General features: G+C 35.3%; 6 protein-coding genes and 2 long non-coding RNA genes across 15 annotated transcripts; 3 read left to right on the forward strand and 5 right to left on the reverse strand.

Moving 5' to 3' along the window:
• The first annotated feature begins 2406 nt into the window (after positions 1-2406).
• Positions 2407-4295, forward strand: LOC145591165 (putative acetyltransferase At3g50280). Its single transcript, XM_081647565.1, has one exon. The coding sequence runs from the start codon at positions 2543-2545 to the stop codon at positions 4016-4018; it is 1476 nt and encodes a 491-aa protein (XP_081503691.1). The 5' UTR covers positions 2407-2542; the 3' UTR covers positions 4019-4295.
• Positions 4296-13492: 9197 nt separating this feature from the next.
• On the reverse strand, positions 13493-14863 carry LOC145592698 (uncharacterized). The gene has a single exon (XM_081649211.1). The coding sequence runs from the start codon at positions 14691-14693 to the stop codon at positions 13791-13793; it is 903 nt and encodes a 300-aa protein (XP_081505337.1). The 5' UTR covers positions 14694-14863; the 3' UTR covers positions 13493-13790.
• Positions 14864-14936: 73 nt separating this feature from the next.
• LOC145590706 (uncharacterized) lies at positions 14937-18487 on the reverse strand. Its single transcript, XM_081647110.1, has 4 exons — positions 18433-18487; positions 17493-18390; positions 15664-16800; positions 14937-14958 (listed from the first exon to the last, which is right to left on the reverse strand). Exons 1-4 carry the CDS (start codon positions 18485-18487, stop codon positions 14937-14939), a joined length of 2112 nt encoding a protein of 703 aa, XP_081503236.1.
• A 2610-nt stretch (positions 18488-21097) lies between these two features.
• Positions 21098-22370, reverse strand: LOC145592749 (pentatricopeptide repeat-containing protein At1g06143-like). The gene has a single exon (XM_081649254.1). It carries the CDS (start codon positions 22360-22362, stop codon positions 21103-21105), a length of 1260 nt encoding a protein of 419 aa, XP_081505380.1. The 5' UTR covers positions 22363-22370; the 3' UTR covers positions 21098-21102.
• A 2488-nt stretch (positions 22371-24858) lies between these two features.
• Positions 24859-32413, forward strand: LOC145592704 (peroxisomal nicotinamide adenine dinucleotide carrier-like). The gene is made up of 11 exons (XM_081649215.1): positions 24859-25095; positions 25203-25280; positions 25378-25452; positions 26696-26826; positions 27970-28024; positions 28857-28961; positions 29297-29365; positions 29462-29569; positions 29742-29810; positions 30292-30346; positions 31816-32413. The coding sequence occupies exons 1-11, from the start codon at positions 25015-25017 to the stop codon at positions 31995-31997; spliced, it is 1008 nt and encodes a 335-aa protein (XP_081505341.1). The 5' UTR covers positions 24859-25014; the 3' UTR covers positions 31998-32413.
• Positions 32414-35279: 2866 nt separating this feature from the next.
• On the forward strand, positions 35280-40398 carry LOC145591166 (uncharacterized). The gene is made up of 4 exons (XM_081647566.1): positions 35280-36000; positions 36089-36204; positions 38478-38721; positions 38860-40398. Exons 1-4 carry the CDS (start codon positions 35614-35616, stop codon positions 40192-40194), a joined length of 2082 nt encoding a protein of 693 aa, XP_081503692.1. The 5' UTR covers positions 35280-35613; the 3' UTR covers positions 40195-40398.
• Positions 40399-48229: 7831 nt separating this feature from the next.
• On the reverse strand, positions 48230-50340 carry LOC145592699 (uncharacterized). Its single transcript, XR_014102462.1, has 2 exons — positions 49653-50340; positions 48230-48508 (listed from the first exon to the last, which is right to left on the reverse strand). It is a non-coding gene; the product is annotated as an uncharacterized LOC145592699 (long non-coding RNA).
• Positions 50341-50477: 137 nt separating this feature from the next.
• LOC145592700 (uncharacterized) lies at positions 50478-52607 on the reverse strand. Of its 8 annotated transcripts, none has more exons than XR_014102463.1 (6): positions 52479-52607; positions 52283-52376; positions 51843-51903; positions 51703-51760; positions 50915-51045; positions 50478-50835 (listed from the first exon to the last, which is right to left on the reverse strand). It is a non-coding gene; the product is annotated as an uncharacterized LOC145592700 (long non-coding RNA). The 8 variants fall into 8 exon arrangements; XR_014102464.1 differs by having other exon boundaries at positions 52283-52370; positions 52479-52535; XR_014102470.1 differs by lacking the exons at positions 50478-50835; positions 51843-51903 and having other exon boundaries at positions 50910-51607.
• Positions 52608-53914: the final 1307 nt, after the last annotated feature.

The following is a 53914-nucleotide window of genomic DNA, read 5'->3' on the forward strand; positions in this document are numbered from 1 at the left end:
TGAATAAGTTAATCTTTTATCCCTCCATTATGGATAAGGCATCTACTTTTAGACATAATTTTTATTGTGAATCAAGCTTTATTTGCATTTTCTTTCATGATTTTATATGAGCATAATTTAACTCCATAACTAGTACGAGTAAACTTCATATCTTTAATTAATTTTTTTTTCCCCAAAATAAGTGGCAATAGATCCAAAATTGTGAAAACAACGTAAAAAAGTTAACATTACACCGTACACTATAAAAGTGTCTATAAGCCGCAAAATGAGCAACGACTTGAAGTGAATTAAAAAAAACACGTTAAAAATGTGAAAAGTATCCGCTTAGTAATTGATTTTTGTCCCATCTAATAAGATGCACAATATCAAAGTTGATAATATTCACAATTCCCAAAATAAATGATACGGACTACGGATTACTAATATCTCTTGGATCCCGTATTATCCACGGTAATTCGGGTCAAAGTATAGTACTTTCTTAGCCGGAGCTCCGTGGATTAAGACAAACAAGATAAGAGCGCGTATACAACACGGTAAAAAGTTAAGGATTTGAGTTAAAATGAAAGGAAGAGATGTAAGACACGCAGAGAGCACGTGAGTGAGATGAATGATTCGATTGCATGGATTACTGAATTGGGAATTGAGAAGAATGGCGGATATCTGCGATTTGCCGGGTGAGTTAGAGGAAACCCTTTATCCCAAGAAATTCAGTAGGTTGCCATTTATTTTTAATTTGGTCCAATTACACCTACCCTTTGTTTTCTCCAATGAAGACCGATTGATCTAGGGGATTTTTTGGTTGACTTTCATGCCTTTGAGTCACTAATATGTTGGCTTGTTCTATTCGGCTTATTTTTAATTCAGTTCAGTTTTTAATTTCTTTTCTTATAAAATATTCAAATCAGTTGACTTCAGCTTTAATCAATTCAGCTCAGTGCAGAAAATCAGAACAGGCCCTAAATGACTATCATATATTGCTAGTTTCGATGAATTTGATCTCATAGTTTGTTATACATACTCTTGGTGTGTTCATTTATTCGTATAGTTTTCTATAAATCGTATGTATAAGAGATAACTGTGTTATTTATTCATGTAAGTAACACCGTCCAGTCTTTTGTCTTTATAATTGGACAAGGTAAACATGTTCACATAACATCGTATATGTTTTGTATAGTTAAACAATGTTGTACTCTGTATAATTTTCATTTTGTTTGCAAGATATGTATAACACAAAGCTAATTTAATTTTGAGTCACATGTATAATGAATCTAATACAATAAAAATTGTAACTCCTACCATAAATGAGAAGCATAAATTCTTAAAATAACAGCAATAATGGAGGTTGCAACTTACAAGAGAGGTGTGGTATGGTTGTTTCAAATTCCGAAAATTCGGAAAAATGGTTATTACATGCAAAAATACCAAGGTTGTTACATGCATAAATACTGAGGTTGTTATCAGTTTATACTTTATAGTTGTCACACCAATTCAACCTCGACATAATTCACTTTATCATGATTTTCATTGCACAAATATAACCATAAATCCACCTCAATTCTATTACACGATCCCTCCATATCCATGTGACAACCACAATTTATAAAAGTCTAACATTTCAATCCATATAACAAAAAGTTTATCAAGATATATACTTCGTACTGTAAAATAGCTCATGTCAAGTATTTCGACATATGTTGCAATTAACAAGAAACAAATTAAAAATAATATAATGAAAACTAGGATGGTGTTTTATTCAAAGAAGAACTCTTTTCAATTAGAAATGGTTTTGTGGACATTGTTTTTTTAGGAAAAATACTTAAATAGTTAGCCAAATATATTTTTCTATTAGAAAAAATCAAAATAGATGTAACATGAAGAACATGAATGGAAAAGTGGGAGCATAGAAAGAGAGCGGGAAAAACGAGGAAAATATTACTTCAATTAGTACCAGAAAGAGAAAAAAAAAAAAAAAAAAAAAAAATCGTTTCTAAGAACTATTTTCACCGACTAATTAACCAAATAAAAGTACTTAAAAACCAAAATTTCCAAGGAAACAGTTTTAAACCCAACCAAGTTACCAACAAACATTACGCTCTCGTATTAATCCATGGATTTTTATGCATCCTAATTTCCCAGTGCGTTAAGTCATTGACTCTAAACCAATGAAGGGAATATCAGAGTATATACAGAATACTTGTTTAATATTTGTCCAGCAAATTCGCAAAATAGTCAGAGCAACAATTAAAAAAAAAAAAAAAATGATTGAGAGAAAACCTGTCAAATGTTGAGAGAATTAACTAAAAGAGTCAGCTCCCTTAACTCTGAGCATAATAGTACAACACATTTTCCACCTCAGCATCATTCATGAACCCAATCTCCCTATAAATACCACTCTTGACACCCCCCATTTTTCATCACTCCTCACTCCCTCCTCCTCTCCCTTCCCCCTCCTCCATATATCCTCGCTTTGGCGGAACTTGATTTAAATTAATAAAATTATCGGAAATCACCGGTGTCCCGGTTCCGTAAACAAAACACAAAAATGACTTGCTCAGAATTAAAATCATCATCTTCTCCATCATCCGTTACAGTAGTTTCAAAAACCACTGTTATCCCCTCCCAACCTTCCACCATGGAAGACCTTAAACTCTCAGTCTCTGACCTCCCTATGCTTTCCTGCCATTACATTCAGAAAGGCGGTCTATTCACCCGACCACCTATCATTTCCACCGCTTTGATTGCCCTCCTTAAGGAAGGCCTTGCTGTTACCTTAACTCATTTCCCCGCCCTCGCCGGCCGGTTCGTCACCGATTCCCTCGGTTACGTTCATATTACTTGCAACGATTCCGGAATTGACTTCATCCACGCCACCGCCAAGAGTGTCTTTATCCGTGACATTCTCTCTCCTATCGACGTCCCTGACGTCGTCAAGGAGTTCTTCACCTATGATCGGACTGTTAGTTACAAAGGTCATTTTCAGCCGTTGTTAGCGGTTCAGGTCACGGAGCTTGCTGACGGTGTTTTCATCGGTTGCTCTGTTAATCACTCTGTTACTGACGGAACCTCTTTCTGGAATTTTTTCAATACTTTTGCTGAGGTTTGTAGGGGAGTCAAGAGAATCACGAAGTCGCCGGATTTTAGCCGGAATTCGGTGATTATATCGCCGGCGGTTCTGAAGGTTCCAGAAGGTGGTCCGGTGGTTACCTTCAATGAGAAGGAGCCTTTAAGAGAGAGAATTTTCAGTTTTAGCAGAGAAGCAATTTTGTTGTTGAAATCGAAGGTGAATCACCGGAAATTGTCGAATTCCGCCGTGGAAATGCTCGGAAAACAGAGCAACGACCCATGGAATAACAACAAAGACGGGAAAATGGCGTCGAAAATCGAGAATTGGTTACGAAACGCGGTTGCCGTTTCGAGACCTCAGAGCTTGACCGAAACGGAATCAATGGCGGTTGAGATCTCGTCTTTTCAATCTCTCTCCGCGCTGCTATGGAGGTGTATTACACGCGCGAGAAAACTAAATCCTGATAAAACGACGACGTTTAGGATGGCCGTTAATTGCCGTCATAGGTTGGAGCCGAAGTTGTACCCACTTTACTTCGGAAACGCGATTCAGAGCATCCCAACCGTTGCTTTGGTTGATGATGTGTTGTCCAAGGATCTACGGTGGGCCGCAGAGCAGCTGAATAAAAACGTGAAGGATCATGGAAACGACACCGTTAGGAAGTACGTTTCTGAATGGGAGAGTAACCCCAGGACTTTTCCTTTGGGTAATTTTGATGGGGCGATGATTACAATGGGTAGTTCGCCTCGATTCCCGATGTACGATAATGATTTTGGGTGGGGAAGACCCGTGGCGGTGAGAAGCGGGCGGGCTAATAAATTCGATGGGAAGATATCCGCTTTCCCGGGTCGGGAAGGTGGAGGGAGTGTGGACCTTGAGGTGGTTTTGTCACCCGAGACGATGGCGGGTCTTGAATCCGACCCGGAATTTATGCAATTTGTAACTAGTTGTTAGGCCCTAAATGGAGAAATTGAAATTGAAGTGGGTGTTGTTGGGCTGTAAATTTGATTGATGACCCTGAAGGGTCAACCCGTGGTGTTTATCGGGTCATCAGGTAAATGGGTGGGTGAGAAGATGAGAGAAAGCGGCCTTTTTTCATATTTCTTTTTTGCCCTTATTTTATGTTCTTCTATCTTAACCTTCTATTGTGCCATAATTCTAATTCTAATTGCAATCTTACTTTTTACCTTAATCCTTATATTATAAAAGTATAAATATATTTCATTTGAAATCCAGAGTGTTTGATTAATCAAATTTAATGTGATTAGACAAAGTTGACTTTTTTAATTGATTGAGTATTTATGCCAAGATAATGGAGGTGTGTGAAACTGTTTGACAAAAGACCAAATCTGTATTTGCCAAGGTCAATTACATCAATCATATAATCATGACATAAACAATATGAGAAATAATTCCACTTTTTATAAAAAAAAAAACACGTGGCTATTAACACTAAAAATGATAGGTTTAGTCTGTCAGATGCTCGATGTTATGGATAATGAGGTAGAATCTGATTATTTGCCAACTTAAATTTTGTATACAAGATGTGGGAGAATTAATAATGGTAACAACATTAGAATATAGATAATGGAGGGAGCCAAAGGAGTGCAAATTGCCACACTGTCACCCCCAAATCAAGTATCTATACCTTCCTCCATTAAAAGAAAAAGGAAAAAAAAAAAAATTAGAGGCTCACTTGTCACTAAATTATTAATTTCAAATTTTCGAATGTATTAGATGTTCGGAAATTGAAAAGTTAGATTAGTTGATTCAACTGACTACAAATGTTAGATAAAATTAATATTTTATTTTATGGAAAGATAGTAAAGATTGCCTTTAATACAAATTGCTCCCCTCATTTCATTTTTTTTGAGGCAAAGCGAGCGATTAAATTATATTGAATCAATTTCCACCAAAGTAATAAGGCTTTGGGGAAAAGAGTTTAAACAAACACGCTCATAGGAAATGCTCGTGTCCCATCTAGCAACATTATGAGCCACGGTATTTCCAGCTCGCTTAACATGAGAGCAAGAGAAGTAATTAAAACTTTTACACATTTGCCTAATATCATCATACAAAAGATAAATTGGTGCTGCCCCTTGCTGCTGGTTCTGAATCGCACGCACCACAGATAAAGCATCACTTTCCAGGACAACATCCACATACCCCAGCCTACGAGCCAGTTCCACCCCATAGCGTGCTGCTCCAGCTTCAGCAAGATCAGGGGTCCAGTTTGCCCCTACTCTCTTCACAGCTGCTGCCACCAAACTCTTCCTGCTATCACGCATAACCACACCAAATTGCACTCCCCCTCCATTGATAATATGGGCATCCACATTAATCTTTACAACATTCGGGGGAGGAGGGGACCAAGACGTTGGAGAAGTTGCTGCAGAAACCACAGCAGCCCCCCTAGTCTTCTGATTATAATCGACATAATCAGCACAAAGCTTCACAAAACCTGCAGCCACCATAGTTGCATTTATGCCAGCAGTCCCTTCATGTATATGCGTGTTACGACAATGCCAAGCAGCCCAAGCCAAAGCAGCAAACACTCGCAAATTCTCACTGTCAATTGAATTTCTCACCCACAGAAGTCTATCAGCAAAAGAGGATTGCGGAGCATTTACCAATAGATCACCAAAATCACTCGTACTCCAGATTTCAGATGCATATTTACATTCAAAAAGTGAATGCAAAATTGACTCCACCCCATGGCCACAAATATTACACACACTTGTCCTAGCTATGTGACGTTTATACAGCACATCCATAACACCCAATTGACTCTTACACGCTCTCCAGAGAAAATGACTCAGCTTAGGGGGCCCTCGAACATTCCACACCACCTTCCATACATCCTTCTCACTCTGCTCGTGGAAGAGTTCCCAAGTTCGCAGCCTGCCCATGGGCCCCAACCAATACCCACTCTTGACAGTGTACATACCTGACGAAGTAGGCCACCAATATTGCGTATCCATCGGTCCAAAAACAGACAGGGGCACATTCAGGACAGATTGTACATCCTCCCTTGTAAAGGTAGTGTTGAGCAGCTCTAAATTCCAATTGCCAGTAGCAAGGTCCACCAAATCAGCCACTTTCATATTCAGATCACTATTAGCATTTGGAGTAGGAACAAAGTGAGCCCCTTGACCAGGAATCCAGCCATCTTCCCAAACTCTGATGTTCAACCCATTCCCCACGCGCCATTTTAGTCCCTCAAGCAATATAGATTTTTCACCCCATATAGATCGCCAACTATAGCTCGGATCAAAACCCCTTGCCGCATCAAGAAACTCCGTATTCTTGTAATATCGAGCTTTCAGAATTCCCCCAAGAAGAGAGTTACACCCCCTACTCAAGCGCCAAGCCTGTTTGGCTAATAAAGCCTGATTGAAGCACTTCAAATCCCTGAACCCCATCCCACCCATAGCTTTGGGAAGGCACAAAGAATCCCAAGACTGCCAATGCATTTTACGTTCCGTCCCATTCGACCCCCACCAAAATTTTGCAAGAATTGAATGGATTTCGTCAATCAAACCATCCGGAATTCTAAAAATACTCATCATATATGTGGGAATTGCTTGAGCGACCGCTTTGATAAGCACTTCTTTACCCGGCCTAGACAACAATTTCTCCTTCCACCCTTGCATTTTCTTCCAAATACGCTCCTTCAATCCGGCAAAAATCGCTTTCTTCGATCTTCCAATTATGGTAGGCAAACCCAAATACTTCTCATGTCTCTCAAACTCCCTAACACCCAACATAGCAACAATCTCCAATCTACGACTAGCAGACACACATTTGCTAAAAGCTACCTCTATCTTGCTTAGATTGACACTCTGATCGGAAGCCCTTTCATAAGTACTGATTATATCAGCAATTTTAGAGCATTCTTGCAATGTAGCCCTAGCAAATAAAATACTATCATCTGCAAAGAAGAGATGGGAAACCCTCGGAGCCCCCCTACACACACGTACCCCATGAATAAAATTCTCCTCCGCGGCTTTGGATAGCAACGTAGAAAAAGCATCTGCACATATTAGAAAGAGATACGGAGACATAGGGTCACCTTGACGTAATCCCCGAGTAGGAATAAGAGAGCCTGAAATGCTACCATTGTATTTAAATGAGAAATAGACACTCATTAGACAATTCATAATTCGAGCAATCCAAGAAGTCGGAAATCCCATTTTTTGCATCACCCTCTCAAGAAAACCCCACTCCACCCTATCATACGCCTTACTCATGTCAAGCTTTAGAGCCACCGTACCATTCTTCCCTTCCCCCCTCCTCTTCATATAATGAAACACCTCAAAAGCAATTAGTGCATTATCCGTAATCAGACGATTAGGAACAAACGCACTTTGATTCACAGAAATGGCTGACTCTAGCATCGGTTTCATCTTATTAGCAAGAGTTTTAGAAATAATTTTGTAAATTACATTACACAAACTTATCGGTCTAAACTCAATTATTCTCATAGGGTCATTGCATTTCGGAATCAAGACAATACAAGTGCGGTTTACCTCATGAAGTTCCACCTCTCCCCTCCACCACACCTTCACAAAACGAATAATATCACTTCCCACTGTTCCCCAAAATTTCTGAAAAAACAATGCATGCATTCCGTCCGGCCCGGGTGCTTTATTTGGATGCATTTGGAATAATGCAGCCCTAATCTCCTCCCCCGAAGGTTCTCTCTCAAGCACAAGTCTCATCTCTTCAGACACGAGTGGTCTAATACCCTCGATGGCAGCCTCAAAGTTGGTCGGGTTGTCAGTAGCAAAAAGCTTCCCAAAATAACTCGAAATCACATTCTTTATCCTAGAATAACTCCCCTCATTTCATAATATAGTTCTTGTTTGTGTTTTTTCCGGTATTAATAGGAGGACAAAGTTGATGAAGTATATATATATTTTTTTTAATGGAGTTGATGAAGTATATTAATAAACTAGTGTAGATCCCGTGCATGCACGGATAGTACTAAGGTTTTTATTTAACTTATTAATTCAAAGATTATCATAATTAAACTTTAAGGAAATTAATTGACACATAAATATGTCTCGCCTTTGAATTTATAGTACTAACATTAATTTTATAAGAACTTATTATGTATAATATTTTTGTAAAAAAATTGATTATAGTTTATCGTTTTCCTTATTTGTTGATTAGTAGAAATTTTATAAATTATTCATTTAATTGAATAATGTTTTTCCAACTTTAGATTTGTTGTAATATAAAAAGGAAATTTATTGTTATTAATAGTTAATGAAATAGGCAACGAAATATCGTGTATCTACTTATCCTTGAAAATGATAATTTAAGTTATGGTAAGATTTAGTAACAACCGCACTAAAAAGAAAATTTTAGAAAGTAAAATTAGGCGGGAAAATATTTTATCACAATATGACATGTGTCATTTGAGATTCGCCTTTAGTATAGGTTTATTGAAGTGAAAAGTACAATTATAGACAAAAGTTAGAGAGAGAAAGTGGATAAAAATACAAAATATATGCAAAATTTAAGGGTAAATTAGGAAGTACACTGAATAAAGTTAAAAAAGTGAGAATATAATGAACTTTACATATTATCCAAAAATAAAAACAGGAACAACATTTTGGATATCCAAAATAGGAAAACAGGAACATTATGGGACGAAGGAAATTGTAAATTAATCAATTGTTCGACATTTTTTAATTTGATAATAAAAGAAAAAAAAAGTCATATTGATAATCATATTTAGAAAAAAAGTAATACTAAAGGCTTGTCCACTTTAGCTTAATTTCAGTTTAGTTCAGATTCAATTAGTTCAGTTCAGTTCAGTAAATGTGAACAGACCTTTAAGGCCTGTTCACTTTAGCTTAATTTCAGTTCAGTTCAGCTCTTAATTTCCTTCTCTCATAAAATATTCATTTTAACTCTATTCAGTTCAACTCAGCTCCAATCAATTCAGTTCAATTCAATTCAGCTAAATTTAGTAGATGTGAACAGGCCCTGAGGCTTGAGAGTCGCGATAATTGGTGATATCTTTTTCATGGTATTGAAAACGAAATTACAATTACAAACAAATGAAGTAAAAACTATGGAGTACCTTGCAAAAGGGCCTCTAATTCCGACAACCTTAGTTGAACATGGGTCCTCCTAAACTCAACTTAGGATTATCAAAACAAGATAATATCCAAATTCATGATTATTCACCATATTACTTTTTTGAGTCATCAAAGATTTTTTTCTTAAGTTGAAAAAAAAAGTTTTTACTCTTCAGCAATAAATAGTCATCAGACCATATCATAATTTTAGTTCACAACATAGTTTCTTTTACAATACGCTGACGACAATGGTTGATTGAAACTTTGAAAGGCATGATAAGCCAATGCCATTTAACAGATAATTATTGTGTTTTTCATTAAAAAACTTTAACTATTCACAGATATTTTCCACCAAAACAATTATTGAGTCTTCATTGTTCACAATTCCATTCCAATATTAAAACAAAAATCTCGCAAATTCAGCATCAACACATAAAAGAATATCCTCTGTGAAATATTTCATATTCCTCCTTAGTGGAAGAAGAATGACAAACATATAAACATATAATATACCACTATACTCTGTTATTTTGATTTATTATCCTAATAATTAGATGTATATATAAGTGTACCGATAAGCTGAAAAAATATGTACCACCATAACCATATATGATAGATATTAGGGATAATTTTCCAATCGAGATTGGATTGTTTAACAAATCTCGGATATTTGTGTAACGTACCCCTTCATGTAACTCCAGAGAGAGACTTCGATTACGCAAGATTGCTACAAGAGTAGTTCCAAAGATAAAAATGTTGGGACAAGAGTGTCCACCTTTAGAACTTTGGGATTTTAGGTGTCAAAATAAATCTTAAAAATTTGAAAATGATATTGTCACGCATTAGAAGTTGAAAAACGTGGTTTCGAAATATTTAAGAAATCCGAACAAGGGGATCACTAGGAAGCAATGGTCCTATCTATTATTGGTCTATAAACATCCTAGAAGCACATACTTTCGACAGAAATCTATAATTCACATAGTCCATATTAATTTGCACCACTTTTTGAAGACTCCTCAAATATCATGTAGTACAATCCTATTATAACATAGATTTTCCAAGAAGAATGATCCAAACACCACAAAACAAGGTGCATTTCTGATATCATTTCATCGAGTCGTTTTGCCAGGAACTCACTACTCTGTTTCGACATCTCATCACTAATCAGAAAAACAGACAAGGCACAACCCAAGGCGAAACCAAACATTACAACTAGCAAAACAATTTCCTTTAGTATATGTCTTCATGCATACATTCGACAACCCAAAAGTCGAATCGTCTCCAAATCACACTGTTTTTGTGCTATGTGTAACAGACATGCATGTATGTATAACCACTTCGGTTCAGGATGTTCCAAAGTCACTCCCTATTAGGAGAGCGACAGGGAAAATCAATGCAACAGAGTTACGAAATTCTGTCTTTCACAACAGTTTCAGTTCATAGATAAGGCTAAGATAAGACTGATAAGAGGCCAATTCAGACACCTCAGCAATGAACAAAACCAAGCTGCAAACCTCCACACTCCAACCATTTGGTGTGAGGAGAGAAAATAATGCATGTCCTCTGGTAATTTGTCCATAAATACTACTGAAAGAAAGAATCAAAACAATTAAATGAAAGAAAACAGTTCAGATTCAGATAAGATTCATTAGTTTCAAGACTAGTGAAGTGTCTCAAAAGTTCAATGTGCAAACCCCATGTGTAATCAACTAATCGCCAATGCATGTAACCATGAACATAGTTCATTGTTACAGATCTATCTTACCCTGAGTGTAGGCTAGATAGCAATTCAGTCATTGAGGGCTGCTAGGGTTTATCACCGAGTTAAACTTATTTCACATCTTTTTTGACTAGTAAGGAAATCAGTTTTCTACTCCATTTTTCTCTGTGGATTTGTAGAAAGATGGAAAGACTAGTAAGGAAATCAGTTTTCTACTCCATTTTTCTGCGTTGATTTGTACAAGGATGGAAAATAGTTTTCCAATAGTGAAGAGAGTTTATTTCCTTTAAGAAAGGTAATCCACAAATGTGTCAATTGAAAACAAATTCTTCCAACCAAATTTATAATTTAAATGCAGTATTTTTAATTCTATACATTCATAGATGTGCTTGTTTTGTTTATATTGCTGACAACTTTACTGATGGAAACTGAGAAACTCCAATATTATAACAGAGGTACAAAATCAAATCTCATGTCATCCAAAATGGTCCCTTGCTACTTATAAGTCCCCAAGACCACTAATATCCCCTCATGAGTCCTCAAAATACCGCCTGATATGACACTATAAACTAGCTCCCACCAGCCCAGTGCCCCCCCTACCTTTAGGAAAGAAAAGGTAAGGACACAAGCTAAAAGATCACAAACCAACCAGACTACACCTATCACAGGCCGTCCAGTAAGTTGAAAAGGTCTTCAGCATATGTAGAGGTAGGCAGAAGTTAAGGTGTGGAAAATCTCATCCCTAATCTTGGTCCATCTTAACATCATTAAATCACCCTCTTGTCAAAGGGCAATGGAATTGCTGTGCTGAAGTCTCTATCTACAGTTTCTTCACGTTTTGAATCCACACTTGGTCCTTCCTACCATCATTATACAACACTTATAAGTGATAAACCTATGCTTAGTCTAAATCACCTTTTGAGCATTGCCCTCTTGCCCATGCACAAAGGACTCTGTTGTGGCCCACTAGGTCAATTCTTTGCTAAACACTTCAAACATCACTCCAAAAAAGATTTCTATACACTCACTGTGAAAAGGAAGCAGGAAACTGCAGAGAACAGCCTTCAAGATGTAGCTCCATTGTTAATTGCCTTGGCTGTAAGGTCCTTGTTACAGGCATAACCAAATCCAAGAGTTCACAAAAACCTTTTACCTTGGAAAAAAGATAGCTGCACAATTAAAGCCCTACCTTGAAATAGGCGTGACAAGATCAGCTATTGTACAAAACAAGTTCTTATAACACATGAAGCAGAGTTCATACTTCAAATGAGAATCAAAGTCCACAATATCATCAATAGTAGATTAATAACAACTAGACACTGCTTGAGAAAACTTAAGACACTGAAAATAACAGTTTTATATTCCGTATTAAAATTAATATACTTTTTGAGAATCAAAGTCCATAATACCATCAATAGCAGATTAATAACAACTAGACACTGCTTGAGAGAACTTAAGAAACACTGAAAATAATAGTTTTATATTCCGTACTAAAATTTAAAGAACTTTCTGAAAAACACACAGCAATATTGCAACAGATACATCCTTAGTTATCGGAGGATAAAGCACCAGATAGGTACCAAAGTAAAGGCTAGTTGTATAGGAACCAAGAGGTTGCAAGTATTGCGACAAAAGAAACAATGGGGAGAGCAGAGAAATGAAAGCTGATATAGAGTAGTAAATAAGAGGAAGGGGAAAAAATAACTAGCCGATATGTTGGTGCTAAAATTCTCTAGTGAAGGTGGGACACAAAAAGAAAAAGGGGCAAACCCGAGAAATGAGAGGAATGTAAGCCCTTCATTCAACAGGTGTTGAGCATTTTGTTAAACATTCACTAGCAACCATAGACAAACCACATGTTCAACTTCACCACTAACTCTGTACTTCCCTTGGAACAACTGAAACAGCCCATGTACATAGCTATACTGCAGGTTCTCTCTTGAATTCCGTACTTAGAAAAAAGCCACTCGTAAGTCCATTTCTATCTGTCTCCAGACAAAGCCAATACACATATCCTTCATGGTTTTATTTCTACAGTACCCTCACAAGAATGATTCAATCAGACCAGTTTCAAAAGTTAAAAATCTCCTGATAGCACAGGTCCCTTCCCTTTATCAACTTTCCTATCAATGCTGATGCAGTGGAGTACTGCTCGGAAGCTCATACATAAGGCAATAATTTTTTCCCCATGCATTTTATCCATACCAAGAGGAAGAGTATAGCACACACAGGCTTCATAACATCAAATACCAGTCCACCAAGAGACGATTAAGAGAACAAGCTAACAAGAACCATCCTAAAGCGGTTAGAACATTATTCTCACCATGATCATTTTGTTAATTGACTAATCACTCAATACTTTTGAGTTTTGACAAATCCCATGATAAACACAAAAATCAACTTGAGCTCCTATGTATATAACCCTAACCTAGCCACTAGCCCTAACCAACATTTATAATCCAACACATCACTTTGCTTAACCGATTACACCATACCTAAAGAGCCAGAGAGAGCAATCAAAGCATCCTTGTGCTCCTAAAACACAATCATTCTCCACAGCCAACAAAAAAAATCATTATCCAACATACATTTTAATAGGGGCAGTGCTACAGCATATGATCCATCAATCAATTCTTATAACATGTGAAAGTCTGAAACTTGGCAATACATTCAAGAGTATTTAGTCATAAAAACAGGAATTTTATGGTTAACATTACCATTTAACAAGTCAAGTAGAAGTAGAACTATGTACAATATACACTTAATTATTCCACAAAGACCTTCAAACTGTTTAATAAAACATAATCAAAGCAATAAAACCACAATAACCAGCTGATTAAACACAGCCATAACCAACAAGCAAGCTTACCCCCCAAAATGTATAGAGTCATCATGCCATAACTATCCCTGCACACTAATATTCACCACGGTAATCACTAAAATCATCTTTTGGCAGATAATTCTCATCAACCCTCTCAGCAATCTTCTCTTGTTCATACTTAAACCCTTCATCCAATGCAATCCCACCAAGCGCCCCAGCAACCGCACCAACAGCAAACCCAGTACCGGGCCCGAAACCGCCACTTGTCCTCGTCCTCTGCTCATAAGGACTGTAATCAACCGGAGCAGACGGTGCCCCATAAGACCTGACCCCACTTTGAGGGAAGTACCCTGAGTAGTACCCCATAGAGTACGGAAACGCCGTAGGAGGCGGCGGTGGAGCAGGGGATGCTGACCTGGAACTACTGTACGGATAAGGAGGGGCAGAAGAGTAATAATACCCAGGATGAGGGGTAGTTTGGTAATCATACTCCAACCCACTATGAGGTTGAGGTTGAGGTTGAGGTTGAGGTTGTTGAGGTAAAGCTTGCTCCTTTATCGCAAGCTTTAATCGGATCTTCCCATCTGGGCGACCAGAAGGTCGGAGAACGTTGTAAGTCCGAATGATATTCAGATTATCGGGTTCGGGTAGGGTAGAAAGACGAACCTGAAGAGACCCCACAAAAGGTTTAGGGGTTTCCGACGCCTTAGAATGGAAGATTTCAAGAGAGAGAAAAGCGTCGGAAAGAGGGGAAGTTATGGGTAAGAGGAATCGCTGGTTCCAAACGGGTTTGGTATTACCGGAATCATCCGATTTGGTGGTGAGTTTGTTATCCGGGTCGACCCAGAAAATGGCGTAGGGTTTGAGATCGCCGTTTTTCCAGTTGACGTTTTTGAGGTGTTTTCCGGAGATAATGGTGATTTCGAGGTTTAATCGGACTGCCGGTGGTGGTTGTTGCGGCGGCGGAGGTGGTTGGGAGGGTCGTGACATCGCCATTGAAGGATGGTTTTTTGAGGAGAGAGAAAGTGACGTGGGATGGGGTCAAGGTTGGTGTTTGGAGTGTTTGTTTTTGGATAAAGGGGAAGATTTTTTAGGGGAAGTTGACGATCGTGCCCCTGTTATTTGGGATGTTGATTGATACTTTATCTTTTGATCGACGGTTATTAGTAATTGCTTCTCATGGGTTGCTATTTACTAAAGTACTGAATTAGGTTTGAACACATTGCTAAATGCCAAGCCCTAGGCTAATTTTGCTTTGCGTCTGAAATTGAGCATAAGACCATTCTCACTAGTGAGCAAAAAAAATTCTCCTCATTCTCTCTCTACCTACTTTCTCTCTCTTCCCAACTAAATTTGCTCATGAGCATTTTTAGTGAGCAAAATCTATCCCACTAGTGAGCAAAAAAAAAATGCTCATCAATCTCTCTCCTACTTTTTCACATACCCCACCAATATCTCTCTCTCTTACACATCACCCTATTAATATTTAATATGTTTTGGTTAAATTAATATTTATGGGTACTAATTACAATTATACTTTTATTTAATCGCTAATTAATTATTGAAATTTAATCGCTAATTATACCAATATTGAAATTTAATCGCTAATTAATTATAAATGTAATACAACATAAAATTTAATTAGCGTACGAATACATTTTATACTACAAACCAATAACGAACCTAGATTTTAAACGTACGATTAATACTCTATTAAATTGTAATCTTACGACAAATTTATTTTTTTTACTCATTAATAGAGCCATATTTTTGCCAAATGTGTTCCACTAAATCCGCTTTTAATTGAACATGAGTGTCTCTGTCACGTAGTGACATTCTTCTGTGGACGTACGTGTCGAAATCAACGTTTGGCGGTCGGCCAACATTGAATTCAAAAGGCTCGTTATTGTTAACTGTAGCACTTGTAGTGGGTCTTGTAATTTGCGGGCGATCTTGTTCATAGTACCTTCTTAAAACTTCGGCCCGAGCATAGTTGTGTCGTTCATCTTCGACAATCATGTTGTGCATAATGATACAAGCTTTCATTATGTCACACAATATGTCTTCGTTAAACGCAAGGGAGGGTTGTCGTAGAACGGCAAACCGAGCCTGTAAAACCCCAAAAGCCCGTTCAACGTCCTTCCGAGCTGCAGCTTGTTTATCAGCAAATAATTTTTCCTTTTGAAGTTGTGGAAGTGTTATACCTTGAATAAAAGTAGCCCATTTTGGGTAAATGCCATCTGCTAAGTAATAGCCCAAGTTGTACTCATGGTCGTTCACGGTGAAATGAATTGGAGGTGCCCGACCATGAAGAACATCATCAAAGACCGGAGATCGGTAAAGGACATTAAGATCATTACAAGATCCCGGGATCCCAAAGAATGCATGCCAAATCCATAAATCTTGATCTGCAACGGCCTCTAGAATGAGGGTTGCATTTTTATTACGGCCTGCGTATTGCGCTTTCCAAGCCATAGGACAATTCTTCCACTCCCAATGCATGCAGTCAATGCTACCTATCATACCGGGAAAACCTCGCATTTCATTTTGATGCAAGATTCTCCTTAAATCTTCGTCGGTGGGACTTCTGAGATATTCAGCTTCAAAATGTGTAATAACCCCTTGACAAAAATGTTGCAAAGCCAATCTGGAGGTAGTTTCGCCAATGCGCAGATACTCATCCACCGCATCTGGACAGGTACCGTACGCCAACATTCTAATCGCAGCGGTGCATTTCTGCAACGGTGATAAACCAAGCCTTCCAGCTGCATTCCTACGCTGCTGGAAGAATTGATCCCCCTCGACCACCTTGTTCATAATCCTACAAAACAAAGGTCGTTGCATTCGAAATCTACGCCGGAATTGTTTGTCGCTATAAACTGGATTACTTGCAAAGTAATCATTAAATAATTGAACATGCCCCTTTTCCCTATCTCTTCTATCCGTATCCCCTCTACGCTCTGGAACACATTCAACATCGGATACGGGTTGGTGTTGTGTTTGGTTGTTATATAACAAAGTTGGTAGATGGGTTGTGACAAATTCGTCAACTAAATGATCAAATTCAACGTATTGATCAGAATCAGACGAGCTGGAGGTTGAGCTAATGGAAAACATTGTGTTTGCTGGTTACTTGAGTGTTTGCAATATTTTTTGAGGAGTTGGATTATATTTGCTTAAGATGGTATCACTATCATTTATAAGCATGAAAACTCAGTGACAAGTCCAAAATATGAATGACAATTCCATGACTGATGAAACATGATTGACAACTCAATGAGTGATGAAACATGATTGACAATTCAATGACACTTAAGATAGTAAGACAGAAAAGAATCTTGACTATTCAAAATACATTTATACAACTGACATGAAATACATATGACTACTCAATGTCTAATAAGACAAGGGACATGAATACAACTCATAAAAATTAAACAAAATAAAGATATACTAATTAAAGATAAAATAATTAAACAAATCTAAATTCGGAATACAACTACTTAAAAATAAACTAATTGAAATTGAACAACATAAAGATAAGCTAATAAAAGATAAACTAATTAAACAAATCTAACCAAATAATACAACTAATTAAAAATAAACTACTTAAGGAAATACAGTCAATTTCTACCGTAGACTAGTTGAAGTAACTCGTCCTTGTGGGCCTCTTCAGCTGGAGTGAGCGGTGTTGTCCTTGCTAAAAGTGATTGAAGCATATCAAAATTCATCTTCTTCTCTGCTAACTCAACTTGTTTTTGCTTCCTCTTTTCCTTTTCTCTATCAAGTTCCAACCGTTGTTGTCGTAAATTCGCCTCCCTTTCTCTAACCTCAGTACACGCTTTTATCTGCTCACTAATGCTCAATATTGCACTTTCGGAAGCAACTGCTTTGCCCTTACGCTTAGCCTTCGTTTTTTTGACACCGTCTGGTCGTGGTAATCCTCCGGACATAAATCCATCAGTACGGATTTCATTCTCACTCTCCGCCCTAGACCGTTTCCCACTTCCACTGTTATCTTCCTCATCATCGGCACCGCAACCCTTTCTTTCCTCCTTTGACAGACCCCATCTTAGTTTAGTCCTCCACTTCGGATCTTTATTAACCATTTCCACTCCATGTGAAAATGCAAAATTATGTTGTGGATTAGAGGAGATATAAAACAACTTGGAAGCGTGTTTAATTCGATCGGCTTCGTTGTAACCACTTCCGCTTTCAGGGAGTTTGCCCGCCTCCTCATAGCAATTAGTCCACTGTAGCAAATCAGCTGCCATTCTTCTCCAATGTGTCTCCAAACTCTTCAAAGGTCTTGGCGGGAGAATATGCGGTTTCTCAGCTTGTAGTTTACAGTAAGCTGCATGAACTTTTCGCCATAGTTCGGATGCCTTTTGGCTCGTACCACGAAGCGCATCATCACTTAGTGCTAGATAGAACCCAATTAGAGCTTCATCCTCAGCAACCGACCAAATGCGACTCGCTTTGGCAAGTGGTTGATTGGTCGGAATCCTTGGAGGTGGTGGAGGGTACTGTGGTGTCTCCGGAACAACTTCTTCTTGGCTGAGATCGTACTCAGAGTTGCTCCCTTCGGTAACGGGAGGAGTTTGTTGCTCAAAAAAAGTGTTTTCATTGTTGGGAATCTGAGGAGGGGTTGGTTGATGAACGGAATTTTGAGAAGAAGGGTTGCCTAATCTTCCTAGGAATAATTGAAAATTTGGACTACTAATGAAATCATCACCTAAATCAGAAAAATGTTGAGCAAGTTGATTGTAATTAGGGTTGTTTGGATCCATTATATTGTATAACAAAAAACAATAATTACTTAAGAGGCACACCTAAATTAAAATGGAATAACGTTAATAACGTTTTAAATAATTTCTAGTGCTACAAAAAGTAATTAAATAATTTTTTTTTTTTTTTTTTGTTGAGAAAAAAAGTAGTTATACTAAAAAATAAACAGTAATATTAGAAAATGAAAATTGAATCAAACTAAACTTGGGAGTGAAAATAAAAAAGAGTTTTTTGGATTTTTTAAACAAAAAAAAATATTGCTACTTAAAATATCATTAATAACGTTTTGAAAAAAATTAAAGTACTAAAAACTGTAATTAAAAATAATAAACCAAAAAAAAAAAATAACCTTTCTAACTTTATATTAGAAATTATAACATAAATATCACTAGAAATGTGATTAAGTGTAATATTGGGTGTTTTTGTGATTTTTGAAATTATACCAAAATATGTCAAAATGGATCTCTATTTGTAGGGGAAAAAAAAATATAACCGTTGGTGAATTTTTTTTTTTTTTTTAATAATTATAAAACGGCCAAATTACCGTTTTGATTTAATTACCGTTGCTAAACGGTTGAATTTTTTGATTGGAGGAACAGGCTGACAGGGACGCGTGTCAGCTTTCTGTTGGCTGGACTGACGCGCCCTGTCAGCCGATAAATGTAATTTTTTTTTTGCTTTGCTGCCTTCAAAACGACGCGTTTTGGAGGATGGTTGTTCAGACCAAACCCCAAAACTCGTCGTTTTGAGGGTGCGAAAAGTAAAAAAAAAATTGACGTTTAGTGCTTGCTGTGGGCCCCACGCTATCACTGTTCACTATCAGTTTTGCTCATAGGATGAGCAAATTTCAATATGCTCATGAGCATATTTTGTAATGCTCATTGGTGGGAAAGCAAATAATGCAATTTTGCTCATGAATTTTGCTCATGAGCAAAATTCTCCTCACTAATGGGAATGCTCTAAGTTGATGTGTGGTTTTCTCAAGGGTACCTTGCCCGGTAGTCCTAATAGGTTGATTGGGCTCCGACTAATCTAAATTTTTGATATAAAAAAAACTTGAGTTAGTACTCTAAATAGTAATTAGAGTACGATATTTATGTTTTGAGTTGAAATTAATCAGCAAGCAAGTTTGAGAAGATAACGATAAGTTGTAGTAACCCGCCTACTAAGCACCAGAAGCCAATAAATGCTTCAAACCAACCACGGCAACCAAGCCACCGTCTACAGCTCTACTATTAGAGTTTCCTTTTGGGAATAAATTGGGATCCAAGTACCAATATAGTATTGAAGTATTATCCAGTAGGGGTATCAGGCATTACAACTACAAATAGTATAAATCATGAGTGGAGACTAAAGCACAACATATGCAAACAGTTTAGTGCCATAATTAACAGCAAGCAGCATATACATTTGCATTTTTCTGAATCTTAGATATAAGGGAGCAAGAAAGTTACAAATTTGCAGTCCTCCCCAAAGCCCAAGCTGCCTTCATCTAATTGGCAATTTGTCCCAGCGAAAGCTTACCCATCTGCCAACTCTTGTCAAGCTATTTGTATTTTGTAGGTATTGATGTTTGAACCAGATCTTTGCAGCAAAGAAAACTCCACTCACATACAGGAACTCCTAATTCTATCAGGCATTAACCAAAGTGAACCTGCAACAAATTAGGCACGAAACATGTTACTAGCAAAAAAATTCATTCATAGAAGAAAGGTAAAGCGAGCCTGCAAGTATGACATGAGTTATAAGCATGGGTTTAGGGGAAGCTCCCAAGTCCCAAACAAGCATGACCACGTATAGTTGTATCACAAAATTTCATCCTGTCATAACAATTGTTATTATACAACCAAGGCAACAGCTAACATTTCAGCATTTTCTTTCAACGTAGTCAAAAAGTTATGAACTCCAAACAAGGAAAATTGTGGTAATGTGCAGGCATGATTTCATAAGCACTATGGCTTCAAAGTGTTCAAACTTAGAATTGAAATAGAATGATGAATAAAGCAAGGTAAGTATGAGAGAGATGTCTAAGTATGAGAAGAGATACACCAATTTAACAAGAGTTACCTTCCCTGTACTGGACACCCAACTCTTCCAACTTTTTGATGATATGCGGAATACTCTGGGTGGCGGCATGATTTGCACTTTCCTGGTCAAATTTAGTTCGTCCATTTTCCAGCATAGCTATCAAACTTAAATCTGAAGACAAAGCACAATCAGTGCTTGATACACTAGGCGTCTCATGCTTTCTGAATACTTAGACAACATTCATAGGGTTTTTTTTTCAACCAAACAGCCATCTCTCTCTTTGTTCTAGTTAACCATTACTGACTCAAATTCACCAAGCCACCATTCTCAAAAATGAGTTTACACTCAAGATGAGGTGTATGTTGGCATTTCAAATCATTCTGCAAAATATGCAGACCCAAAATCAGCTGTGTATAAGAGTTTACTCTAGCCGAGTGTTCTGAAACTCTTATATGCAAATTTACTCTAGCCGAGTGTTCTGAAACTCTTACTCTAGCCGAGTTTACTCTATCATGGCATGTACTCCTCCCAAAAGGATTTTTTGCAATGAATTATACGCAAATTTGATCATATACTCACTCGGTCATTTTCAGATAGATACAGATGCAGGCTTCAGCTGTCCATACAATTCATCAAGAAAAATACATATCTCATTGGATGCAGGGTGAGATTTATCAGCAGCAACGAACTGATGCAATTCATTTTCCAATTCAATCCAACTAGATCCAGGAAAACTTTTCTCTATCCCTTGTTCCCTCAAAATAGCCCTGATTTTTTTAACCTCACTCCACCTACTTGCTTCAGCATACATGCTAAGTAACAGGCTATAGTAACCACAATTATCAGGCTCCAACTCCATTAGCTTACTGACGGCTAGTTCAGCAATCTCTAAGTTCTGACATAGCTTAGAGCCACTTAATAGAGCACCCCAAATAACTGAATTTGGTTCAACTTTCATACTTTTAATCAGTTCTAATGCTGTTTCGAGCAACTTAGCTTTGCATAGTAGATCAACCATACAGCCATAATGCTTTAGTTCTGGACAAATTTGAAAATCATTAATCATGCTTTGGAATATCTCACGGCCTTCTTTGACTAGCCCTGCGTGAGTGCATGCACTAAGAACACTAATAAAAGTTACCCCATTAGGCTTAACATTCTCCTCTAGCATTCTATCAAACATTCCAATTGCTGATTTTCCATACCCATGAGCCGCAAGCCCTTCAATGATAGAATTCCAACAATAGAGGTTTTTCTCCCTTAAGTTGAAAAAGATCACAAGCGATCTTTCTAATTTCCCACACTTGGCATACATGTCTACCAACGCAGATCCAATATAAACATCGAGTAAAAACCCCTCTCCTACAATATAGAAATGAATCTTCCTCCCTAAATCAAGAGCTCCTAGATGTGCACAGCATGAAACTACTGTTGCTAATGTCCTCTTATCAGGGCAGATCCCATTCTTCAGCATCTCATCATAGGCAGCCAACGCCTTTTTGTACTCTTTGTTCTGAGTATAACACGCGATCATAGTAGTCCACGAAACCAAATCCTTTTCAGACATCTGATCAAACAACAACTCTGCGGCCTCAACATCCCCTAGCCTCGCATACCCGTCAATCATTGTATTCCAGGCAGTAGCATTCCTCTGAGGCATCCCATTAAACAAGTTCCTCGCAGAAGCCATATCTCCACCCCGAGCATGAACCGAGACAATAGTGCTCCACGCAAAAGTATCTCTCTCAGGCATTTCATCGAACACCTTCCGTGCTTCAGCAAGCTTACCAAGTCTCCCATAAAAATCAACCAAAGCAGTCAACACAAACACATGAGCATCAAACCCCATTTTCCAAGCATGACAATGAACACATTCCCCAGTTTTCAAATCAAATACTTGACCACAAGCCTTGATTAATGGCGATAAAGTATAACTAGTTGGATAAATTGAAGTTCTCAACATTTTCATGTATAATTCCAAAGCTTGAATTGGTCTTCCCCAATCAATTACACCTCTAATCAATGAATTATACACAAAAACATTAGGAGTTTTCATCTGGGTAACAGCTAAATTTGCATAATCTATCTGATTAAGGGAAGAACAAAAGCTGATAAATTGGGTCATTACATAACAATCTTTAATATTATCTGATTTGATCATTGAGGCTTGAAGGGATTGTAGAACTGGGAAATTAGAGCAGTTCTTAAGATGGTTTACTAAAGTTTCGGTGTGTATGAATTTGATAGTTTGTGCAAATTTAGACGGAAAAAATTGGTTCGGGTAAGCTATGTTTTTCCGGCAGACTATTAGCGCCACGAATAGTTCGCGGATTTTTTCGAATTTGGGAAAGGGCGGAAACTAAATTATGAATTTGTTTTCGGTGTTTAGAGAGTCACAGGAGGGTGAGAATCGATCCCACAATCTCGTGAAATCGGAAAGAAAGCTCTAATCAGTTTGAGTTATCCCTCCCCCTCACTAATTTATGAATTTGTAATAGCCCATTAGCCCCAACAAGAGCTTGGCCAAAATCATCTCACTCAATCTCAAAAAAGTTTCTTTTAAAAAACTTCATTGGCTTGTTTCAAATTAATTGCACCATTAGTACATTAGTACATTATACTTACTAGTAGCAAATAATTAAGGGAATATTGGAGGGTAAATAGAAGATATAATTTCTCAATATATATATATATATATAAAATTTTGCAAAAAAAACCACCTTTTAAATCTTGTTTTTTGCATTTAACTTCCTTTGAAAAAAAATGTTGCAAAAAACCACCATTTTTTAAAATTTTGTTGCAACTTACCACCAATTCAATGTGAAAGAATTGATAAACTTGGCTAAAAAAGTGGTAATTTGCAACAAAATTTTTAAAATTAGTGGTATTTTACAACATTTTTTTTAAAAGGTGGTTATATGCAAAAAAATAAGATTTAAAAGGTGATTTTTTGCAAAATTTCCATAATATATATATATATATATATATAGAGAGAGAGAGAGAGAGGATCATGCAGAGTAACAACTTGAACGTACATTAACTAACATTAAAAAAAAAAAAAAAAAAAGTGAGAAACTTTGTGTCCACAGGCTATGTTAAACGGAGAAAACTTCTAAGAATTTAGAACATACTATTATAATGTTTTTATATGACCGTGAAAATGCGCATCAAATTACTGTTTTTTCATGTATGAGTTACACCTTACACAAGTTATAAAAAATCGTTCGAGGAGCAATAAGAGAGAAAAAATTGTGGAAAAACTCAATTTTGAAGGAAGTAAATAAGAATGCACTTCATGCTTTCAAGAAAAGGGTCAAAGTATATAATCAAGACCCTACTCTAAATTTCATTCACCTTGTTACCACTTATATGGTGTGTCGTGTGTTCAATTCACCTGATTTTGGCTTATTTAAACTAATTAGACTAAATTCGTAAGTAGTTTAATTGGATTTTGAAGTGTGTAGCATCTATTAACCTATATATGAGAGTATATATAAACTTAACTTTTCTGAACTTCTGTTATACATTTAAATTTACTTAATTCATTTAGGAAAAGTTAGTTCTCAAACATTTAGATTAACGTTAATAAGTTCAAATAATATCAGTTTTGAGAAAAATAGATTCAATTCTACGCAATTCAAGTTTAATTTTTTAGAACCAAATTAAGTCCAAAATCCTATGAATTAAGACCCTTTTGTCCCCAAATAAAAAGTTGATGCCAAGACTCACATTATAACTTGGGCTGCTTAATACATTCTCTTGATTCATTCATGCAAGTTGCATCTTCATAGTTCAAATTGCATTTGCATCTTCATACAAGTAACATTTTAAGTTCTTACGTAATCCTCCATTGTAAACTTGCGTGTCACCAGCATAAAACAACATTTTTTGAAGAGTTAAATCTCTAAACATACACAAAATTACATACAAGTATATAATCCAATTACCATTTCTACAGTCCATGACAAAAAATGTATCTAGGTTTGAGTCAACCAATATAAAGAGTTTATATGAGAAAATATACAGTTAATTAATAATTGATAATAGTGACATCATTTTAAGTACTTAAAAATGCTTCAAGTTTTACCTAAACAACTATGGAGTAGTTTTTAGGCTCAAGCGATACCCCAAATTACAGTATTTCCATAATAAAAATTCTTATTACAGACGTATTTATTTTGACAGAATGGTAAATTAACATATTAGATTTTAAAATTAAGATAAGATGATATATTTTGAACATCTAAAACACCTTTTAATAGATACTACAGATAATAATATCCCAAATATGTTGGGCTACAATCAGGAGAATGATTATAATTACTCAAACGCAACAACCACCTTCTCCTTGACATCAAACTTGATGTTGAAACGCAACAACTGAAAGCGATCTTGCATTCGCTACATCCAAAGTCAAGATACCGTCATTTCCCCCCTCATTTTCTCTCTCCTCTCATCGATAAACAAACCCTCATTTTCCGATCAACAATTTTGTAGCAGTATGTCGGATGCTCTCATCAATGGACTCGCCGGCGCCGGCGGCGGTATCATCGCTCAGCTCATCACTTATCCTCTTCAAACTGTACTCCTCTCTCTCTCTTCTTCATTTTCAAATTTTCATTTGCTTAATTTGAAATTCTGTGGTCCAATTTTGACCATTGGTGTTATTTTTTAATTTATTGAAATTAGGTTAACACTCGGCAGCAAACGGATCGGGATCCAAAGAAGGAGAAGAAGAAACTCGGAACTCTTGAACAAATGTGTCAGGTATTGCTTCATTATTTTTGAAATTTATTTTGAAGGTATATTTCTTAAATTTGAGCTTTAATATTGAATTTTCGTGTGAATTTGGGTGTATATTTAGGTTGTGAAGCATGAAGGATGGGGGAGGCTATATGGAGGTTTGACCCCGTCGTTAGTAGGTACTGCTGCTTCTCAGGTGAGAAAATTCTGTCAATTGTACACCTCCGTCGCACTTTAATATGCCACATTTGGTTACGATATTTTATAAATAATTATCTCAGTATAATGCCAAATGTATTTTATTTTGGACATCCTTAAATTGAAATGTGGCCTATTTGAAGAGAAATGAAGGGAATTGTTTTTATAAATTTTGTCCACTACTGATATTTGGCATTTCTAGTTTGCTGCTTTCATTTTGTATGGTGCTGGTTGAAGAAGTTATTTTTGTTAGTATATTTTGCTTCTTTCCATAATTAATGTCGCATTATTTGATATTCTTATCTGCTATGATTTTTGTATGTTTTGGAAATGAAATCCTACATTTGTGGTTTTTTTTGTGGACACTTAGAGACATTAACTTATGGAGTATTTAACTGTGACTCTGTTGGTTTGTGACTATTATTTGCACATTGGGGGTGGGGGATATATGGGATTGCTATTGCAGTACAAGAAAAGTGTGCGAGGCTGCGAGCTGTCTTGACTTTTTCATCAGGGTGATTTCTTATATGCGGAGTAACAATTATATCTGGCAGAGTGGCTCCTAATTCTGACCTTCCTCCTGTTTTAAATTTTGGTGGGCTGTTGGCTTGAGTTAGGATATTGCAATCTGAAACAATATTCCTTCACTAAGGTTGACCTGCATATCAAAGTAGAATCTAATAGAAAAGAAGTCATACAATCAATAATTACTCCTTGCTGGTTCATGAGAACAGCATTAGTCAGATTTTTCTGGAGCAGTGAATTAATTACTTCTTTCTTCTTCTTGTTCATCTTTGATTACACAATTAAAAAGCTCCCCTGTTTTTTCGAAAATGCTATGCTTGGTGGTAGTTGTCATTGACATGCTATAGGGTTGAAATATACTCAAATATATGGCTAATTGATGACTTATAGGGCATATAAGAACAGTATGCTTTCTTATTAATGAGTGAATAAAATAATTGTTATGCCTTCCTGCCTGGTTCTCTCTTATGATATCTACAGTTTGTTTCGCAGCATATAAAGACTCAAATGCAATCTTTATTGCAACCATTTCCCTCCTCTTGCCTCCTTGCCTTTTGTGCAAGGCATTTAGAAGTGGGGGATGGTGATTAGCAGCTAGGTTATCATGTTATTGAACTTAGTTTACAAGCTGAAGTTGGTCTTTAACGTTTAGGTGGTTTTGAACTAGCTTGTTGATTTCTCTTCCTCGATCCTCATTTGATATTCTTATGATACAGGGTGTTTACTATTATTTCTATCAAATATTCAGGAATAAGGCTGAAGCTATTGCTCTTGACCGCAGGAAGAGAGGACTTGGGGATGGATCTGTTGGCATGTTATCATCATTAATCGTGGCTGCTATGTCTGGGTATTTACTTTTCCAATTTTGTTCTCTGTTTTAGATATTCTATAATTTTATTTTGTTGTTTTATTCTTTGAGGCATAGTCAGAGTCTTTGTTGTCCAATATTCCTCGCCTTTCTAACTCAAGTTTAACTAAGTACTAGAGGGCGAGAGGCAAAGTCATGTTTGAAACCCCTCAAAATTTTTAAAAAATTCTGGTGTTGAACAGATTACACGAGTGAAAGCTCTATAATTGCAAGACTTGAGCCCAACAAATGAGAAAAAAAAAAAGCTTCGTCCGTTCCGTAAATATTTCAACATGCACAGTTTCACGCTTCCTCTGAATTTTAGGTTTGCAAGTAATTTTGAGGTGTTTCAGACATGACTTTGCCTCTTGTACTCTATTAGTCTCTTATAAATTAATTTTCTAAACTATTATATTGTATATTATTATGGGTAGCTTGAAATGAGTATGTGATATGTTTGCTTAAAAATTAGAACATATGTAAATTAGAATGTATTTTTGATTGCATATCACATATCACATGTCCTGTATCATGCTTTGTCTTTTAAAGTTGGTATTGGAGTTTAATTTACTTTGCAGTGCCAGCTCTTGACCCTGGTAAGGAAGTAGGGCATTGGTGAAGTCAAATGAATATAAGTTCAATCTTGTGTATAGAAGGAGGGATGTTAGGACACTTGAACAATTTGCTCTCCTATTAAATCTGCTTTCTATGACTAATTTTTTTTAAAAGGTATTTATTAATAAAACACTGTGATTGATTTTCCCAACCAAAGTCACAGCTTTGACTTTGATGGCATGACTCATAATGGGACTTTGTGGAGTTCATAATTTTTGATTTTTTTCAAAGAAGGTTTACAATATATATAGTAATTGTCATATGTTTTTTGTGTGTGCATGTTACCATGGCCTTCGCATGCCTTGTCCATCCTTACTATTCTATTGTAAGGTGCGCTATATCTTCCTTTCATAGACCCCACATTCAATGGGTCATGATTGGATGGTTATTTTTCACTATAACCAAAACACGTAATTAATGCTTTATTATCTGATCAACACACTCTTAATTCGTAAATTTGTATTATAGAGCCTGATTTGATCCTATTGCTCTGTAACTTATTGAGTTCCTTTTGTCTACATTTTTTAGGTGTACAAATGTGTTGCTGACAAATCCCATATGGGTTATTGTCATTCGGATGCAGGTTAGAAGTTTCAAACTGAAGCACAATAAGAAATATATTTTACTTTATCTGAACTTCTTCAAACGCATTCTTTGATCACATCAATCTCTTGCCCACCAGCTATCTGGATGGCGTCATTGTTTTAGTTTTGTAGTGAATTTGTTTTGCTGCTGCTAAACTTCCTATCTTACTGGAACAAACATATTCATTTGTTTAGATTTAGGGAATTATTTATTTATTTATTTCCAGTCCATTAATTAATAACAGTTTCAGATTCGCATCGCAATTAGAGTTGTGTCATCTCCTTCAATTCCTTTCTCGCATTGTTTGTGACTGAAGTTTCATCAAGGTTGGAAGGTATAAATACTCATGAGATTCCAAGCTAAGCAAGATTCTCAGTAAGCTTCCTAAAATATTGTTGGAACCTCAATAATGGGTAGGAGATAAGACTAGCTGGATATGACACCACAACACTTGAACTGAGATTAATTTGCTACCAATCTTCCTATTGTTCTGGTTAAATCCTTGGGAGTCTAATATATTCCCATACCAATCTTTGGGCATGCTGTTATTGCTAGTTTTTTTATTGTCCCTGACCCCTATCTATTCTACTTGAATCCTGTTTAAGTCCTAACTCATGGAAGTAAATGTTAAGTTGGTTTTTTCCTGAGTATATATGTTAGATGATGTTTCCCCCTTTTTCCGTCAAACACCCTGAGAACATTTGACTACATTGCCTGCAATCTAACATCCTTAACTTATCCCTTTTTTCTTACTTAAGTTGAAAAATGTTGACAGGTTGAGTCAAATGTTTTGGTGTACATAATGCTAATTTTTTCTTTACTTTCCACAGACGCACACTAAGGCTTCCAAGAAATTACAGCCTAATCAAGCTATAAGATCTCCTGAAGATAGTTTAGTTGCAATAGAGCCACCACCTTATGGAACTAGCCATGCAGTATGTAAATGTTATGCCTTGTACTCTCTTCTTTTCATTAGAGTTTATATGTTTTATTTGTTTTCAATCCTATGATTGCCATGTTTATAATTGTATCCAGCTTCTTTTTCTGGTATGTAGGCTTATTGTGCCAAAGAAGAGGGGTCATAAATGTAAAAAGACAATAGACCTTAGACTTTGAGTGCTTGACACAAGTCTTCTTTTAAAATGATCCGTCTTTTATTCATAAAAAAGTATAATGGTGCTTCTTGATTGTGCATCTAGTTTGTTCTTTAAAGGAGGGGTGGGCTTTGAGTGCACTGTTTTTTGCTATAACAAACAGTAGTATTTTGTAGATTCAAGAAGTTTATGATGAAGCTGGATTCTGGGGCTTTTGGAAAGGTGTAATACCAACATTGATAATGGTATATATCCCCAAGTTGTACTTTGTTATATTTTTATTTTTTTAATTTTGTTTCGTACAAAAGGTATGTGGTTGACCATGTGTGATGGGTTTGCAGGTAAGTAATCCTTCTATACAGTTCATGCTGTATGAGACCCTATTAAAAAAGCTGAGGCAGAGGCGTGCAATGAATAAAAATGGTAGCAAGGGAGTAACTGCTTTAGAGGTTTGTACTTATCTGAATTTAGAAGTTGCGTGTCACCAAATTCTGGGCTTCACATTTGTGGCTTGCTCACTTCCTGCTTGTTTAAAAAACTGCACTTCCCCTTTCTCCAATTTTCTTGTTCAATGCTTATTAATTTTCAATTCATTTGAACTGTTTGCATTTTTGTTGGCAGATATTTTTACTAGGGGCTTTAGCAAAGCTTGGAGCTACTGTCGTGACTTATCCCCTTTTGGTGGTAAAGGTAAAGACTTCATAATTTTTAATAGCTGGGTTTTAGAAAATGGTTGGCGGTGAAATTTCACACAGAGATGGAGATCTTGAATTTGGCTATATTCTTGTTACAGCAACTACCTTCTATTATTTGCGTTAGGCTAGGTCTGGTTAGAATTAGTTGTATGCAACATTAACACATCTACTTCGTAATTAAAGATCGTCAGTTAGGTTTTTTTCACAAAAGTTATTTTAGTTCTATAAAATAAGTAGGAAAATTAGTTAGGACTTTTGCATTAAGTAACCCCTGAATGCTGCTGTCCAATGGGTGCAGAAAATGACATTGTTTTGACTAAGGTTTGTTGAAGCAGATTAGATTATTAGGCTGACTTTCTTTGCCCCTTCCCTCACATTCCTTTAAATTAAACCTTTTTGTATTGTGATATCCCAAACCTCCATTTATATGCAAAGTATAAAAGCCATCTAATTATGTGTTTTGCTCATCTTTGCAGTCAAGGCTTCAAGCAAAGCAAATTGCTGGTTCAGACACAAAGCATCACTATAAAGGCATGTAATTTTTTTGCTTAATCATTTTCTCCCATTTTTTGATCCAACGACCCAATTCTAAAACACAACACCAGCTCGTGTGTTAGTATTAGTCTCAGTCTTTCTTAGAAATTTTTCTATGTTCATCATTCAACTGTCAACTGTTCATAACCATATTGGAGTTGCAAGATACAAGGTGGAGACCTGAGGTGAAATGGAGACTCCCATAAGGTCATAGGTACATAACCTTAGAGCCACCTTTAATGACCGGTTGCCCTTGGCTTCAGGCACTACCACATTACAGAATTATAATTGAAGGAAAAACGTAGTACTTGTTTGGTATCTACAACCATCCTAATCAAAAAGAAAAAGATTTTCAGCTATCACAATAGGATCACTAGGCTGATTGACGTATATTTGAGGGTTTCTAGCTTCCTATATTGCACAAATACTTCTAAAAATTACAGCACACAATCTGAGTATCACTAGATTTTTTCCTTACCCTCTGACTCAGGCAATTAATAATGTTATTCGAGTCATGAGGTGTGGGAGGAATTTGTATTTCATAAATTACAGCCATCCAAACAGAGCCTGTATAAACACAAAAGAACATAGAAGGGGCCCAACGGCCAGCTGTCTTTTGGTGTGAATCACAGACAGCATGTGTGATATTCCTGGATATGGTGCAGGTAGAACTTAGAAAGCCTACCAAGCATTTAAACCCATAAAAACTATGTGCGTGTATGGAAGAAAAGAACACCCAACAGAATTAGACCAATCCAATTTGGAAGGCGCTGTTGCTGGTCCTTATAACCACAATATCACCATTTGCTAACTGTTTAATTACTCTTCACTTCCTCAACTTTTTTGAGGACCCAAGAAGCTTGAGAAGGGTACCACTGAGGCACTGAGGACCTTTAGACAATGTTCCTACCTTTCAAATATCATGTGTCCACTAACTCTACTTGATTGAGAGTCCTGTGTCTTACAGAAGGACCAAGATGACTTCAACAGTAGCAGAATTCTACTTGTAATTTTGCTAACATCCATAACTCCATGTATGCACCAGTGGGCTAACTATGACTATCGGGACTTTAAGGCTAATTATACCCCACATAATTTATACTATAGGGTGCAAACCAGATTATTACTTATTTGAACTTACCAAAACTTATTTTAGCCGTAATTTGAACATGGGTGGCCTTACTTTTCTTGAACTTATCTTATTTTTTCTGAACTTATTAACCTGGGGCATTACTTTGCAACCTAGAATGAGCCACACAAGAACTTTTGGAACTAATGCCAATGTTGACTATTGATACTTCATTTATCTAATTCAAGGCCACGACCATGCTTGTGGAGGTGTACATTAGACGACGTGAAATTTATCTTGCCTTGAATGATATCTTCCATTCTTTTGCATTTATGATTGAACTTCTTGTGTATGCCGTGCCACATTATCACTTACTTCTTTGCTTCTACCATTACAGGTACATTTGATGCGCTCACGAAGATAGTTCATAATGAGGGTTTGTCTGGATTTTACAAAGGGATGAGCACGAAGATTGTACAGAGTGTTCTTGCAGCTGCCGTTCTATTTATGATTAAGGAGGAATTAGTGAAAGGAGCACGTCTATTACTTTCAAAGAATGGTGCCTTATCAAAGCCTTAATAGTTGTAGGCTTGTTTTACCCTCACCATATAGGTATATCTTTCCAGCTGCAAATAAAAAAAGTGAAGTAAAATCGTGGCGGAGTTGAGCCAATTTATGGGCTTTAACTATGATACGCATTCTGATGAAGGAAGGAATCATGTGAGTTTCTGGAAATGCAGCTCCTGTTATGAATGATCAAGCAAGGGCTTCATATTTGAGTAGCCAAATTGTAAAATGTTTAACGTAATTTGTAAGCCTTGAGGGGTAAAAAAAATAATAATAAAAAAATAAAAAAGAAGGCTGGATTCTTAATTATTGTGTTATTCATATTAATTTATTTTGTCAAACACACATACATTATGTGCTGCCATCGGAGCTCAGCGCTTAAGCATCTTGAGCAGCGGTAAATTATCAAGCATTCTGCTTTCTGTATATACGTTATATTTGAGTTTATGGCGACGAGGATAGCTACAACTAAACGTTTTTTAGTCACTTGCTATTGTGTGGCACCAAAGTCTACATTGATGTTTACTGGAGTTCAAAAGGATGATCACAAGATTCAAAACAAAGTAAAATGATGTTCCTTTGCCTTAGCTGGAGGAGAAAGTGTGACAATCGTTAATGAAAAGTACCCTTCCTTTCTTTCCTTCGTATAGTCGCTTTATTTTAGTTTGATTGCTATATTCATATATGATCCTTTCAAGCTATGTCTTGTGTCGTTCGTGATTCATAAAGAAAGGAATTCGATCAGTATATGCTATGCCTTTTCAGTAATTTAAAAAATAAAAATGGAGAAATTATTCTTACTGTGCACTTGAAAACTACTTATCCATCTTTTTAAATTGTTCATTGAGTTTTCATTTAAGGTTCTAGTTTCATGTTTGATAGGAGTTAGAGTGGAAATTTGCTGCGATTACTTCTCATATCATTGTAAATTTGTAACAATAAGTGGCTAAGTAACAACTAACAAGTGCAGGTGTGAGGCTATGAAGGAGCATTAGCAGGCCAGGTCTCCTTGTCCATTTAAAGTTTTCATGTCTACCCCTCAACAATCAAATATAGGATCGATCATAATGTATACACATAATTAAGTCGCCCTAAATTACATATGAAGACCCTTTACAAAAAAAAAAAAAAAAAAATACATATGAAGAAGCACTTGTAATATTTACAAGTTTTTTTATTTTTTATAAAAAAAATAAAATAAAATAAAAATAAAAATAATGATTAGCTGACAATAATGATTAGCTTACACTTTGTCATTGTTTTGTTTGTTGTTAGTCCTTGTTACGATCCTATTTCACATATAAGCATTTAGGGCTTGTTCACATTCACTGAACTGAGCTGAACTGAGTTGAAATGAATAATTTATGAAAGAAGGAAATTAGGAACTGAACTAAACTGATTGGAGCTGAATTGAACTGAACTGAAATTAAGCTGAACTGAACATGCCCTTACTGAACTGAACTGAACTAAATTGTTTATGAGAGAAGGAAATTAGGAACTGAACTGAATTGTAATTAAGTTGAAGAGAACAGACCCTTAATATACTTCCTTTTTTAATATTAAGTTGGGAATTTATCGATAATTCACGAGTAAATCGGTGTAATAAATATTTATTTATTGTCTACTCTTTTTACTTTTAGCTTCTTATATACGACCTGTATCTTTTTTCTTAAATAATTATTTGTAGTTCTAAAACCTACATGCATGCTTACCTTTCAAAATAAAATAAAGATCTCACAACTACCCAACTCATTGAATTGCCACAGAAAATGTTCAAGATCAAAGTTATTACGTGTGTCTGTAAATCTTATCAAAATTAAGGAGCATGTTTAAAGTCGGGCCATAAGCATAATAGCCAAAAGGTCGGTCCAACCCAAGGGCCAAGGTACTCGTACTCATAAAGTCATAATATCTACTCCTACAATTTCCCTAAAAAAAAAAAAGAAGATAACAAAAATGACAAGAGTACCGCCTTAAACTAGCCTACCTCTGGGACTCTACAGTAAAGTTACCCCACACTGACGTATTTACTATGCTATTCGCCCGGATCTTTCTCTGATTACGGGTCCCACCTTACATCACTTTACCAACGTAGTGGGACCCACAATTATTGGACATCTACTTGGAGCCCCCTTGGCATTCTTCTTTTTAAAACTTAACTACCCCTTAACAAAATAAAAAGTCATCAACAACATCAACTTTGTGAAATTTTTTTATAAAAGTGTATTTTTAACATAAAATAATGAAAATTATTATACATAATCCTTTAAAGCTACATATAAAGAATTAAAAATGGAAAGAATAAATGAAAAATATCATACTCCGTATTAATTTTTGTCATATATTTCTAAATTAAAATGGAGTACCAAGTAAGAAAAATTATTAAATATTTATTCATAATCCTAAAGATCACATATAGCATTACCTTAAAATAATACAAGTAAAAAAAAAAAAAAGGATTAAGTAAACCTATGAGAGATTTCGGTATGAAAAGAGCCCATAAGACAACTTCTCTTTATTAGTAAAAAAAAAAAAATCATTTCAGCAATATACTTAATAATATAGTTATAATAAATCTGATGAGCTCCCCCGAATGCGGAATAAAATAACTAAAAGTGAAATTGACTGCTATCAGTCATTAATAAACCAAAAATTTATGACGGTTTTCAAATTTGCATCTTTGATGGTCAATGTTCTAATTTTCTTACCATGTTATACCAAAGTGCATTTTTTTTTTTTTTTTTTTACCTTATCAACTTGCTGCTTGTGAATCACCCACAAACTAGTTAATTAATCAATCTTTAATTCTTAATACACCCTTCTAAACTTTTAAAACTTTGATGAAAAAATTTCTTAAACAAGGTCGAGATTAATTCATTAAGAGGGTGTTTAGTTTGTGTATTTTTTAAATAGAAAACGGATTCAATTAAACCAATACTGTTACCATGTGTTTGGTTTGAAAGCATAATAATAATTACTACTGTATTATCTAAGGGTAATGATTACCCCTCATTTGTTACCTCTTATAAATTTGGGATAACATGTATTTTTTTCATAGTTAAAATAAATAAATGAAAAGGTAATAGCTGAATGATTCTTTTTTCTTCTCTTATTCGTTTCCTTTCTATTCTATTTTTGTTTTCCGAACCAAACGCCTCCTAAATGAGGTCCACAAAGTTTTTGACGTGGGGCTTAGCTAATCAAAACGCGCCGGATTTAGCCCTATTCCAATAAACCCTAATTAACCTTACGATTTCACGTCCGCCACTCTTTCGCTGTATAAATACTATTCTCTCTCCTCCCTTATCATCTTATTGTGGAGTTTACGAACTGCGGCTGCGGGTTTCATTGCAGATTTCTCATTTTCTCTCTCCTCAATATCTCTCTTCTTTCCACCGGATAATTTTCGCCAATTTTATCCTGGAGATTTTGGTTTTGATCGATCGATTATTTTTCTGAGATTTGTTGGAAATTTTGTTACTATTTGACGAACTTTTAGCTTTTGATCTAGGGATTTGGATTTCATAATTTATTATTTCGATTAATTTTTTTTTTTAAAACTGTGCCATTTTTTGGTGGAATTTTCGAGGAGTTGTTAGGGTTTTGAATCTTAATAATCAGAGCAGAGATGGCAGATTCGAAAAGGCAAGAATCGATGAACAGCGACAGAATTAACGGAGAAGATGATTTCCGACGATTTAACAGCGATGAGAATGTTGAATCGGAAGAAGCGAGTTCGACGGTTGAATCTTCGGTCAGAAATTTAACGGCGAATAGCGTGAGTAATGGATCAGCAAGTTTGGCGGATCGATTGGGAGAGATTTTAGTTGATGAAGGTAATGGAGACCTTTTGCTTCAACAGAGTGATAGGGAGAACAATTTTTTGCAGTGGCTTCAAGCTTTGGATGTGCAACATATGGGCGCTTGTCGTGCCGATGAGAGGTTGAAGCCTTTGTTGAAGGCGAATGCTTCTTCCGGTGCTGCCGAAGATCGACTTCTCTCTCATCTAAGTCAGGTGATTGTTGAACTTCAAAAGTATACACTAATGAATGCTGAAAATGAATTCTAATTTTAGGTTTTGATTTTGTTTGTTGAATGGACAGCACTTTGAAACGTCTGAAGTTGGGCTGCTTGCGAGGTGTTTGTGTGTTCCTCTTGTTTCAATGCGAGTTGGGAAGGTGCTCAAGCAAGGATCAATGTTGTGTCCAACTTCTGCGAGGTATATCGATCAAACTTAATATAAACCTTGATGTTATATGTTAGTCACATTGTGTGAGATTATATGTCATGATATCTTGTAGCTGGTTTAAGTTAGAGTACTGTTGATACCTATATACATATGCATCTATGGGCTGGGCTCTGGGTGATTTTCGAACTATTTTGCCGGGTTTTCATTGCACATGTTAATGAATTAGAATTTTTTTGTAGGCTGCTAGGAGTTTTACCTTTTTTGATTATGTGCAACTTGATGATCTAGGTAGTCTAGTATGCATAAACTGTAGTGTTATGAGTGTGATGATGTTAATAGGTGTCTAAATTGCTTAATTTAATTGGTTTTTCATCTAAGTTTTTCTTTATATGTTTGATTGTCTCTGGTTGTGTACAAAAATTATGTTTTTTCAGGATATTCTGAGGTTTTCATGGGATCAACGTGTTGGAAACTCATTCATGCTAGAATATCAATCCAGGTCGAGTGTGTTTCAGATTGTATCCCTACTTGTGCTCTTTAAGAATTGATAGGACTTGTTATTTTAAGTGGTATAGTTCAGTACTGGTTTTGATTTTTACTTGACTAGTTGGGGCTTTTCATTTATCTAGTTGTCCCGAATAAGGTTGTCTTGGCAGGTTGTCTACCATGTAGATCAATGTCATCTTGTTAGCATACGGATTTTGGCATAATGTTGTATTGTGATTATTTTGAGTGGCTTAATATCAATTTCTTTCCTGAGATTATTGTGTTTTACTTGGTGATTGTTTGGAAAAAATAGAATTACAAGATCACTTGTGAAGTAACATTATACTCTGATCACTTTTTGTTTGTATCTCTAAGGAGTAAGGACTAACATATGTAGATGATTTGATGTGCAATGTTAGTTTTTTTCTCATACTTCGTGTATCACATGATCATAGCTCATTTACTATGAAACTTCTTAATTATTGTGTTTATGTTATGTAAACAACCTCTTTGTTTGCATTGGGGGTGGTGGTTAAGGTTTAGTACATTAGACTTCCTTACCTTTCTAGACGGTAGCCTTATTGAGTTATCTGGTAAAGTAACATTGATGTGACAAAAATTGGCCAATTGGCGTGGGTGGGAAATACTTCATATAGTTGTGAAATCTAAGTAGGATGCTGATCCTGTATTTTATTGATGATGACAATGTTCATCCTTCCAAATGAAAATATCTTTTCACTTGTAGGTAAATTGGACGTATCTATAATGATCTCTGAATTAAGAAGAAACGAAGGTAGTTTCATACCCTAATGTTATATATAATCTGCTTCGTTTGCACTTAATATCAGGACCTTTATAGTGTGTTTCTATATTTTTTATGATTCATGGCTTTTGTACAAATATTGCTTTTATTTCAAATATGTTAATTTTGGTCTGTAGTGAACTAGTGACGCTATAAACTTTAGCAATTACTTTGGTATTCTTGATTCAAATTTTTTGATAAATTGATTCTGAACGTATTCACAAATCTTTTACTTTGTATTTTACTGCTTATTCTTGTTTGATGCAGAACATATATATTGATTTTACTTTGTATTATTTTTGTCAAAAGTTCTTTTTACTTGTTACTAAATAAGAGTCTTGATCAGAAATTTTGTTTTGTTTTGTTTTTTTTATTTTTTATTTTTTATTTTTTATTTTTTTATTTTTATATGGACAATGTCAAAACTTTTGCAAGGATGTTACCTCTTTGATCAAAATATAATAATATGTATTGATGTATTGCCTGGAGACCTTGTAGATTCCTGAAGTGTACCTGTATTCATCTTTTAGAAACAGATAGTAGCAAGCCATTTCTGTTGTAATAAGCATTTTATGACCTTATTGTAGTCTAATGAAGTATCCCCTGGTCTGTTACTATTATTTTGAGCTCGTGATGCATGATTAGTACCTGATACAGATCTGATTGTCTGAGGTAACAATTAGCTACTTGTAGTTTACAGGGGATTTCTTTTAAACTCAGGAGAAAAAAAAAATAGCAGCTAAGTAGCGCAGAAGTAGGTCTTGGGTAAATAATATACCATTCTTAGTTCTTTTGTTTCTTGAGGGACTGATATTGAGTTTGATAGAAAGCACATTTTCTAGTTCGCTGTCATTTTTTTTTTTTTAAAAAATTATACTTCAAGCTATTTTATATCAAATTTGTTACTGTCTCGTGTTTTAATTTTACTGTCAGAATTTGTTGGTTTTCCCCTTTTTGTGTTGATTTGGTTAAATGTAAACAGAAATATGAAAGTCTAATTTTTATCTTGTTACAGGGGAAATTTGAACCTTGCTCTTCTTCCATCATCTGATTTGCGCATCTCATTTGTGGGAGATAATGGTCAAACTGAAAGACTGGCGACATTAAGTGATACTTCTGAGTGTTCTGCTGTGATAGTTGAGGAAATACCTGCAGATCAGTCTGGCCGATCTTTTGTAATGAAGCTTCCTGATGGAGATCCTTTTTACTTTTGGTGCTCTGAGAAATCAAAATTACTTGGTAGTGACTTGCTTTGGAAGGTATGTGAATCGTTGAATATGCTTATGTAAATTTTTTGTGCAGTAGTCATTATTTGCAGTATGTGAAAGATCAAGAGTAATTGCTATATGGATACATTGCTAATGTGGACAGTGATTTTTCTATTGGTGGTGCACCAGATGAAGGATTTGCTGAAGAGGAAACCAACATTGACTGAATTAACTGGCATCAGTGAATCGCGTCTTGAGTGCTTTGCAACTCACCTGCGCTCCTATCTTGTTGGTCCCTGTGTCAACAATTTTCAAGCTTCTTCCACTGCTTTGTCTGCTCCCTGGACCGACAGAAGATCAGATAACTTTGAAGTAGATCTGAATGCTCATTCTTCATCAACTGCTGTGAGGCCTCTTCGTACTAGACAGTGTAGTGGTCAAACAATGAAAGGGCACACACAATATCTAGGAAGCCTGAGCCCGCGGTCCAGTTCATTTAAAGAAGGTTTGCCAAGGGTTCTGACTTCCTTGAAAAGTACCTCAAGAGAGAAACTAAGGCGACGTGGAGACCTCCATCTTCCTGTTGCTGACAGCTCATTCATGAATGAGCCAGTTCTGAATCTTTCTGATAAGGGGAAGTCTTCTGAAGCTTTTGCAACCAATGCAGTTTCTCCAGTGAGCTTTCTGGAATCACTTGGGAACAGCAGTCTTCCGGAGTCTTTAAGCGCAACAACTCAAATCCCTCCCATTGGCTCTTTTTTCTCCCCCTACTACTGTTGGTGTCCTCCCTGCACTTCTCCATCTGTGGCATCAATTTCCAAACTTCCGACTCCGTATGTCGAACCATTCTCACTGCCACCACTCTCCACCCTATTACCAGCCACAGGATCCCACAGCATGCTCTCACAAATTCCGCCACTTGACTTGGCAAGTGTTCCATCTCTTGAATTCCCTGCCTTCTTGTCAGATCCTTTGTCAAGGCTTTCCTTTTCTACGCAAAACTCACAGTTTCAATCCTTTACACCCCTAATGTGTGACCCAATTGTGCACATTCCTGTTGTTGATGTTTGCTCTTCTGGCCAAGGGTATTTGGTGAGCGCAGGGCCTGGTATTGCAACCAGCATACCGCCATTGTATCCCAAATTGGTGGGTCCAATGATCTCTGAGAGTGAATCAATGGTGGACAAAGGTGCAAGGGAGACCTTGAGGTTGTTGCTTGGAAGCTCAAGCAGCCAGTCCTCTGCCTCTTTGATGGGGGTTTTTCCTGGTGTTCTGAATGATAAGGACAAGCAAGGTTTTGTTGTCGCTGGAAGCCGAGGTCTGTACAGTGGGATCAGTGATGTTAATGCCATTGTTAACAGCTTTGCAGCAGTGGGACTAACATCAGTTTCTGAAAGGTCTGCAAGAACTGTCGGCTTGAGGAATTTTGGTAAAACCACTGCTACAGATGGTCTGGAGCATACTTTTAGCAGTGTAGATTTCCAGGATTCCACATTCATGTCCAATGAGGAGGAAATGGATTGATTGACAAGTGAGGATGATCCTTTTCGCTTGCTTCTCTTGTAATCCTGTATTTTGGACCTAGAATGGCTAAATGAAATGTAGATATAAACATAGATTCTAGGTTTTGGCGCTCTGAAATGTAATTACGGGTCTCTTGTTCAACCCATTTTGTTGGCAAACATTGATGTGAATGAATGTAAATGGTTTAGTATGTCAATTAATGTATATTTCGCGTTCACAGATTTAATTGATCCAAGTACAACTGGGGTGATCGGAAACAAATATCTCTTCATATTGTAGTAAAGGCAAGATATGATATCCTTACGATGTGCAATAAATATCAACTTAGCACGCAATTAAATCAGCAGGACCAAATGCAAAAATTGGACCATAATTGGAGTGAAATATAGTAACTTTGATAGTTGAAACTTTTACTAAATGGGGAATCGAACTAGTAATGTCCCATTGCGGACCACTTGTATAACAATAATTCTTTCGTATAGGAGTGATCACCACTCACGGCAAAGCTAAAAAGTGGTCCTAACTTTGTACAATTACTCTCATCAATATATATTATGTAAAATGATACCTGCAAAATTTGGTCTACAATAATGTTTTTTGTTACAAATTTTATTTATTTATTTATATATTTTAATACTTTGCAACATGTTGGATTATAAAATGGGCTTTGGCTATATTGGGAACAAATAATAATTAGAGTCACCTCAAAAATATGAATGCAACCAATATTTAAAAGATAAGTAGCTTTATACAAGTATTTAAGGTTATTTTATACTTCCTTCGTTTTTTAATACTTGCAACACTTTTTTAAAATGGAAATGTCATAAATCTTGCAACACACCATAAATGAAAAGTTTTTTTAGGGAATAATTATACTATTTCCTTTATTTATAGCACATGAACCACTAAATTACACTACTAACAACCACTCATCCCATTTTAAAGTGTATTATATCATGTGAACCCCACATTTCTTAAATACCGTGAAAAAGTATGTGTTGCAACTATTAAAAAACGGAGGAAGTAAGAAATTCTTTTTTGGGTCATAAAATGGCTTTTGGGTTAGAGTCTTACTATACATTGTATAAAGGGAAGATATAGCCACCTTTTGTGTAAGGGCTAAATGGCTCTCTTGCTTTTTTTTATTTTTTTTAACCAGATTGAGAAATAAAAATAAAAATTGTTTTCCCTAAAAATATAATGGGGTAACTTGTACTTTATTTTTAAAAAAAAATTCCAAAATTTTGAAAAAATTGGTCATTAGATCTACCCATAAGATCATCTTCTAACGTAACCTTGGATTTTATGTGACTTACCTAAATTACAAATATCTATAGTAACTAAACTTTAAATTAGGGCGTTTAATTTTGAGAGGGAGAGGATTAGCCGGCTCATTCCCATACAAGATCTAAGCTCTACGCCTCTACATAATAAAGCATATTAAATTCTTGATCATTGAGATAATAATTGGTACGGTAAAATTAAGCATTGAACTAAATAAATTGTTTTACTATTCTATGAAAGAAGAATCCAACATGTCAATATCACTGGAAATCTACTATTCAATCATATTAAAGCCATTATTTTGTGTTACATGCCTAAGCCTGCGGCGAAGTAATTGGATCAGGTGTATCAATCTACTTCACACTTCGTATTTGGATTGGCAGTTACAATAAAATCGAACATAATATACTGCTCTTGGGACTACAATAGAACTTATGTTGCTCAGTCTCAACAATACACTATTTAAGTTTTTTTGTGAAATTCTACGTACTTTAAGGATTTTGGTCCAAAACATATATAGTGTTAATGTGTCCAGACCTTGTTTGAGTGTCAAAAATTTGACATAAGTACTTGGTTTAAAACAAAGAATATGAGCAATATAATATGGACAAAAACTTTAATATACACAAAAACTTTAAAATCAATATGCTCTATATTAAAAACTACTTTCTCCGTTGTTTTATAGTTGTAACAGTTTGACTTTTACACTATTCATGGGTTTCACTTTGACTAGCTTTTACGATTTATATATAAATAAAAATATGGTTATGTGGGGTCTTGTCAAATTCGTCTCGATTTGTATAATTTTAATATCTAAAATATATAATTTTTACATATTGGTAATCAAAGATATTAACGATTAAAAACATGTATCGACAAACGTAAAAGGAGAAGCGTTTAAATATACATTTTAAATGAGAGAAAATTCAATTGAGGTATCAAAATTCTTAATTCGACAATTCAAACCATTATGACAGATCATTGGAATGTGGTCAAATTATTTACATGGTTCTCCCGATTATAAGATGTATTCACTATTCAATATGTATTTTCAAGCTAATACATCTACTTTTAAAAGATTCAAATCAGACTAAGAAAGCGGTTGGCCCATATATAATTTCGAGTTAACACACGTACTTTTTTGTAAATCAGACCAAGAAAGTGGCTGATTAGATGGCATATTGTAAGTTTGAAGGATAATTAGATAAGATAGTGAATAAAGGTGGGTTTCACTTTACATGAAGCCGCAAAGATTGTGAGGTGCTCCAGTTCCGGTGCTAGCTAAGCGTCATGTACTCATGTGCATAGTCGTCCAAAAAAAAAACCTAAAGCTGATAGACCGACTGTTTAAATTAAAATAATCAGCAACAAAACTTTATAATTACTTAATTAAGATTTTATATTATTGCATACACTATGCAAGCATCACGGAATTATAGACATTTAATTACAAGTGTTGTCAGAATTTCCTTCAATAGTTAGCAACTTAAAAGCATGCACCTGAACCTCCTTATTGGTGCAGCTGCTCGTTTAACATCTTTCAAAGTTTATGATTCTCTCTTTCTTTTTTTTTTTTTTTTTTTTTTTTTTTTTGTGCAGTTATTTAAGGACTTTTGTAATGATAGAGATAATTTGTATTGCATGTTTTTTAACCCAAGTTTTTGGAGGTTTTGTCACTTTGTATTCATTTAAAAAAAATAGTACTTTCCCCGTTTTTAAATACTTGTTTTACTTTTTTTTTTCTGACTGTTTTTAAATGCTTGCTTTATTTTTTTATTTAGAAAGCTTTTACAATATTTAATTAATTTCTCTCACCAAGCGAACCCAACAATATTAATTCCATATTCTCTTTTCTTCAATTCTCTCCACTACTTTTGGTTTTTTTTACAATTTTTTATTTTTCCACCAACCCCACTACCTCCATATTTTATTACTTTTTCCAATTTCTCTTAAAACTCCGCACATGGAGAAATTGAGCAAATATTTAAAAATAGAGGGAGTACTCATTTTCTATCAGTTGATAACTACTTATAATACGTCGTAGTTGATAAACCAACGATTGCGCTAATCTAACCACTCATCTAAATACCTCATTTTCACTTAAAAATCCACCAATGAAGTATATATATCCTTTTTAAAATATGAAACAATTCTTTGGATGATATGCACACAAGTCATATGATTTACCCTCTAAACAATTACAAAGCGTGTTAATCAAAGTGCAAATAGGAAATTTTTTTTGTCAAAAATGCTTAGCACGCACTAATAAATTTATTCTTTAATTATACTTATACACTCAAAAAACAAAATAAAAAAAGGTACGCATGTGCTAGAAAATATTGATTGAAGAAATGTTGTTACTCGAAATAATCTTGCGAATGAAAATGTGAAGTAGAATTTACAAAATATGCTTGACAAAATATGCTTGATGATGTATGATATCTAAATATGACTAGAATTTATTAAATACACCTGGGTGTAGGTAATTTGCTCATTAACTTTTGCTCATTTAATAAATGAATAATTTTTTTTTTGCTCATTTATAAAATGAAATTTAATGAGTAAATAACCCGGGTGTACGAAGAACATGCTCTAACCTATAAGTTGACCATATTTTTTTTTAAAGAAATAAGTTGACTGTAAAGTCACGCATATAACATAATATAATATTCTATATCAAATAAAATCATACAATAAAATGCTAAGTATATCTTTGATTTTCAAAAGCTTAATACACCAAGTAATACACCGCCTCATTTCGTGCAAAGCTTGATATACGATGCCCTTTGTCAGCTGCTACCTCGCTATGTTAGATTGTTATCCAATGATACGATTGTTGGCTGTTGCCTAGTCATAATTTGCCCCCTTAAGAGATTTAATCAACTAATTAATTAAATTAATTGTTGTACCCCAAGTTAAGATTTGGACTTTTTAAAATGACTACTTTCTCTCTTTATTTGATAAGCAAGATTAGGGCTATTGAATCAATCATCAATCAATATATATTATACTAAAAAACAAGCAAATCAATGTGAGGCTGATACATGTCACTTTATAATTTGCTTGTCTTATAATGGTAAAAAAAAAAATTATTTAAAGAAACCTTAGAATCAACTATTTGGAAAAAAGTTAATTTATGGCAACTTATATTTAATGAATTTATGCTAATATGTTAACAATTTTTTGAAATGATTGATTCAAATATAACCTATATACGGAGTTATATAATTTTATTATAACTATAATACAAAGTATTTTTTTTCATAGTATATATATTTAATTTTGAAATAATAATATTTGTCATCAACTTTGCCATTATATGTAAACTTTTTCTAAATTATACTGCACTTATTCACGTTCTACAATCTTTTACCTTTTTCACTTTTACCTTTTTAATTGATAATTACTCTATTTCATAATCTTCGTCTTTTTAGTTTATTTTAGGGTTGTTCCCGGGCTAATGCGTAATAGGTATTATCCGGAGTCTAAAAATGATATTTTTGAAAAAAAAATATAGACATGATGAGTACCATGTACTAGCTAGGGTTGTACTTCAGTGAACCTATTCTAATATTCATATGAACATACTAATGTTCAACTTATTTTTTAAAAGATATTATCCCTGCTTCTTAGAGCAACTCCAATGGTTGTAGCTAGGGCCTTGCTTGCAAATTTAAATAGTTTCTAACTACTAGCTTGACCATTGGAGCAAAAATATGTAATTAGCTTAGTCAAGCAAATTAGCTTTGCCAAGCTAATTTGCTTGAAAAAAACTTGCCAAAAAGAAAATGCTAATAGTCAATTAGTAATTAAGATAAAAATAATAAATTGATAATTTAGATAAGCTAATAGCTAGCCATTGGGGATCAAACTAGCTACAAACATAATTAGCTTAAAAGCTTATGTGGCATGACAAGCTAATTTGACAATTAGCTTGTCATTGGAGTTGCTCTTATTACTTGCAACAAAGGGGTATTATTTATGGGATATAAAAATATTTCTTAGTTGCAACTAATAAAAAACAGTGTTAGTATTAGTTTTTAAAAGTCAAACTTAAATTTTTGTGTACAGTAAAACCTATATAAAACCTTTATCATAGGAAAAAAAATATTTTATTAGGGTGTTTATAATTAATTTGACTCTTCCACTAGACTAAGCCTACAATTAGGAAAAATTGAAAGTAAATTAGAAATGAGAATAACTTAAAAATAAATTAGAAATGAGAGTAACTTAAAATTTTATTATATTTTTTACAACACGTAAAATATTGCTACAATAATGAATGTTTGTATATACGGGAACGTAGTATTTACATTGTCATTTCCTAATTTATCCATTGATCATTATTGTGAGTCTTTATTTGTGAGTATATACAATGATGGATGTTTAATTTGTTAATATTAGTGAGCCCATTATTAATTATTAAGTAAAATTATAAATTAATATGTTGATTTGTAAACCGTGCATCGCACGGGCGCTATGCTAGTTAACACAAAAAGACAATGTTATAAACGTTCGATCTCAAACTTGCTTTAATCACAAAGAAAATAATCAAAGTGAACTGAGCTTAGTACTTTTATATTACATCCTACTTTTTTTTTATTTTTTTATTTTTTTTGGGTACATAGTGACAAAAAATAGTGATATATGTAGGCGAAAAGTTTTCATTTTTGAGCATGCATCATCATCGCCATACAACTCTTTACCTATCACACAAATTAACATCTATCCACATAGAAAATGTTAATGTATTTACGCACAAAGTAACGTTTGACTCACTTGTCCATACTGTTACCTTAATTAGATATTAGATGTTTCATATTCAATTCTTAACATTTGAGTAGGGGTGTCCGTTCGGTTTTCGGTTTGGATTTAGTCCGAATCCGATCCAATCCGAAATATAATTCGGTTTTCAATTTTTCAATCCAATCCGATCCAAATTTCTCTCTTGATCCAATCCGATCCAATCCGAATTAAAATTCGGTTATTTGGATCCGATCCGAAAATTCGAATTATAATACATTATTTTTTAGCGTCTAATACGATCATAAAAATAAAGTTTTAATATAAATATAAGTCTTCAAAATCATGATTAAAATAAATATTTCAACATCAAGCCATTAATTAATTAATACAAAGTCTCCCTAATTTATTTTATGTAGAAGTAACTATTTAACCTAAACTTCAAAAAACATATTTACACAAGCTTAATTTTGCAATTCGGTTTTCGGTTTGGATTGGATCCAAATGGGTCAATCCGATCCAATCCGAAAATCCGAATTTTCAAAAAATCTCAATCCGATCCGATCCGATTTAAAGTTTGGATCCGGTCCGAATTAATAATTCCGTTTGGATTGGATTGGATTTTGATTTTTATCCGAATTGTGGACACCCCTACATTTGAGGGTTTTAAAGGTGGATATCCCCGGCCCTCACCTTTTCTCTTGTTTATATGTGTCCGTTTTGCAAACATGGACCTAAAAAAGTGAGAATTGAAGTTTTAGCAAAGTCCTTTATGTCCCGACAAAAAAAAAAAAAAAAAAAATATTCCTAACTACGCCGCACTTAATTAAGATATAAGAAGTATAGTAATGAAGAGTAACACTTATACTGATCTAAACCGCATGACAATAATTCATGCATTTAGAAACAGTGAGAATATCAGAAAATGTAGTTCAAATTCTCTGATCTGCTGAGTGGTTTGGTTCCTAGAAGGGAACAAGTGATTAACCACTAATTATAGACTCAGATTTCATTAATTATCAGTTTATACTAAACACTTTATGCTTTGTAAAGAAAAGCTGGTGTGGCCCTATAAAATCCGTAATTAAAAGGGTGCTTAAATTCTAAGCAAACACAATTTGTTGACTTGTGATGCAAATTAGGATGATAAAGCTGACCCACATTTACATTTTCTTCCTAATTTTGTACGGAGTATTAATTAGGACACCATTTTTAATTAAGATGGCTTAGAATTTCTTCAATTCTAGAACCTCTCTTTTTATTTTTCTGCAGAAAATCGGGAAATTGTTGGATCATTTGCAAAAATAAACAAATTCGTACAAGTTTTAATTAAGTGATGCATGTGCACAACGATACTGATGAAATATGCCGGGGTTTCTGTTGAGCAACTACTCGTAGTGTACATCATTTTTATTCTTCTTGATGTAAACACCATGCCAGTTTTTGTATTGATCCATCTCTTCATTTTTTAAACTTGTGATATAATTTACCGAGTATAAGTGATCAGTAATTCAGAACTAAAGTTTGTTCAATATAATGTGAGTTGTCGGCTTGTCTTATTATCGTCCTTACACTACAAGATATTATATCAAAGAGGGCAATTTAAATCGCCCTCTTAGGTTCAAATTTCGCCCTATTAGGCAAAGAGGGCGATTTTAAAATCGCCCCCAGGTCGCCCTATTAGCTTCGTCCTATTAGCTTCGAACGGCATACAATATTTTTGCCCTCTTTGTTAAATATCAAAGAAGGCAAAAATTTTCGCCCTCTTTGATCAAAATCAAATAGGGCAAAATTTTCGCCCTATTTGATTGAATCAAGCAAGACGAAATTTGTTTTTGCCCTCTATAAACAACTCAAACAAGTCAATTTATATTGCCCTCCTTGCTCAAAATTCGCCCTGTTTGCTCAAATTTTAAAGGGCAAAATCAAAGTCGACCTATTTGTTCAATTTTTTGTTTTTTTTAAAAAAAAATCAGGGATTACATTTAGAAAATAAAAGGTGCTAATAGGACACAAATTTTAGTTTTGTCATTACATATACAAAAATATTAACCAAGATTTCTTACATAGCAAATATAACTAAGCCAAAGAGTACTAAAATTTAATAATGTACGTTCTAGCAAAATTTGCAATTTCTTGTATGCTTCTCCAGTTCTATCTATCCTGCCAGTAAGATTTCTTACATAGCAAATATAACTAAGCCAAAGAGTACTAAAATTTAATAATGTACGTTCCTTCTGCTAGCAAAATTTGCAATTTCTTGTATGCTTCTCCAGTTCTATCTATCCTGCCAGTAATCAAGAGATTGAAAGGTATAAATATAAGTGTACATGAACAACAACTACACAATAAAATCCTATTTTGTCAAATCATGGAGGTATAAATATAAGTGTACATGTGTATGGACTTGTCAACGACACTAGAATTCTTGTTCTTTAATCACCATTCACCACTGTCAACATTGGGGCAGAAATAATCCAAGAAGGTTGGAAGGATAGAGAAGGCCCAAACAATTAGTTTGGAAATAAAAAGAGGAAAGCAGGGGATGTAATGTAAAACTAGTATAACATCAAGTAGTGCCTATTTTATTTTATAATTTAATTTTAAAAAACCAAAAAAAATATAAATAAAAAAACTCACAAAAAAGAGTTGCAGAACAAGGACACTGATCTGGGCTTCCAAACATTATTCATTCTCTGACAGTGATTCCATTACAAACCAATAATATGACTAGTGTAGTATACCACTTTGCCTTATTCCAAACAGTCATTTGAAACACTAATCAGAAATTTGCAATGCACCAACCACCCCCTCCACACATTCTGACCTACAGCAGAAGAAGAAGACAGAAACAGCAAGCAACACAAGGCAACACACACCCACTACCATGAGCAGCAACAGTTCTGAAATTGCAGGCAACCTTTTATCTTTCACTGTGGTAATTTAGCTAGATGACAAATAGTAGTAAATGCTTAACAATCAAGGCAGTAGGCCAAAGCTTGTAGCAATCAAGTAGTATAAATAGAATAGCCTAAGTTAGAGGAAGGTAGGCAGAAAGTATTAAGTTTAGAGAGTCTTGGAGAGTGATGGCCTAAAGCCATTGACGATTGTACGAAAAGCTTCGAGCTTTATTTATCCAAATCAACCTTCCGTCCATTTTATTTATCAACACCACGCTAGTTCGTTGCAAAATTCAGAAGTAATAAGAAATTCAGAAGTTCAAAACTTCAAACATAGGAATGCAAACAAGGGGTTTTGCAAGTTACTAAGTTATTATACTATAAAGCTTGATAATCCATCAATTTTCAAGACTAGAAGGTAGTCCTTAGGAAGTTATTGCACAAAATACTTAGAAGCACGAAACTAACCTTTGCCTGATCTGACAAATAGGATTTTATTGTTCATGCAAAGAGTGAGCTAGAAAATATTACCTCTATTATGCATCAAGGCCAATCTTCTCCATGACTAACCGAAGCTTTTGTTCTAGGTCTTCTTGTTTCTTCTTAGACGCTTCCAATTCAGCTCGCATCATATTATTTTCATCTTGGAGTTTTTCAACATTATGTTCCAGCTCAGCTCTTCCTATCTTTCCATCTTTAGAAGACACCGGGTGCCCTTTGCCTAAACCACGGGCATAACCTGAACAATGTCCAAGAACCTTCACATAAGCTTCTTCAACAGTAAGATTATCAACCCCCTTTTCACCAATTTCTTTCTCATGCAACTCCTTTAATTCCTTGAACTTCTCCTCGGCCTCATCGTCAAACTTCCCCCTTTTAGTGAATCGCTAAACGACGCCCACAAATTTATCACATCGCCCGCATTTAATGAATGAAATTACAATGTTACCCCTAGTGCCAAACCGCCACTACTGCCCACCTCCGCCTAATAACCACCCTCACCACTGTCCACCACCACCCAACAACCACCCCCACCACAGTCCACCGCCGCCCAATAACCACCCCCCAAATGTCGCATCTCCACTGCGGATGACTAAATAATTTTTTTTTGCCGGAAAATGCTCCAACCGCCCTAAAAAAGCGATTTGACCATGGTCAAACCGCTCAGGCAATACGGTTTGACCGTGGTCAAACCGCCCAGGCTAGGCGGTTCAACCATGGTCAAACCGTTTTTTTTGGCGGTTTGACCACGGTCAAACCGCCTAGGCAATACGGTTTGACCATGGTTGAACCGCCTAGCCTGGGCGGTTTGACCACGGTCGAACCGCCTAGCCTGGGCGGTTTGACCACGGTCGAACCGCCTAGCCTGGGCGGTTTGACCACGGTCGAACCGCCTAGCCTGGGCGGTTTGACCACGGTCAAACCGTTTTCCCTAGGCTGTTTGACCATGGTTGAACCGCCTAGACAGGACGGTTTGTCTACTTTTCCGGCGAAAAAAAATAAAGCGGTGGTGGTGGTGATTTAAAGTGGTGGATGTTGTTTTACGTTGGTGGCAGTGGCGGTGGTGGTGTTGGGTGGTGGTGGTGGTGATTTTAAGTGAGGAGAGAGAAAGAGGTTAAGTTAGAGATTGGGGGTAATAACGTAAATTCATTCATAATTTGCGGGCGATTTGAGTAATTTGCGGGCGTCGAATAACAACCCCCCATTTTTATGCCTTACAAGATAAAACAAAGTCAGAATTTTAAAATAAAGAAAAACAAAGTGTTCGTGCATTAGACAAATATTAAATATACCTCTTTGACTTCTCCCATAACTTTAAATACATGGGATCATCATTAGCTTGGGATGCAGTGGTTACATTTGAACTAGAACCATTGATTTCGGTGACCTCATTCTCATTTTCACAAGCTTGTGTTTCAAGTTCCTATCAAATCATATACATACACTAGCTTATTAATTTCAGCAAGATCAATCCATTTAGGAAAGTATTTCTGTTTTCTGATTTTGTTGTTAGAAGATCAAGGAGAATATAGTCAGCAAAGTTTCAGAGTCACAGCTAAGACAGAGACAAATTCAGCCAAGACAGAGAACAGATTCAGCCAAGACAGAGAACAGTTTCAGCTAAGACAGTGAACAGATTAAGCTAAGACAGAGACAGAGACAGACATTAACAATAACTTATACTCACCAAACACATCTAAACAACACCACAATTGGTTCCTTATCCCCACCATTTAGAACATCATACTCCAATTCTATGACTTCTTTTAAAACCCCAAAAAAGTCTCTTTCTCCACTCTCTTCATCTCCTTTAACAACTACTCCACTATTTTGTGTCTTTCGCCTTCTTTGACGTTTTTTTGTGTGGAAACGATGCCCATTTACAAATATCCTTGATAGCTTCTAACACTTTTACTCGGTCCTAGTGACAATGATAGTAACTCAGTTGTTACTCTTGGATCTCCTTCCATATGAAGATTCCATATCTATGAAAATAAGTCATTATGGAGAGATCGAATTAGTATTAACACATACAAATCATAACCATAATTTAACCTTAACATAAAGACATAACACTTACTCGTGATTGAAACCAATCAACTACACTTGGTTTTGGCCCACCAATAGAGGCATACTCTCTGTTCATCATATACGTGTTAGTGGTATTTCACATAATGATGAATTGATGATTAAAAGAATAACAAGATATAGATGCCTTACTCCATAAATGGTTGTACTTCTGGACAATTCATAAGAACATATAATTGAGCTTGCTCCCAATCTAATGGTTGCGCATATTTTCAGATAGAGTTATCAATTATCACAATTCATAATAATCAAAACAAATTACAATTATCCCAATTCACAGTAATCAATAGCTCATACGATCAATGAAGAAATTAAATCGATAAACCGCTGATAAAATACGAATAATTCTGATTTGCTTCTCCATAATCTATTTGACATTACTAGCATAAATAACAACTCCCAAAAACTTGCAGAATCAACAAATTGACAAAAAAAATTGACAAATGTAGAGCAATACTAACATGCAGGAACAAATTGACAAAAAAAATCAACAAATTAAGAGCAAGGATTTCGAGAACAACAAATTCGTACAAATCAAAAGCTTAATCACATAGTTTTGAGCCAAAATTTACCAAAATTTTGCGACACAATTAGAGCGACTTCGAGCAATGATTTGGAGCGAAATCTGACTTGCAATCTGACCGACTTCGAGCAATGAATCTGAACCTTAAGAGCAAGGATTAGGAGTGAAGAATTAGAGCGAAGAATTAGGTAGAAAAAATAAAGCGAAGAATCATAGATTAGCGATTTGCGATTTAGGGTTCATACATATTTTGGGGGAAAACGTTCAGAGAGAAACGTTTAATTTTTTATGTCCTTTTGTTTTGATAGAGAAAAACCTTTGTTTTATTTTGTTAAAATGTTTATTGACCAACGAGAGGCAAAAAAGGAATTCGCCCTTTTTGCTTTTGACCAACGAGGGCGAAAATGAAATTCGCCCTGTTTGTTTGAAATACAAAGACGAAAGTAACATTTGTCCTGTTTGTTTCTTTTTTATTTTGTAAAATAGCAAAAACGTTTACTTTGTTGATTTATTTTATTGAACAACGAGGGCGAAAATGGAATTCGCCCTCTTTGCTCTATTATAGAGAACGATTTTGTGAATTCGCCCTCTTAGCTCTATTATAGAGGACGAAAAATTAATTCGCCCTGTTTGCTTTGAAGTACAAAGACGAAAGTAACATTCGCCCTCTTTGCTCTGTAATAAAAGGGCAATTATTATTTCGCCCTCCTTGATAGAAACTAACAAGGCAAAATCAAACTCGCCCTCCTTGATAGAAACTAACAAGGCAAAATCAAACTCGCCCTCCTTGATCAATGTATATCGCCCTCTTTGATCTTTTTTCTTGTAGTGTTATTCAGCCCTCGTAATGCCTGTTTTGATGAGCTGAATTGAACTGAACTGATTGAAGCTGAACTGAACTGGACTGAATTGTTTATGAGAGAAGGAAATTAAAAACTGAACTGAACTTAAAGTAAGTTGAAGAGAACAGACCCGTAGTTTAATACTCGTACTGCACTTCTCTTTGATTTGATTTCGTTGGACATTCATATTTTTGACCATTAATATTTTTAAAAGAAAATACAAATACATCATATGAATGTTGTAATTCACCGATAAGTTATACTCGTAAAACTTATACTTTCCCTATCTCTTTTTGTTTGCTCCATAGTTTACTTGTCTGTGAAAGCTTTACGAGGCAAAAAATAAGGGACATAGAAAGTAGTAGTGCTAAAGTCAAATTGTTATGTAGTACAAATAAATACTCGATCTATCTATGATATTGATATGATTTGATAAAATAATCCATCATAGTAATGCCCTGCGAGGCTGCGACAGTAATTTGTGTACGTTCTATAAAAATTACTCTGTCGTAATTACAATATTTCCAAACAGATGACTTTAAATATTTCTTACAAACATTATTTTCAACTTGGTACGTTTAATTAATTTATAGTGCCCTGTGACAATATATATATATATATTATAGGGTTGGAAATCAAGTTGGGAGAATCTTTACTGCTCATAACAGTTTGAAATACCAGTAATTTTAAATTTCAATCTTTATTATTAAGTATTATTTTTAGATTCCTTTTGGATAAACTGATAAACAAGTTTCTAGGGGGAAAAAACTAAAACTGAGGGTTGTCATATTGTCATGAGTACATTAGTTAGAAACTTAGAAATTTAGAGTGTAAGATGT

This window comes from Chenopodium album, chromosome 18, assembly GCF_948465745.1.
Source record: "Chenopodium album chromosome 18, dcCheAlbu1.1, whole genome shotgun sequence".
Classification (NCBI taxonomy): Eukaryota; Viridiplantae; Streptophyta; class Magnoliopsida; order Caryophyllales; family Amaranthaceae; genus Chenopodium; species Chenopodium album.

Excerpts from the sequence above, each read along its gene's own strand:
- LOC145591165 (XM_081647565.1), top strand. The coding sequence starts at position 2,543 with ATGACTTGCTCAGAATTAAAATCATCATCTTCTCCATCATCCGTTACA.
- LOC145592698 (XM_081649211.1), bottom strand. The coding sequence starts at position 14,693 with ATGGCGATGTCACGACCCTCCCAACCACCTCCGCCGCCGCAACAACCA.
- LOC145590706 (XM_081647110.1), bottom strand. The coding sequence starts at position 18,487 with ATGGATCCAAACAACCCTAATTACAATCAACTTGCTCAACATTTTTCT. Across the intron at positions 18,391-18,432 it reads TCAACATTTTTCTGATTTAG|GAAGATTAGGCAACCCTTCT; the intron begins GTGATGATTTCA and ends AATTATTCCTAG. Across the intron at positions 14,959-15,663 it reads CGGGCCGAAGTTTTAAGAAG|ACGCAAAGCAAAATTAGCCT; the intron begins GTACTATGAACA and ends GCTCAATTTCAG.
- LOC145592749 (XM_081649254.1), bottom strand. The coding sequence starts at position 22,362 with ATGGGGTTTGATGCTCATGTGTTTGTGTTGACTGCTTTGGTTGATTTT.
- LOC145592704 (XM_081649215.1), top strand. The coding sequence starts at position 25,015 with ATGTCGGATGCTCTCATCAATGGACTCGCCGGCGCCGGCGGCGGTATC. Across the intron at positions 25,281-25,377 it reads CTCTTGAACAAATGTGTCAG|GTTGTGAAGCATGAAGGATG; the intron begins GTATTGCTTCAT and ends GTGTATATTTAG. Across the intron at positions 29,366-29,461 it reads TAATACCAACATTGATAATG|GTAAGTAATCCTTCTATACA; the intron begins GTATATATCCCC and ends ATGGGTTTGCAG.
- LOC145591166 (XM_081647566.1), top strand. The coding sequence starts at position 35,614 with ATGGCAGATTCGAAAAGGCAAGAATCGATGAACAGCGACAGAATTAAC. Across the intron at positions 36,205-38,477 it reads TTGTGTCCAACTTCTGCGAG|GGGAAATTTGAACCTTGCTC; the intron begins GTATATCGATCA and ends ATCTTGTTACAG. Across the intron at positions 38,722-38,859 it reads GTAGTGACTTGCTTTGGAAG|ATGAAGGATTTGCTGAAGAG; the intron begins GTATGTGAATCG and ends GTGGTGCACCAG.